Source organism: Notolabrus celidotus, chromosome 3, assembly GCF_009762535.1.
Source record: "Notolabrus celidotus isolate fNotCel1 chromosome 3, fNotCel1.pri, whole genome shotgun sequence".
In the NCBI taxonomy this organism is placed as follows: domain Eukaryota; kingdom Metazoa; phylum Chordata; class Actinopteri; order Labriformes; family Labridae; genus Notolabrus; species Notolabrus celidotus.
This window is the reverse complement of record NC_048274.1, coordinates 27,479,547-27,551,635: the sequence shown is the minus strand read 5'-3', so window position 1 is coordinate 27,551,635 and position 72,089 is coordinate 27,479,547. Positions and strand designations below refer to the sequence as shown.

The following is a 72,089-nucleotide window of genomic DNA, read 5'->3' as shown; positions in this document are numbered from 1 at the left end:
CCATCACCATCCCCTACACACACACACACACCTCATTATCATCCACATCTTTTATCCGTTTTCATCAATTGATTCATCCTCCTTCCCTTCACATACTTACCAAGGTGTTGCTTTCTTCGTCTTTGTCCTTGGCTAGAAACACACATTCACACACGCCTGCTCCTGTAACCGAGTGCCGTATCATCTGATCTGGTTGTTGCTGAAGCTGATCGATGGTTGTGTGAAATATCTCAGGGTGTGAGGGATGCTGCATTCACACAGGCACCAGAACAATCAATAGCCTGGATGCTCGCACACCCATCATCTCTCCTTCCAAATGCAATAAATAGCTTTATTTTACACGTATACACTCTGTGCAAAGGCAATATTCATACAAAACACATACACACTGGGAATAGATTTTACCACTGATATACTTTGCTACTGTACAATGCCAGCACTGATGTTATATGTAAAGATCCTCAACAGACGCCTTAATATAACAGATACATTTCTACAACAGAGCGAAGGAGGGTTCAAAATAATGCTACCAAGTTAAAGAAACACAAATATGGACCAAGTGAACGCCCCATGTACAGAGGCTTTAGTCCTCATCACTGCAGTCACTGCAGTCACAGCAGTCGCAGGTCCGACTACTGGCCTCGAACATTTGTCTTCCCCTGCTCTCCGCATTTCCTGACACCCTTCAGCCCTATCCATTATAGGTGAAAATGCCCCCCAAAAAATATAACTTTAAAGAAGCACAAAGATCAAATACACTGACCTATTTTGGAACTTGCAGAATAACCTTACAACTGAATGTGACGCCAAGGATGCTTCAGCACTACATATTACTGCTAATAGAGGGTACAAAAAGTATGTTCTACCTCACGACTCAACCCCACCTCGCCTGTAACACAGCATTGCAACCAGGCAATAGGCAGGATTGGTCCCGGCGGAGTGATGACATAGTTCCCCTCTGATCAATTTCAGCCTCATATGAAGAATTTGCAAAACAGAAATCTCTTTTTTTGTCAAGTCTAGAAAAATCCAACCACACTGGTGTCTGTTTATTTAACAGTTTTTTTTTCCTTATGTATTAACTCTTTGTCTACAGATGTGTAAGTGCCCAAAGAGGTTTTATTTTCTAAAGTTGTATTTTGGGGCTTTTACACCTTTATTTAGAGAGGAGAGGACAGTGGATAGAACAGGAGACTGGGAGAGAGTGGGGGAATGACATGCAGGAAAGGGCCACAGGCTGGAATCGAGCCCAGGCTGCCGGCTATATGGGTGTGCAATTCAACCATTATCCTTGCCAAAAAGAGAAGCTTTTAACTGTAATCAGAGGGACATGAGTACTTACCTATTGTTAACCTCCTCCGTTGGGGAGCACAGGGGAGACTTTTCAGGTCTGCCCCACTTTGGGGCTAACCCCATACACTTCAACTTCTATGCAGCCGGTGGTAAGCAGTAGACACGAGTCCAGCTAGGTCTAAAGGAGTTGTGGCTTTATTCGTGTTCACAAACTGCACATACAGAGGTCATAAACACGCTATAATTCTGCTAACTCTCTCTCATTCTCTTTTCTCTCCGTCTGTCCACATGCTCACTGTCACTTCAAACACCCTCTTTCACTCTCACTCACTCTACGTTCCACACTTACGCACACAGCTATTCTTAACAGAGCTACGCTACTAGTATAACACTGTGCTAAATAATAAAGAATCAAAGATCAGGTTCTTTATTAACTTTTTTTTTTTTTAATTCTGCATTCAGTTAGATGGAAATTAGAGTTTGAAAAAAGTTGGGCGCGGACTTGGCCTACTGGTTAAGTTGCACGCTCATGTAGCGGGTGGCCCGGGTTCCAATTCAGCCTGTGGCTCCCTTCCCGCATGTCATTTCCCCACTCTCTCCCAGTTTCTTACACTATCGCTGTCCTCTACCTCTATCATTAATGGTGTGTAAAAAAAAAAAAGCCCGGAATATAACTTAAAAAAAAAAAAAAGTGAGTTAATGTGCTCACCGTTGAAATATAGACCATAACATTGAACCACTTGATTAAACAGTAGGGAGTTATAGGGAATGAGTTTTGATTTTGGACGCACAGATAGCAGCACCAAGACTTGTCTTTATGAGTGTTGAAATGCTATGTGGGTATAAAGCCTGCTGCTAACAAAAGAACACAATTGCTTCCACTTCTTTTATTGTTCTTTGTAACTATCCTTGAAAAAAAAAGAGCAATTCAAAGCAGACTTGATGGTCACTACTCAGAGGAGCGAAGTTGCTCCTAGACAAATTTCATTTGTAAGCAACCCTGAGAAGCTCTCAGGTTGTGGCACTTCCAGTGCAAAAAACATCGTTAGAGGAGACAGACCCTAAATCAATAAGAACATGCAGTTGACAAAGTGGTGTGAATTCTGAATCCTGCCTCATGAACCCTACTTCCTTGGAAAAAAAGTTTTTTTTTATGAAGCCAAGTCTTGGGTCAATGGAGCCCTCAGGTGTTCTATTGAAGTCAGTGAATGTGAAGAAGTATGAACAGTTTTAATAGTTTATCAATGTTGTCCCACTTGACGTGTGGATTATCTGATAAATACTCTTAAGACAGTCAAAAGAGTGGATTGGTGGTTCAAAAAACACTTATATAGTACTACATATCAATACAATCATATTACGCATACACAGCCTCAGGCGTGTGCTAGAAAAGACCATACTCAGTAAGTTCAAGTCTAACTTTTTATACTTACTGTTTATCCAGTACACACTTTGACCCCTTGGTGATACAAAGAAACAACTCAAGGTGGTCTATGTCTGCGATCATTGTGATGAAAAATGTAATTTAGCTGTAGATGTCAGAATAGATGGTGTTTTCTTATAACTCCATGTGAATCACTAAAGTGAGGGTAAGAAAGTATCATCAGTTGAATTAATTACATAAAGTCATGTTTCAGTGTTTAACAGGCGGTCCTGTTTGCAGCTCGAAGTTCAATGTTCCATGAACATGTTTGATCACAGGCTCCTCAGAAACTGAAGAATAGAGCAGACCTTGAGCCACTTTCTCACTCATCAAAGCTTCAGAGAGTACATTCGTCCCTTCTGACTCGGCTGTATTTGATGGGAAGGACAGGCGCACAATAACAACTATTCCTTGATTGTATTCCGCCATCATTTTTCTTTGTCTCCTTGTTTCTGCTCTCTCTTCTCATTTCTTTCCCCTTCCTCCTGTCCTCATATTTATCTTAGTCTATTCTATTACCTTCCCCCAGTTCTTATGCCTTCCTGCCTTCTCGTATTGATTTTCATTTATAGGTTTTCATCCTTTTCACTCACATTTCTCTGCACTGACGGCACCTTGCAGCTTGCCTCTCACTCTGCCTCACCCTCTTCCACATTCTCTCTCCATCTTTTCATAGAATGCCAGATACTTCTGGACTTTGTAACACAGAGAGGCCGAGCTCCGACCAAGAGCATGCACTGCAGGTGAAGAGGTCTCCGTAGCCTAGACTATTCAACAGCCATAAAGGTCACCCTCCTTCCTTATGTGACGATGAGAAAGGGAGCTGGTATGAATCCAGAAAGCTTTCAGCGAAGAGAGGATCACAGTGGACATCAAAAGATTTATTGTGGAGTATATTCATCGCACCCAACAGAACTCAATCTACTTCATGGACGTTGATTTTACTCACATCATGTGAGTTATGAGGCAGGAGCTGGATTGGCTCTATAAATACCTCGTAGGAGTCTCTGCAGCACAATGTGAAAGTTGGAACTGAATGAAAAACAAAAACAAAGAAGAAAATCTCATTGTTGGCGAGCTTTGTCTTTGATACTTTGATTCAGATTCAGATTCAGATTCAGAATACTTATTAGTCCCCGAAGGGCAATTCAGTTTTTACAGTCAACCTGTTCATAGTACAAATATACAGTAAAGGAAACAAGGAAATAAATAACACGTTGTGACATAAGCAACTACCACAACCAGTGACCGTACAGCAAAGCAGGATGCTCGGTAGTTCCTGATTATTCTGCCTTTGTGCATTTAGCATCCTTATGGCAGAAGGAATAAAAGAATTAGCATAGCGGTTTGTATTTTTAACCGGAACATTATACCGCAGACCTGATGGCATGATTTTGAATTCACTGCCAAGAATGTGTCCTGGTTGGCTCAAAATTCTGTTTGCTTTCTGGACCACACGCACTGTCCAAGGGAGCAGAGGTCCTTAACTGGGACTCCCGTGACTTTGGAGCACAGCCTGATGATATCATTCAGACATTTCTTGTCTTTCACAGAGAGACAGCCGAAACAACATATGAAGAGTATGTTAGGAGACTTTCAATGAAACTCTGCTTGAAGGAACATAAAATATTTTTTGCTGACATCGAAAGAGTTGAGTTTCCTCAGCAAGTAGATCCTCTGGTTTGCTCGTTTGGCAATGCTGTCAGTATTTTCACTGAATTTAAAGTCGGCATCGAACACGGTGCCCAAATACTTATGATTGCACTATTTGTACCTTTTCACCGTGGATCGTGCTGGTTATGGGGTCGACGCTGTTTTTTCTAAAATCTCTGATAATTTCCTTTGTTTTTAATACGTTAAGATCAAGGAAACTATCATCACACCATTGAGCAAATTCAGCAGGGAGGGCACAGCCTTGGTTAGTTGGTGGCCCTGAGAAAGAGACAGTAAGACTGTGTCATCTGAACAATCTTTGCAACCACATTTTTCAGACAGCTATTGAACCAAATGTAAAGAGATAAAGTCGCACCTTATTTTGTGTAAGACAAAGGCCTCATGGAGGCATTTTCATTGTCTTGTCAGTCCCTGTTTCCCGTGAAGTTTGGTCATAGCTGTGTGTTCATGAGAAGTGGTCAGTGGCGTAATTCTGCTCACAAGTATCCTGTTCAAGTCAGTCGTTCGGAAAGTTCGATTCCCAAAATGTCAAGAAGAATTTCACACCATGGAGCTTCAAGTCTTGTTGTCAGAAATGGCGGATCAAAACATATGAAAAATTGAACAGTTGTGACAGTGCGGAGCATTAGGTGACCTGAGGTGAACTGTGGCAGAAATATACTGAGGGAATGGTTTGATTTGAGGCGAGAGAGACGGAACATTCTTGCTAAAACAAGGCAGATTTAATCACATGCAAATGCTAGCCAATGGAGCTACAGGTGACGGTTCTTGGGGGTTCCTGAGAAACTGTCTGCTCCAAAAGTCAGAATTGGACAGAGGCGTTTAAAGATTGCTGCTGCCTTTAGGTGGAGCGATTTACTAAAAGATCTAAAACTTAATGAAACTGGTCTATTGTTGAACAACATGGAGGCAGGCACATCTAGCTGTTGATGCTCTGCTTTAAATGCTTGTGATTGTGGTCAGTTTGGACACAGATATGCAGTTTTATCATGATTATAAGTTTTTGTTGTACTATAGTCATGTATCTGCAAGGCTAATCATTGTTTGTCAGAAACTTTGTTAACCGTGTTGCTACTGTCTTTGCCAGGACACCTGAGAAGATTTTTATTCTCAGTGAGTTTTTATCCAGGTTAGATACAATTTTTAAAAAAAAGTAATGTACGAGGTAATAGATGATATTTAACCAATTACAAGTTTGTAAAATCCAAAATGAAAAAAAAAATATTTTCACACTCTTGCAATTAATTTATTAAGCTGTTACATCACACCTGTGTTGGTTAAAAGGAATACACATACGGATATCTTGATTTAGCTATTTTGCTAATAAAGAACGTTTCATATTTTTAATTCCAAAACTCTAAAGTCCTGTGAGGAGTTGTTGTTTTTGTTTTTTACTGAAACAGACTTTAAATTAATATACATGTATCTTTATGAGCTAAATAAGCAAACTAGACAACCAGCAACACGAGTGATTATTTCTGTAAGTGCTTTTTAATGCCTGAGTGCTGTCAGGGAGTATGTGTTAGATGAGGGGATTACAGCATGTAGTCAAAACGGCCCTCTTTTTTTTTTTCTTCCATGGTGACGATTGATGATGAGTGATATAACTAGACTGTTAAAGAAGGCAGGACAAGACTTTGTGAAAAACATGACTTTCACATGTACAGGCCAAGATGACCAAGGAGACAAACATACCGTTTGCCCACAGGGGCACCAAATGAAAGTCCTCTAGCAGCCTTGAGTACATTAAAATTGATGAAAATGACAAGTTTACTTAAATCTCTGTACGTGACATTAGAGCATATCTGAAGTCTAAATTTACCCATCGTATTAACACCTCTAGATTTAGAGCTTTAGAATGATAGTCAGCACGGTAGACTGGAAGCATCCTGCATCTGTGGATTACAAGACCATGTATTATATCCATGCAAAAAACCACAAGACTAAAATCTACAAAAGTAACATTGTTTACCTAATCAGATAGAAAGCTCTCAGATTGTGTGCAAACCAGACTCCATGTTTGTTCCAGCTCTCCAGCCAACAAGGAAGCAGCAGAGTATCAATGGAGCAAAATGTCAACTCAGAAGAGAGATAACGAAATGTTGGCGTCGGAAATGCGTGCCCTTATTCTGTCGCTCCTTGTGCAAACATGCTAATATTGATGCTGGTTATAATTGACCAGACAAAGAGTTATCTGTTTCAGGCTGATAAGGCTGACGCTGTCTCTGCCTGTCAGACACTCTCTGTGGTAAAAGCACAGGAAAGGAAAGACTGTCCAGGAATGAGCTGATCTCAACTAAACTTTCTGTAATGTTCAAGTCTATGACACACGGTCTCATCTCAACAGGTGCAAAAAAAAGTACAAATTAAATTCACTATGTATAGTATTAGCTGGGTGGCTGACAATTGGAGCCAGAATATTCCCACTTCCCCTTTTAAAAGAGAGAAGTATAAGCATAAAGAATTTACACGTAAGATACAGATGTTAATTTATACTGATATTTTGTTTAATGTTTTTCAATAGATTCAACTTGTTCTCAAATTTTCTCATGAATTATAGCTACTGCTAGAGGGTCTGCATATTCAGAAGGTATCCAATTTAAATACAATATATATATTTTTTTAAATGCTCATGTTTTTCAAATTCTTGCTCCCTCGGATTGTGACCCATCAATGTCTGCCATGATCCTAGGGCACACATTTTTGTATATAGCCTACTGATGGCAAACCATTTAAAGCTCTTATGAGGAACTAGCAGTTAGCTTTGATTTTGGGGGCTCTGTGGACAAAGCAGGAAGTTGATTTTTTCTAATGAAAAAATGTCATCCTGCTGTTTTAATTGTAAATCGTATCACTCGCTATGAAACTTTGTCATGGAAAATCTTGACAAAGACTGTTTCTGCAGCATGCTGTTATTCATATCCTACCCCATGGCAGCAGTTATGGGAGTTAATAACAAATATAAAGAAATTATGATCTTTTATTGCCAGTGATCTTATTTGGTTTTGTCGCTCATGCATACCCTTTTAGCCATAGGCAGTTTAAGGGCTGGTTCGGAGCTGGCACTCAGTTGAGAACAGGTTTTTTCGTGTTTTGACTGTGAACCGGCTCCTAGCGGAAAAAAAGTTCCAGAGGGGCTCCAACTCTGTACTCGTCTAGAACCCGCGAACAGCTTACGTCAGGGGCAAGGGGCGGGGTTGCTGTGATCAAAAACAAAAAAACAAACGTGTTTCCGCCATTGTCCTGCAGTGAAAAAATAAAGGAGACTAATGGATTGCAGGGCAAAGCAGTGGTCGGCCGAGGAGACAAGCTGCCGTTTTCCGCCATCATTGTTGTTATGAGGGAAAGTTCGTGCAAGTGCTGCTGGGAAAAGCAGCCATGTAAGTCTGATGTCATGACGTGCCTCTTCCACAGGCTGGAAAAGGTGGAAAAACAAACAGATGCTATGTTGGTTTGCGAGTTCATCCGGCTCCGAACCAGCGCAAGCACCAGCCAAGATATACAACCCGGTCCGCGTTGGTTGAAAAGAGGTAATAGAGGTATCAGTCGAGCTATGTTTTTACATAAAGGATATAAAACACATTGAGGAATAATCATTATCATTATGTCACTCCTCGAACTCTTTCAAACTTCAAACAATGTTCAATTCATTCAACTTCTGGCTCCTCATTAAATGTTGATTTTCTTCATCTGAAATCCATTCTCTGACAGTTAAATCACAAAAAGGTTGTTGAGAGGGAAAATGCTCAGTGTGTGTGTGTATGTGTGTGTGTGTGTGTGTGTGTGTGTGTGTGTGTGTGTGTGTGTGTGTGTGTGCGTGTGTGTGTGTGTGTATGTGTGTGTGTGTGTTGGGGGGCTGTTTACTGCTCTTCCATTCATTAATTTCTAGACTGATAGATTCTGATGTACTTGTATTTGTTACTTTGCATATTTAAAGCCTGTGGCTTGGACCCCTAGTGTGATGTCCACAGAGTTGGCCTTGTCATGTCTTCTCTGATTGGCTGAGCTTTCCTTTTGTTCCAGGAAGTTACAGAATCGAGGTGAAACCCCCTTGTACAATCATGTGCCCACAAAGAATTTAAAGGGTACTCCAGTCTTTACCATGAGCAGAAGCAGCGCCTCAGCTGAATCATCACCATGTCTGCTCTGCTGAGACTTGGTATGAATATCATTACTTTCATACAGAGAGCGACAGCAGCAATCCACTTTTTCTTTTTGGTCCTATGCAGGTCCTCACCTCCAGGACTACTTTGCTATTTTCCTCTCACTGATTGAAAAAATCTAAAAGTGTCCAGTAAAACAGGGGTCTTTGCCCCTGTAGCCTGGCATTACCAAGAGTCCTATTATCCTCAGTGATAGCTGTGAGACACGACCACACACACACGGCCAACACACACACTAACACATGAACAATAGCACATCGATCACACATCACTACATTCTGACATTCTGAAGACGCCCATACACACACGCAATACACACACGCACACACACGCACACACACAACGATACAACAAAAACATTGATTTGCCCCCCTCCCTCTGCAGAAAAACACTGCCAATCTTCACCAGGCTGTAATTTTATGGCACAACAAAATGAAAGGGTAATTTCAGCGGGATAGTGAGGGAGAAGCACAATCGGAGATAAAGGGACAAGTTTGGTGTGTGAAAGGCCGGTGATGATGATAGCAGCCGTGCAGGGAGAGAGAAAGGAGAGAAAGAAAGGCAGTTTGACGAGGCTGACAGCCTCACGCCTCGCTACCCGGCTCGGCACAGAGAGACAGCTGCTAAAACACTGCAATTTAGATAGTTTACTGGCCATTGTCAAAACAGCAGCACAATCTGTGGAGGGTTTAACGGGTTTAAAGTCACTCAGTGGAGAAACGCCATCACAAGCTCCTGCTCATTACTCTCCACCCCTGCCCTCTATTCATCTTTGTTAAAGGCCCTGTGAGGATTTTCATTTAGTGTTGATTTTTAGTGACACCTGTGGACAGAATCGGTAGTGTTTTACCGGGATGAGGACGCTACTTTCATGAGTACCATCAACCACTGTTGAAAGGACGTGACTTTTGCCTAGGCGAGCATTTGTTTTGGAGGCAAATGGATGGAAAACTGCTAATCTCCTTAACACAACTTTTCTTTGTTAGTTTTTTGCAGGATGCAGAGTGATGAGGTAATGTATGTATTTGTTGTTGTGAGGTTATTAACTGAAACATGACAACAATTAAACTTTGAATAAATTTAGTATTAGTAAGCTTATTAACATCTGTTTAACATCACTCCTCACAGCCCTGTTTTCCTTTAGCTCATAGCTTTAGCTCATAGCTTTGGTCATACCATATAAGCACTATATCATTATACCTTAGTAATATGGGTATAAGATCTATAGTGTCAGCTGACCTCATCTTCACATTTATCTCATAGTATTACATCTCAGATGCCTGAGATGGTGTTCAAGGAAGGGGCTGGGGCAGAGTGAACTGACAACATTAGCCTGGAAGACTAATGGATGAATGAATCATCTTCAGGACGCCAGAACATAAGAAATTAAGTTTTTTATACTTCCTTCCTAATCCTAATAATCCTGAACACAGGAGAAATATTTGCTCTGTGCATATAAGACACATTTTCATTGATGACTGATTTCTATATTTTCGTGATAAAGTAGCATCCCTGACGTCTAACAAGACAAATCAGTTACTTGAGAAGTCATGTTAAGGCTTGAGGGCTTATATTTTTGACTTGTTGGATTTCTTTGAGCATGACTCAAACCTTAAGACCCACACTACTGCCTTTGCACTATTTGCAGGGAAGTGCCATCTGCCTTGGAGTGGCAATGCTGCAGATAGAGGTCAGAGAACCTCACCAGCAGTGCGGCTCGGAACGTCATCTTAACTGTCCACGAAGACCAGGAGCCAGACCAGGAGCAAAGACAGCACAAACACACAGCATGCAGATTGTATGTCCATGCTGCCATATATTGTGGCAGCATGGGCGTTCAAGGGAAAGCAACAGGGTGATGAACCCTTGTTGCACTGTACGGAGAATAAGAGACCCTTTTCCAGATGCTCAGGGCCTCTTCACTGGGTTAATGATTAACTGGTTTATTTCAATAATTTAAAATGATGTTATATTTATATTTAACATTCTAATAATCAAATTTTACAGCTGATAAGAATGGTGTTTGTGTACTTGTTAACAAGCCTACACAATTCAACAATGTAGGTGACAGTATGCAGTCCGTAATTCATCACAGAGCAGTGAAAGCCAAGCAAGCTGACAAGATGGTCAACATTGTGTCCCCAGTGTGGAAGTTTGACACTGTTTCTGTGGAAGACTATCCAGTTCTAATTTGTGAAACATTTGCCACATGGATGCCCAAAGGAACAAATTCTTCAAGTTTTAACTCAACAAATCTTTTAAGTCACCTGAAAACTCCACAAAGATGTTGTAAGGAATTCCTTACCTCTTTACATCCATCAGCCAGCATCTCTAAGACGATTGATGCAAGAGTCTAATGTGATGGAGAACCTGTGTAAATCATAATTGGGAACATTGAGGGGATTGCTCTTCTGCACAATATTTGAGGCCTTGTAGAGATGAAAAACGTAATCATATAGTCTGCCCTCTTACCTTGCACCATCCATGGTTCATCTCTGCTGCTTTCATCAAGTGGCCCATGGTCACAGCTCCCAAAGACAAGTGGTGCTTGAGTTGTAACAATGAAACATATCACAAGGGGAAAGTTGTCTCACTGAAAGAATAACCTTCTGATCCATTATAAGTGCTTATGTATTGGATGTGTCACAAAAGCATAATTCCTATTTCTCCTCTGTCATTTCTTGTTCACAGCAATACCAGAAAGGACTGGCGATATGTCTCATCGATGGATGGATCCCAGATTGATGTTAGATTGAACGTACCTAAGAGTGATCGACATTTAGAAACTCTCATATTCAGAAACAAAATGTATATTGTGTTAGCATATTTTTATTTGACTGCATAGTGAGCACACACTATTGACACAAGTCGATAATGAAAAGCTGTACAGTGTGTTATTTTTTGCCCAAGTACTGTGATTTGTGCAGCGTGTTAAAGACCCCAGTCTTCGTATCTTCCTTGTGTTGGATCAAAGATTTACAGTCGAGTACATGGGTAAATATGTTAAAATATGCTGACATTAGTTGTTTAGGTGAGGAAATCTACTAACCTAGTAAGTCTAAGATCCGTCTGCGAGCACTTTGACCACTTCATTAACAACGATTTCCTGCAGCACAACCTCCATTGTCCTAATGAATCCTTCCTTCTCCATCACCACTGAGTTCCTGTTTGTCTCTCTCTTGTCTACAGTTTAAATGTGAATGATGTCTCTGGACTCCGGCTTTACTGTGGTGTATGTGCAGTGTTGTGCACACTGCCCTTAAAAAAGTACCATCTTTCCTGAAAATTTTCTGTGTAAAAATACCTGGTGGGTCCATCCTGCCATCACCTGTAGTAGTAGTTAGGAAATGTGAGAACGAGTTATTCAATTTAGCTACCAGCACAAGTGTCACTGTTTTACCTATAGCAGCTGTAGCAGCTTCCCTTCCCCAGCCACCATGCACGGCCCCCTGGACCCGCTTGTGCTGCTTTGTTCGAATGTCCCCTTAAAGCTTTCAGATGAAAGTTGATTGTGTAACATCATCAAACATGCAGCAATAACTTAAACTTGGTAACAAAAGAAAAATGGGGAAGAACTCTGTCATTTGTGAACTGCTCTTAGACTACTCGCAAGGCGACCTTTGCTGACGGCGTCTCTTTCTTCCCTCCCTGCACAGATGTCTGTCCCAGCTAATCAAGACAACAGCTTCTGTGTCTCATCAGCCTATTGGCTGTGTGACCAGGAAGGCCTGCCTAACACACATAGACTCAGGATGGTGTTGCTTTAACAATAGTAAGTAAGTAAGTACCTGAATAAATACAAATGTGAAGTAAGTCATTGAGTTTGTAAATAAGTAAAGTAAGTAAGTAACAAAGTATGGCAGTAAAGTAAGTATGCAAATAAGTGAGTAAATAAGTATGTGAAGTAAGTTAGCAAGCAAGTAAACATGCAAGTAAGAAAGTAAAGGAAGAAAGGACAGAAGGAAAGAAAGTATTGGGTAAATAAGTCAGTAAGTTAATCAAGTAAGTAATTTAGTAATACGTGAAGTAAGTAAGTCAGGAAGTTAAGTAAGTGATTAAGGTATCAAGTAAGTAAGTGGAGTCAGTATTTGGGTAAATAAAGTAAGTATAGAAGTAAGTAAGTAAGAAGTGAAGTAAGTTAGGAAGTAAGTACTAAAATAAGTCAGTGAAGTAATTATTTAAGGAAGCAAGTACAATTGTAAAAGGGAGAGAGCTGTACTTACAGTCTGGCGTTATTAGGTTGTACTTGTTGTGTCTTGCATGTGTGAGGTAAAAAAAAATCTTCAACTGGGCAGAAACTTTATGTATAACAGCATGATCTCATTCCTTTAAATATGAAGGTTTTTATACTTAAAGTAAGAAACAAGTAAGCCAAAACACCCTTGAATTACATTTTCCTGATGTGTCTTCTAGCTTTGGGATCTTAACACACGCAGCAAAAGATCACTCTGACTCACTATCTGAGTTCAAAGACTCTTTTTCTTCTGCCCCACCTCTGTTAATAAATGAGGTCTTTGTAAGCCACAGGACGGGACTCTGTCAGAAATGGTTGTACAGTATAAACTTATGTGTGTCCAGAGGGTTTGATTGTCGTTAGTAACTGTTGCCTCTTCTTCTTCACTTTGCCCTCCTTATCTGAGGTAGTATCAGTTCGTTGTGCAGCACTGATGAAGAGAGCCTATACCTTTTATTCGGTCTGAAGGAAGGCCAGGATAGATTGATATTGATAAGTTCAAATGGAGGCTTTGCTCTGTGGTTTGCAGACTGGAAGATGTCCAGCATTTTCCACTTTTCCTGCTCTCACCAACAGAGAGGGCTGCTGTCTCTGTATTGATGAATACACTCTGCAAAGCCAAGAAGTCTCTGACAGTTAATCAGTTTTTCTTCTCTTTTGTCTTTCCTCTTCTTTCAGTCAGGTTTTTTTTTCTCTGCTTACTGGGCATTTTCTCTAAAAGCTTTAAAATCTGCATGTCAAAGCAATCCATGAGGTCAGTGGATGAACTTTATTCGACTCTTTCAAAGAAATGTGCTGACATTAAATATTAAACTGTGTAAATATATGTTGATTCTTGCAGCCATAAACCTGGCGCATGCCTTTTCAGCTGAACTTCACCAACAATTGTTGAGCAAACTGAACAGTCATAGAGCATCGATGTAAACTATGAGACGTATGAACAAACATCAAGTTTCAGACACACAGAGAAAGAAGAATAGACATTCAGCAGTTTTAGACAAGGTGTACGTTTGTTGTAAATACTCAACTTTGAATTAAAAACTTTTTTCTAAGAAATGCCAAAATTATTCTTTCTGTCAAGTCTTTGAGTAGCATAAAAACTCGGAACCCCCTAGCCGTGATGCACGAGAAAAAGATGCCCACAACAGAAATTATTTTGTTTTCCTCCTACCTCATTTGTCATAGTCAGTCATTGTCTATCATTGCAACAGTTGAATTTAACTTTTCACATAATAAACTAGATACTATTCGCTTCACAGTCTGACTTTACTTCTATTGGTTCACGTAGTCTTGTAGCCTTCACTGTTCATTTTTCATCACTCACTTTTACAAACTGCTTTCACTGAACTGCATCTGGAACTCCAACATGAAATGGGTGTTCGCTGCCTTGCCCGCATTTTAGCTGCAGGATGATTGCATGACCTGCAGGGTTCTGTAAAGGCTGACTTTCATCCATTCATGCTCAACGAGGAGGAGTTCTGACAAGACTGGAGGAATTCCCGTAAGCCAGAGGGTTCATCTATTGAGAAGTGAGTACTCACTTTGGTGATCCTTCGTGCCTTTGTAGAGTCACTGTCAGGTTAGAAGTGTCATTTTTTTTAAATATGGCTTGATAAAAGCATGATAGAGCCATTTGGTCATAACTATCAAATGCAAGTTTGTAAGGTGGTCAACATCTGACCTTAAAACACAGCTAGAATTAGTATTTTGCTTAAATCGAGATAATGCTTTGAGCACCCAGATGGCACGGGAAGAATAGGGAAAAACCATAACCACAAGAAACACAGTTCATGTCAGGCAAGTGTCACATCCTCTCTCTCTCTCTCTCTCTCTCTCTCTCTCTCTCTCTCTCTCTCTCTCTCTCTCTCTCTCTCTTTCTTTCTCTCTCTCTCAGCTGGTTGTATTTCTGTATATTTTTTTATTATAATACAGCAAAGTTTTTTTTAATATTGATTTATTATTTTAATCTTTCTAAGGTTTTGACCTGTAACCTTGAATTTGTGTAAATTTTTTTGGGAAAAAACTGTTTTAGAAATCTTAAATTTCTTTTTTTAAATGCAGTGGTTCAGTGTTTGCACAGCCAAATTTATACATCTCCAGATTCAACCTCATAACAGCCACCATATTATTGAAGATAACACATTGAATAACTCCTGTAACAATCAGCTGGGTTTTTTCTAAATTAAGCGGATTATAGAACCCTTGCTGGGACAGATCAGAGAGGCCATGGTTGGCATGGGCTGTCCTTGAAATCTGATTGGCCTCACCAGATGCCATCCTGAACTATGACTGGCTCTTTGCCTTGTTAGAGCCTGGCATTGTGTGCTCAAGGTGACATTAATAAAATAAAAAAACGACATGACACTAGAAGGGCATCAAAAACATCAACTTCTTGGGTTTTTTGTTGTGACAAGCTGCCAGTAACTTTTGTTACATTTCAACTTGGCACAATTACTTTAATTAATTATTTAACTTTTAACTTACAGACACGCATCCTTTTTTAAAGTCTTTGATGAAAGGAGCCGAAACTGCACATTTTTACCACTCTTTTTTATCTCTTTCCAAAGTGAAAAAAAATCATGTAAGGGATAATGTATAGTTAGCAGGTGGTTATGGGAAATAGAATCTTGACAGGGTGAGACAAGACCCCGAAGCGTATGGTGAATGGTGGAAGGGTGGACAAGACCCAAACCCCAAGAGTATCCATGTTGTTGAGCCTGCCTGATTAGCACGCTAACCGAAACTAAAGTTATAGGCACATTGTTCACCAATTTGATGCTGATGGAAACTAATGGTTTTACCTCACCTTTCTGTGTATGTTGTCAACAAACAGAAGAACAATGTGCCAGAACTTTTCTCCGTGGATTGATTTGACATGACCTGTAATCAGTTTCGCTCTGGCATTGTTGATGTTGATAAAGTTAATAACATTCATCAAGGGGTTGTCAAGGGGTTTCGACCAAGCGACAACCTCCAGTCTCAAAGTATGAAGCCCATGTGGAAGTGTTATAAACTGCAATTCATCGAGAATCTGCTTGAGGCTGGCTGCAGAAACACCGGAAACCACATAGACACCAATTCAAAAAAGACGCTCTTTGCAGCATTAATAAACATGTTTACAGCCTGGTTCAAATAACAGCTTGGCTGTACGTATCTAATTTCTCTATCGGCACACACTGTACGGGGGATGAATTTTTTTCTAATGCAACGGTTCAGAAGATATTTAGATTACGAGTTTTTGCCCACATAAGGACATGACTGACCTGACTCCTGGTCGGGAACACATAGCTGTTGGCTAGGAGGCTCAAACCCCGCCTCTTTACGTCACATTTTGCCTGGTTGAGTTCTGCATTTCCAACATGGCTGCCGCCGTCGATTGGCTTCAAAACAGAGCTCAGGAACAGATGGGTTATGTCACGGATACTACGTCCATATTTTGTACAGTCTATGGTTTTGACTAATCAGAGTCAAGCATCTTATCTTACACAGCTAGAAGATCAGTAATGGAGCCGGGTAATAAAGGAATATAACATCTTTTAGTTAATTTAACATTTGTATTTAAAGTGAATACGATTTGTGGAGACAGAGAGGGTAAATTAATGCAAGCTGTGTCTCAATCTAACTTAGCTTGACCAACAAGACGAATAGCAGCTAAGTTAAGGTGGGCCGTTAGCCTCTTCGCTAACAGCTATGGTTTATCCGCCCGTCGGTCAAGTCAGCCGTACCTCTAATCATGCAGAACTTGTAATCTTAATATCTTCTGAACTCTGACATAAAAAGAAATTCACCCCCCATACAGTGTAGATAGATAGATAGATAGATAGATAGATAGATAGATAGATAGATAGATAGATAGATAGATAGATAGATAGATAGATAGATAGATAGATAGATAGATAGATAGATAGATAGATAGATAGATAGATAGATAGATAGATAGATAGATAGAGATGAGGAGATGCAGGAATTGGGGGGGGTCTCAGTCTAGAGGTCATAACCTTGAGTATTGATCCGGTTTTGTCATTTCCATGGTGACTGGATCCCCCCCACCCCGACCTGCTGGAGTACATTAGACCTGAGATCCATAACGCCTGTTTGTTCTCTCTCTCTCTCTCTCTCTCTCTCTCTCTCGCTCTCTCTCTCTCTCTCTCTCTCTCTCTCTCTCTCTCTCTCTCTCTCTCTCTCTCTCTCTCTCTCTCTCTCTCTTTGCTTCTCTATCTCACACACATATTGTGACACACCTACACAGAGGTGCAAACACACCCATCAATACACACATAGACATACACGCACACACAAACCCCCACACACACACACACATACACACAGCTGCTCATCCAAGCACAGGAAGAAACTGAATTAAACCTTAAAAACAATCTGGGCCTGCAGAGAGGACAATTCATCATGATCTCTGTGTGTCAGAGGTGTGTGTGAGAGTGTGTGTGTGTTGATTTTGGTTTGGTGGGGTGCAGAGGTGGAAGGGGGTGACTGCAACAACTCCAGCCACGGACCAGTCGTACACACACACACACACACACACACACGCACAGAGAGAGAGAGAGGGAGAGACTGTGCTCACTTCACAACACTGATCTTTAAACACTCATCCACATTCCAGCCAAGGTCAGCTAGATTGTAAATGAAGCTACATATCTGGCCAGCAGTTTGTGTGTGTGTGAGCGTGTGTGTGCATGTATGTATGTGTGTGTGTGTGTGTGTGTGTGTGTGAATGTGTGTGTATGTGTGTGTGTGTGTGTGTGTATGTGTATAAGAAAGTGAGAGAGATTGAGAGAAATAAGATGAGAGATTGGTTAGATGGGGATGAACATTGTGTGGTGCATGAACCAAATCAGGGATGTGTGCTGCTAATTTAACTTTATCCTTACTTTTCTCTCACTCCAGTCATTCTCTCTCTCTCTCTCTCTCTCTCTCTCTCTCTCTCTCTCTCTCTCTCTCTCTCTCTCTCTCTCTCTCTCTCTCAGCGTTTCCCTTTCCCGCCGTTTTTCTGAACTGTCTTCCTCACGTATAACCCATCAAGAGATGCACCAGGGCTTCACCCCTGCCTCAGCTCTTCCCCTGCTCTCTGACCGTCCCTTTTTTCTCTGATTCCTTGTGTCTCTCAGTGTGAATGTCCATCACTCCTGGAGGCGACTGAGGCAGAGGAAGAGCTCTGTAGTTTGTCCGGCAGGCTGGCAGGGGCCTGCAGAGCCGAGGGGCAGCCTCTTTGTGAGGAAATGATTTTCTCTGTGCTGAGGAGGACACTCCAAATCATCTCCAGCAATCTCAGTAATGGCCCTGAGACGCTGCTGCCTTTGTCCTGTAATGGTGACAGATGACTGGCCGGGCAGACGGGGGCCGTCCAGACGCCTAGTGAAGGGGCGAACACAAACCTCTGCACATACACACACCCACACACACACACAAACACTTGCATAAAATGCCACTCCACTGGCGGCCGGTGTGATTGCGGGTAATTGTCTCTTCTCAGGCTGTGGTGTTAGTGGTTATCCTTAACGATCACTCCAAGAGAGGAGTCCTAACTATCTGTCCTTTCAAAGGAAAGATGATTCCACTTTACAGAGTCACGCCTGAGGCCCCCAGCACCACCAACAACTCCACCTCCTTCAAACATAAGAGCTGCAATCATATAGTTTTAATAATGTTCATTAGAGGTGTTGGGAAAAGTTAGGCTTTATATACATTCATTAAATTTATCGCACCATTTATTCAAAAAAGTTAACTTTAGGGCAATTATTGTTCACATTATGTGTGTGCCTTTACAAGGATTTCACAATAAAAGTCCTTTAAATGTTTTCTAAAATGCAGCCAATCAAAAGAAATCATTTTAAAGATACACTCTACTTTTTTCCAGAAGATAAAAATAGTTCAAATCAATATTTGAAAGGTGTGATAGGGATGATGAATTATATTTTACATTAACACCAATGGTATGGAGTGTGATCGAGTCATGTGCTCACACAGCTGTACCATACAGACACAACTTACACCTGCCAGATAACTGACACCTGCAACACCAACATGCTGTCTCTTGCCTTCTCTCTCTCTCTCTCTCTCTCTCTCTCTCTCTCTCTCTCTCTCTCTCTCTCTCTCTCTCTATTTACTCATTTTCATATTAGTTTATGCAATCTCTTACCCAAATTCACAACTGACCCAGCACAGTAAATATTGGAAATAAAAGAAGCTTTCATCATTTGCAAGATCTGTCAGAGAGTTTTGCATTCACATTATAATGTAATAACTGGCTATCAAACACATGACTTACAAATGACATTGCATGCAATTGATGCTAACTTTCTAGCGCGGCTGCTTTCCCGCATATTGTCCACATTGAAAGTCCTTCTTTTCCTCTCACAGCTCTAGATTTGGTTTAGTTTAGTAGATGTAGTTTTAAGTTGCTGCCATTGTGGAAGTTTAGCAAAACTGTGTTTCTTACCAAAACTCTTGAACCTCCATCCTCCATATCTGCACTTGTTATGTTGCTAACAAGTGATCTTAGGGCTATCCCTTGGTCATATCATTCATGTTGATTTCTTACCATGATTTCGCTGGTGTGAAGCCAATGGAACGCTGTCTTCTCTTGGCATAGTCCTGACTATTTATAATCTGGAAAGGGAATGAACAAAGCCTCGTCTGATTTGTTAATTCTTGATATTTCCTCCCCAAGGGTTGCCAATTTCACTTGGCTATCTCGGGGATGTGGCGGAAGACAATTACTTAACAGCCACTGTAGTTTCAGCACACATCAACTGTATATAATTAAAAGGGGTGTTGTTTCATACAATAAGAAATAAGGAAGATTAGAGATGGTAGCAATAGAATAAAATAATCACCTAAAATGTTAAACAAAGTGTTTTATTGAAATGACACCACAACCTGAAAAGCAGGCTAAGCTTCCCTCCGCTCCAAGGAGAAGACAAAGCTGATTGTCACTGTCATTTCAGATGAATATCTAATGACTCTGATTTCTCTGAGTTTTCTCACCTTGATATTTTACTTCTCCTATCTATTTTGTATGTAAGTGCCAGGCACAGAGTGCACAGGTGCCGAATTCTTTGCCAAACTTTTAGCTCGGTAATCTTTGTAAGAAAATACATCTAGCTCTGCTGCAATGCCACTTTGCTGCCACTTCAATAAGTTTCATCAAAACTAGTCTCAAGAAAGTAGGCAAAATCTTTTACAGAATGATACTAATAACACTCAGCAACATGAAGATGCATTTTGATTAGCATGAAAAAGTTCATTGTTGTTAAAGAAAGAATTTTAGTGAATTAGTCTGTTTCATTAAAACCAACAAGTCACAAAAAGACAGAAGAGTTCCAATATGACCCTTTTCAGTGTTTCCAAAGTAAGTGCCCCCATGTAAGTGCAGGCAACCTGTCCTCAAACTTGCTATTATTCTAAAAAAAAACATGTTGTAAATGACAGAATCATTGGGATAAGGTCTGGTTAGGCTAAGGGCGTTTTTTGACCGGAGGAACTTTACCCCGGAACTAGGGACTTTACCCCTGAACTACGTGTGTTTTGACCGGTGGAACTAGCATCTAAATTTAGTTCAGGGGTAGATAATCTCCCCCCTAAAAGGCCCCTGCTAGGGGGGTAGTACTTTTCAAAAAGCCCTGGGGCTTTTGGGGGACAGGGCCTGCAATGCTGAACGTGTCTGATTGGTAGCTTAACCACAGTGTTTTTATTCCACCTGTCGTCTACAATAACATCACACACATCTGTGATTCACTTGATTTCTCTTTCTTTCCTTTGTTCTACCTTTTTTGTATATGTGTGTACTTTTCAAAAGAAGAAGACGCTGTGATTCACTTGATTTAGCAGCTTGTAACAGTAGTCTTCTCTCAGACCACCCTGAAGCGCCTCTCCCGGTGTTATGGTTTTAAAAGTGACCCTGTAAACTGGAGATCTTCAGCTGAATGTAACAGTGTTTGTGGAGTTTACACAGCTATTGAAACACATAGGGAATTTTAAGATTCAACATCCTCGTCAGATAAATATTTAATGATAGTCTAAAGACGTTTATGAGGGATGCATCCGGCTGAAAGTCGGCAGTTAACAGGGTCGCTGTTTAAACCAAAACACCGGCCAATCTCTGCCACGGCTTTTTGAGTTAAAATGATTTTAAAGCCGTGTTGAAACGTCTGTGCTACTCAAGCTTATTTCCTCTCACGTGATGATTCAGTGAATCCATCTGTGATGAAATATAGCACCATCTAAATTAGCGCAAGCTGAGTCTCGTCCATGCTAACAGGCTAACTGTTGTGATACCTGCCAGTCCTTCTTCTTCTGTTGTGTCATCTGTGATGACTGGCATTCATCTTTGACTTACTGCCCTCTACTGGCCTGGTGGTGTAGTGCATTTATTTATTATTTCCTGGCCTGATTTGCACAATCTACCCGGGGCTTCGGCCCCGTGGTCAAAACGCAGACAATGATGGGGGTTTAGTTCAGGGTAAAGTAGTTCTCTTGGTTGAAATGCACCTTAAGGTGGCAAAACTTCCTCCTCAAACCACCTTTTTTAAAAAAAAAAAACATTACCATGCTTTGGGCTTGTTAAGTTCAATAATGTATGTGGGTCAGATAAAAGATGTTAGTGAGGTTATGCACATCGTTGAAATAGACACTGGATCATAAGCACCCTACAGCACCCTAAATCTCATTGTCTACCTTCAGCTCGAGCCTTTTTTAGTGTTCACAATACAGTTTGTGTAAGTCACACTGATGGTCTCACTTTCAGGCCAAAGTTGCACCAACGTATTTATATTTAGGTATTCTTACACCCAGTATGCAATAAATTCCTCTTTAACGTTTCAAGTCAGGTTTCCATGCACACTGTCACCGTCTATTAAATCCTACAAAATGAAATGAAAACACCATTCAGTCTCAGACTTGTTGTGTCTTGCCACTTCCCATTGTCTCCTCACTGTGATGGTAAAAGACAGCTTTCGATCACAGAGGCTTAGAACATGAATAGAACGGTTTGACGTGTCCTAAAGTTCGACTTTTAGCCAAACAAGCCTCAAACACATGTCAATGACAGAATCAATGGGTGTAAATGGAGAAAGCCTGTTGTCTTGTTGCAGGCCTGGTAAAGAAGAGGTGTGAGATGTTCAGTCGCAGTCCCAGCGGTCTGAGGTGTTACCCGCACTTTAACTTGTTTGGTAACTACAATATCTGTACTCTGTCAAGTTAGCCAGTGATCTAGAGAGAGTACGGTGTGTTATATTCTTCAACTTTCAAAGTTTGAAGGTCAAAACTCTGCTTTTTTAAAAAAAATTTTACTTTCACTCCCTTTTAATACATACATTTCATGTTGAAAGATGTTGTAAGTCCTGATTTGTTAGGTTGAGCTTTATGATAATTCTGGTTCTGGTCATAGCATTGATTATTTTCTGCAATGATAATCTAGAAATTCTCAAATTGTAATGTGGCACAAGTTCATATGTATCTCCTAAATTTTCAGATATACATTCAACATCAGAATAAACTGCCTCCTAACTCTTCAGACCGTCACCTTAAAACTACACCAGGATTCATCCACCAATCTTTAATTCCAGAGCTGCAGAATCCTTTTAGCGCATGTCACCCATCAGAATCAATAGGCAGAGGATATGGTCAATGGCAGCCTCCTCATTAGTAGATACCCAGCAGCAGGCCTGAGGGCAGATTAAAGGAGGCCAGTCTGAAAATCGCCTTTAGGTGGAGACGTTTTTTTCTTAAACACAGTCATAGTCATGTCTCACTCTGTGAAGCTTATAGGAGCAGCTCTGTTATTTTAACTCTGTGCTGGGTTGTTTTGTTTTCTTCTCTCTGTTCAGACTTTTCTTCATGGGAACAAACCAGTGTCATGTCCTGCTGTCCATCAATTGGCTGAAGGATGTTGAGATATGATGGTACAGCGCAGTTAGATTCACGTGGATTATATACTGCTGCTGGAACAAACTACTTTTCTGACATGTGAAGGACTTATTTCCACAAAATGTCAGACTTTCATGAACTTAGACTGGCTGGTGTCAAGCGCCAAGACACTTCTATTTCAAGATAATCATCAGTATATTTAATAGTTAATCTAAAGCATTCAATTCCATCATTAATCTGAAAAAGAACCTTCATGGACACATCTGGAGATGAAGGGCTTTTGCAATGATATCATATGTTGTTTTATTAAAGGATTTGGCCTTAAAGGATTTTGTGGACCTATATAAAAAATATATAAACTTATAAAACCAACCGAAAACTATATCAAAAATAAATCTTTACATCATTGGCACCCAGGCCTCAGGTTGAAACTTCAGACATATGAAGTGAATAACTTCTGTGTTTCCCCATCTTGTGCTGCCATTACTGTGGTGTTTACTGCCTGCTCTCTGTGACAGCAGCAGTATATGTAATCAAAAATTGTTGACAGCTACTGATGACGGTATACCTTAACCAGATGTTCTTAGCATTATTCATATTTTACATATTAGGCATACATACAACAAAAGCCTGATCACATACTGGACAACTGGAGAAACAACTTGACCATCTGCCACCTATTTGTGATGACCTACTTTATACAATACTAATCTATGATGCTGATCATGTTTATCAATTAGCAGCTGTATTTAATCATTAAAGACTAGCTGGATTGACAAAAAAATGTTATATAAATATTGAATCAGCATATTTGTTCTATATTTTTGTTAATGCAACTGGTCTGTAGTGATAACATATAGAGGAACGTTGTCTATCAGATTATTTTGTTTAACACCTGAAGATGAGCAACCAGATGTCATCTAATGGTCACTAGGAGAGGGACAAAATGACAAATAATTATAATATTCTTGATCCTTTTCTGAGGAATATCATATTCCCCCTGTGTGGCAAGTGAATCTAAGGTGTCTGCTGTCATCAATTCAAATCAAATCAACTTTATTTATATAACACTTTACACACAACACAGTTGATCCAAAGTGCTTTACAGCAGAAAATGTTAACAAAGTGAAAGTCAGTTTTCACAACTGTTCGAGCAGCTGAGAGCTCCACAGACTCTCCCAATGTTCTTTACATCATTTTCAAAGTAAAGTTACAGCTTGCATTGAAACAGCAGATGTTGTAGGGAGACAGAACCACAGTAATGACAACTTGTTAACAACAGAGAGGGAGCAGGATAAAAAAAAAAGCAACATTATTCAGATTCAGATTCAGATTCAGATTACTTTATTAATCCCAAGAAGGGCAATTCATTTATGGCTTACCATACAACATCCATACAACATTCAACATCTACAACACATCCATCATATATACATGCTACATGCAAGTCACAAGTCAAGCACCGGGTCTGTACATGGGACTAGAGGGTCTGTGGAGGACAGCAATAAGTTAATGTAATAAATAAATAACAGAAAGATAAGGCAACGATTAAAAGACAATATAATCTCTTGTCATACCAAAGTTATTTAAAATGATTAAAAACACTGCTGTCTGAGTTTAAAAGCCTGATAGCAGACGGGATAAAATATTTTCAATACCAATTAGTTCTCCTCACGGTGCATAAAAATGGCGAGCTGAAGGCATCAGTACAAACTCGGCAATTATGTACATAGACAGGACTGTTTCACCTCTGTCACGCCTTTGTTCCCCAGAACAGCACAATCGTACACAGCACTACTCTCAAGGCTGATTTATACTTCTGCGTCGCCCCTAGGCAGCAGGGGCTGACGCGGACATGAGCCCCACATACTTGTGCGTCGATGTGTCTGTGTCGCGCAGCAATTCTCCTCCGAAACGCTTGAGGGCAGTGTGGTCTCTCTGATAGCTGGTCGCCTGCTTCCGGTCCCGCTACGATCTCTGTTTACTTTTCCACATCAATTCAGAGCGTGTTATGTTAATCTACAGCTGATACATGTTGCTGTTTATCATACAGACATGATTAAATGAAGAATAGAAGGAAAGGGGATGAAATACACGGCCGATGTGTGGCCGATGTCTGGGACCCCGGAAGTGCTGTGAATGCGGGAAAAACAAAGCCGTCGAGCAGACCAATCATAGAGCTTGCGGTCCGTGTCGGCTCTACGCGTAGTTACATTTTGGAGGAGGTGCACGTCAGCTACGTGCGTAGGCCTCTGCGTAGGTACGGGAGCTACGCGGACCTACGGCGTAGGCTACGCCGTCGATTCGACGCAGAAGTATAAATCAGCCTTCAGTGTGAAAAGGGCTTGACAATTAAACATTAGACAGCACTTTCCACTATATCTGCTGCCACCAAACCCTCTACATTGTCCTTAAATTGTCTTGAGACCAACAGATGCAACAAGAAAAATCAGAGGACTAAGAAATAAACTTAAGACCTCTAGCATACGGAAGTTTCCTCCAGTAACAAGGAAACGCACTAACCCAGAGCTAATAGGCCTGATATATCACATACCCCTGCCCAAGATCATGCTCTTATAAATAAAATGTCTTTTTATTGGCAACATTTAATGCTGTAAAATGTGTAGCTATTAAAAAGTAGAAGAATATGATCCAATGTTTCAGATGTATCACACAGGCCTGCTGTAAGTGTTGCTTCAACCTTCCTGGAAAACTGAGCTGAATAAGAGCCTTCTCCAGAGGATGCTTACTGCAGAACTGTCTGGATTAACTGCACTTACAGTACATTGTTAGTCTGTGCGTGTGTATATGTGTGTCCGTGGGTTGTACGCTTGAGTGTATGTGTGCTGCAGCCCATGTGTAACACAGTGGAAAGTGGTCGGGGCCAAATTGCTTTATCGTTTGTGGATGAATTGAATAAAGTCATATCTGGCTTTTTGGAATACTACCACAGCATTCAGGAAAATTGGTTAGTGGAGCAATCTCTTCCAAGATCCTGTTATACACTCACCATGCACTCAGTCAAGGAGGATGTGGGAAGAAAGCTTATGGGCTTGAAGAAGGAAAGAGAAACTTCATACAAAGTCATGGCAATTTTTTGTACGTCATCTTGAGAGCATAGATGTAGTTAAAGAGGGTGAGACAATCCTGAGACGTTTAAAGATGGAAGGCAAAGGAGACATCAGTTGAATAAATGGGAACAAAATCTAATTGTGGGACAATACTTTGCTAATATAGCGCACAGTCGAGACGTGACATGTGCAGAATTGTTTTGATGCCAAATCTGCCAAAATAGCAGAAGAAGAGGTGGTTGATGGTTCTTTGGGGTGTTCTATCAATTAATGTATACCATTTAAGATGTCCTATTGAGTGGCCCTGTACACATGTGGGCTTACGTTGGGATTATAACATGAGATGAAAGTCTTTGGAGATACATTGCTCAAAGAAGAGTTGTGTCAAAACATGCTCCTCATACTCTAACAATGCAAAAAGAGTGAGTATTGATGTACTGTGAATTGATTTTGATGATATAACATGGTTGGGAAGTGTAAATTGATAGCCTCTGCTATTGATTTGCACTACGGTAGCATCTTGAATCAACATCGCCTTTGTTCAACTTGTTTGAAGGATTCAGTGTTTCCAACACTTTGACCATTGAGAAATTCAACCGCCTTCTGTCCCTTTGGAGATCCAGCAAAAGTTGTGTCTTCTCATAGACAAGGTTGGCTTTGCTTTCACTGTATTTCTATCCATTCAGGTATTAACAAAAGCAGAAACTTGTCACATCACGCAGAGCAAACATGAGCAGGAAGAATCATTTTACCTAAACCAGGAAGAAACAGTCATTTCAGGTGTTTACATGGATATAGATCTAAATAACAAACGTTATACACCACCCCTCTCAACCCGATGTAAGACATGAAACTATGGATGAACCACTCTACTGAGAGACTGTTTTCTTTCAGAGTATTAGTCCATGGAAACATAGTCACTGTTGCAAAGTGGAAACCCCAGGCTCAAGAAGCAAAAGTCCCATACATTTCACTTGCCCAACTAGGTTTACAGTTTCTACAAAAGTAGATATAAATATCTGTTCATATGACAAAGTGTCAATGATAGTTTGTTAAAAAAATGTCCCAAGATGCTTTTTTTTGTCGAAACACTGCAAATCATGTGACGTGCTAACGGCATGCACCATTCTCTTCTTTTTGAGGGCAAAGAAGAGGGTGGTGATCAGCTATATTCAATTTGCTTTGAGATAGATCACAGGTTTTGTGGGTAAATTCTGCCACCCTAATATTGTTATTACTTGTTAAAAGGAAGCGTGTTAAATACACCGCAACACTGAATTGTGGCTCTCAATGGCCTCTTGAATTTAAAGGTTCAAATGTATTCAAGCTGTCAATTCAACAAAGTCTATAAGAAGCATAAATCCACTACACTTCAACAGCACACTAGTGTTAGTAGTTTAACTACATTTCTTAATAGCTTGATGATAGGATCCCTTTTTTCTGAATCTATGAGCTTATAGCTGAGCTGTTTCATTGATCAAGTAGTGCGGTAGCGCCCGCACCTCCTGACGGCTCTACAGTTGTGCTCATAAGTTTACATACCCTGGCAGAATTTATGGTTTCTTTGGTAGTGTCTGTTGTCTTTATGATATAAAAAGAGTAAACACAGTTGTTTGATAAAAATTTTGCTTCACCCAACCGTGTTCGGAAAAAAAAGGTTTCTCTTATCATTCATACTCTCTGAAAAATGGCCAAAAAAATCACAAATTCTGCCAGGGTATGTAAACTTATGAGCACAACTGTATATGATTTAACCTTACGCTTGCAGTTAATTCCTGTATAAGCTAACATAACAAACCCTTATCAAGCTTACTATCGCCAGTGCAGTCTGCTAACAGCAGCTAACAACTTGTCAACAGCTGACAACATGGCATGTAGGAGAGAAGAGGTGCGCAGACAGTGATGTTACAGCACCAAGGGTGGAACTTCTGGAGCTCCTGTTTCTTGGCAATTGTGCACATTTGTTGTCAATAAACCATACTTAAAGAACAAAATTTATATCCAGCCATGATGGAAAGAGACACATGGAGAAATTCTTGATATTATTCACACAACAATTATTGATATGGCTGTCGGAGAAACACTCCATCAAATCAAATGACTAGTATGTTCAACCATATTTAGTGAGTTGACTTTCAGCAAATGGTCAAGGCCATAAGACTGACATGTACGTAGATATACGTTGTTAAGCTGAATTTAATGTATAATAACTTATGGATTAGCTCACTAACAAGTAGCTTGCAAAGACTGCCTACATCTGTTCCATTGTCTACACTCCTGATGTTCCTAAGTGAGAAACAAATGCTTCAAATGTCAGACAGGCTCTAACAAATTGTCAATTAAAGAGGCAATGATGGGTTAGCCTGCCAAACAATTTTATGATACATTTCTGGGGAACTGTCCATCCAAAATGGGGCTTCAGATGTGAATACAAACCCTCGGCTCCCTCACACCACATCCACATACATTTCACCAGTGCTCAGTATATGCATTTGTTATGTCCTCATAATTACACCCTCAAAGTTTGGGGTTATTGTTTACAAGAATTTGTGTGTATACCACATATGTTTGTGAGATATGGCGGCGTATGTGTGTTGAGGTGTGAGTGGGTTTGTGGATCTGGGTGTGTGAGTGTGTGCGTCTGTGCAAGGTGGGGCAATTTGATAAATGACGCCAAAGTAGAATAGACTGGTGTTCAGATGGTTTCAGCCTTGTAAAGATGTGACAAATGACGGAGCAGAAAGTATTGATTCCAATCTCTCTCTGGTGCAGTGTTTCACTGTGGAGGCTGTGCGCACACAGACACACACATACAGTCACACACACCTGCACTCACACCCACAAAAACACACAAAAACACAATACATACACAAGAAAAGGGAGCACAAGGACAGTGTACATGCAATGAATGCATGCATTATGTGTGTAGATATAAAATCAGTGTGAATGGGGTGTGAACTTGAGACAACCACTGAACTGTATGTGCATGCGTGTGTGTGTACGTGTGTGTGTGTTTGTAAAAGTAATGGAATCTATATGTATTTGTGTCAGTGACATGTGTAATGTACTGTACATCAATGCCTTGTGCTTACGTGACTGTGGCCTTTGTGTGAGTGTGTGCGTCTGTACATGTGTGATTCCATTGTTGGTCTTTAGTGTCGGGATGCCAGCAGGAGACCACGGTCACACATATTAAAGTCTCATCTCCCTGTGTTTTAAACCAGCTGTGTTTCTCCACACTGTCAAGAACATTCAGTCCCACACATGATACTTTGTGTGTGTGCGTTTGTTTGTGTGTATGTGTGTGTGTCAAGGAGTGTGTCAGGCTGTTTGTCAGGGTGCATGGGAGTGTGTACCGCGTTAGCATGATCACACAAGGGGGCAAAGGTCAAAGACAGCTAACCAGAAGAGGAGAGGAAAGGGGGGAGTGGAACCGATCAGATGAGGAGGGTGGAGAGACAGAAAACAGCCTGAGCAGACATAAAAAATCCTCAGGGAGGGGGGGAGGGGAGGTGAAGCAGCCACGATTGCCCCAGTGGACCTGTAGATGGATGGATGGATAGACAGACAGATAGATGGAGGAACAGATCATTCCTCCAACTATTCTGGAGGTTAGAGAAGGAGAATAATGTGTCTCTTTTTGTGGTGAGTGTGGGGTTTCCCTTTAACACACAGGCAAACATTAATTATTCAATCAACATTGTCCTGTGGTTGATTCAAAAACAACCTTCTAGCCTCCTAGTTGCCACAAAGAGTCCCCTGAGTCCCCATCAGTGAACAGCTTTGAAGCAAAGCATGAATAGATGACTGCAGAGATAAATTGACTTTTTGCTCTGTGTTCTCCAAAAAAGTGCATTTTAAAAAAACTTGCTTTGAAATAACAAGTATGTTAAACATGAAGATATACCAATGCTACCAACACATGATGATTTCCCACATTACAACGGTACTGATAACCTCCTGTGGAAATTACAACCCCATGATCTCCTTGTTACTTCAATGTCTGCAAAGCTGAACTTCTACCATGCCATAATATATGTAATAGCACTTTGGTAAAATGACTGTGAGGGCAGTTTTTCATCAAGGTTATCCTGTATTAGACGTATGCTTGTAAAAATTCAACGGGGAAAACAACTTCAAAGAGGTCAAACAGCAGAGGAGAATAACTGAAGGACAGAAAAAGACAGCTAGACAGTCTTCACACCACATCCTCATATCACGTACTTCCTTTGAGAAAATCTGTGTTCACATGTCAATGCAAAAGCAATTAAAAATGTTGGAGTATGCAGGCTACACCAGTAGTTGGCGGTATAATTTTGTAATGAAACAACAAGCGCCTGTGTGTAAAACCGTTCTTCAACAGAGCAGAGAGTACAAACAGACAAGAGGGCTATGGTGAACGCACGCTTGAAAACTGTTAACTTTGTCTGGAGACACGTCAATAAACTCAGCAGAGTCAGGAGTAGAGACATGGCTCTGTGGTCCGCCATTATTGTTAATACCCTCAGACTCACGCATTGTGCTTTAAATCACTCCTTGACATGTTAATTATGGCGTTTTCAGAAATACTACTTTGGGACCCATTTTTTTAAATTAAGTGTTTTCAGTCACCTAAAAACAGTGGTGGACAGTAACAAAGTAAATATACTTGAGTACAGTACTTAATTTCATTTTTTGAGTATCTGTATTTTACTTGAGTATTATTTTTTTCAGATCAGGCAGTTCATGTAGAGGTGGTAATGATGGCTATAATTCTCCACCTGAGCACCCATGGCCATATCTTCAGCCAGTGTTAGAGGTTTTTGAAATTAGGAATGATACATATTTGTTACGTTTGAAATGTTCTCGCTGTTTCCCACTCTGCCCAAACAAACAAAAATTCACTGTCCAACCTGAGAAAGTGTGTTGAGCTACGTAACATTTGTTTCATTCCAGATGAACATTTCAAACTAAGGTGTCTGTGCTTGGAGTAACTTAGTTTCTGTTTTTATTCCATGTTATAGTTTTTAGAGATTTCAAGTAATAGTTAGATAACATGATTTAACCGAATGTACTCCTATGTATTCTTGACCAACGTTTTGAGACTTTTTGAGAAGTACTTTGAATACTTAAGTATTTTTAAAAGCAAGTGCTTCAGTACTTTAACTCAAGTAATAATCTGACAGAGCAACTTTCACTTGTATTGGAGTAATATTTGACCAGGAGGATCTATGCTTTGACTTTAGCAATGAAGCTGAGTACTTTGTCCACCACTGCCTAAAACACTGTTTCCATGTCAATGAAAGGCCAAAAGGCAGCAATAGTTACCATTTTCTAATGAAGATGCATCTGTGTGAACCGGGCCTACGACAGACTCATTTACAGAACCATATATATCCTCATATTTACACCTTAGAACCAAGCTTTTCTTAACTCAATGGGTCAAACCCCAAAAATGGGGGGAAAAAAAGTGGGATCATCTTGTATTCACGGTTAACTGATTAAATGTCAATATTCTTCACAACAGTGGACAGCTCTTCTTGTCTGTAAAGCAATCATTCCCTTTATGACTGAGGCCAGCTGTAACTCACAGCTACGATGCAAGGGGGATGAAAGATGGATTGACATTGCTCAAAAGCAGGACAAGTTAACCATCAACTGAGGAGATGTTATGATGTTTTGTTTTGGATTTTTTGTAAGGAAAAGGTTGTCAATGCAGCAGAGGCATTCATCAACTGTCAATCAGCCAATAACTATTTTGTGACAGAGTGTAATGTGTGAGGATGGTGAGCCAAAAGAAATGGACTTTAATCACGTTTGAGTATCTCACTGAAAAACGGGTTGAAGGTACACCATTATCAGACCTTTCATCTGTCTGGCCGCAGATTTTAATGGTCTCTATTTGAGGGCTTTTATGGCTTTGTTGTGAGAAATATAACAGTGGATAGAGAGGGAACCGGAATGAAAGAGTGGGGAGTGACATGGGACAAAAGGCCATTGGTCAGAATCCAACCCAGGCCACCCTGGTTGCATATCAGTGACAGTTGGAAGAACCCACCACAGATGCAATACTGACAGAGACTTGTCAAGGGAAGTCTGCTGAAAAGATGGGTTTGGAATTAGGGAGAAGGTAGGCAGGCCTAAAATTATAGATGTGTACAAACACAAGCAAAAAAACCAATCATACACTGTCGATCAGTCAGCGCAGGGAGGGTGGAGTTCTGCAGGGGGTCAGTGTAGAGGTCAAAGGCATTCAGAGGACCAAACACCCTCATCCTTCCTCCCCCTCCCCTGCAGCAACGCCCCCCATCACCCTCATTCTCTCCCAATCAAGCTCCTCACACTCATCTCTCTTCCTCCAATCTCTATGATGTGTGTGTGTGCATTTGTTTGTGTGTGCGTGGCACCCGGGCATGCTGAAACACAACTCGTCCCCCTGATGCTCGTGCTCCCGAAGCTAACATGAGGAAGGGAGGGGCACACACACTCCTGACCTTTGACCCGGGGTAGAATTGACTCTTCACCAGGCCTGTGGGGTCACTCACCCTTGAACTCTGAGGTCGCCCAGTCAAAGCCAGCCAATCACAGCCGTCTTTGATTCACTCTGTGACCCTCCCGCTCAGAGGGAGAGAAAGAGGTCAGGGCTTACAGGGGAGGGGGCAGCTGACCATAAAAACATACAGTCCTGCTGTGATGGAACATATGTGGTAGCGTCTGCCTATCACAGCAGATCTGTAGGGTCTCTGTCATTGCCGCCTGCACGAACAAGTCACAGCCTGAAGAGGATCACAACTTATAAAGTGGTGTGAGCTGAAAAGTGTGATAAGTGTAAATTGGCAGAGTTCCATCTGATCTTTTTAATGTGACAATGCCCCTGTATGAATCGCTCAGTTTCATCTACACAGGTTTGGATGTAAGCTCCTTCCTCACAGCCTCCTGCTGCTCTGGTTAGGACTCGGAGAATAGAGTTTACTGGAAAGTGATGGAGAATCCTTACGGTCATGACCGTTGGTGTAATCTAATGACCGCTCACTCAGAGCTTGAGGGAGGAAGAGGAGGAGGAGGTGGAGGCCACGGGGGGAGTGGGGGGCTGATGGGGTTTTGTACGGAGGTAGGGAGGGGGTTGGTGATCCTCTGTCTTCAGGACTGGCCGGCTGGTGTTGACCTCTATTCGATCAAATCAGATAACTAGCTCTTAGTCAAAGGCATTGTCTTGTTGTGTGCCGCTGAAAAGCTGTCATAGGTTCAGATTTATCTTGGATTGAATGGTCATGATGTTTCATCTTTTTTTTTGCTACAGAGAGTTTGTAGTTGTGATTAAAATGTTTGTCTCTTAGGATGGTTTCAGAAGCTTCAAATTTTTCAGGATGGAAGGATCATAAACAAAAAAATATGTAAAATAAAATAAATACATACAACGTGTGAAGTAATGGCTAGAACATTGTGTGTGTTAGAATACTTTAATACTTTTGTGGTTACTTTCACGTTGCGTTTGCTCGTGTGTGTTTTCTGCATTTATGCGTAGCTACCCTGCTGACCTCTCTGAATTTATGGGCTGCAAGTGTGAGAGCTTTGACACAGAGATATATCTGCAAGACCCATTGTGTTAATGCAGTGTGTGTTTGTGTATGTGTATCCGTCTCCTTGTGTCTCTCTAACTGTGTGTGTGTGTGTGTGTGTGTGTGTGTGTGTGTGTGTGCGTGTGTGTGTGTGTGTGTGTGTGTGTGTGTGTATGTATGTGTGCGTGTGCGTGTGTGTGTGTGTGACAGGGACTAATTCCATTAGTGGTCTAGTGCTACGGGAGATGAGCAGGGATTGACAGAGCTGCAGTCGTAATGAATTGGCTCTGGCAGCATCACTCAGCCTATAAGATCTTTCTCCCCCACATCTCTCGCCTTCTCTCTCAGCAACACTTTCATCCAACTGCCTCTCAATAAACACGCCCTCGTTAGGGCCACGCTTGCTAATCACCGCTCTTCATTACAGCCGTGTTCGCTTAACTAGATGCTCTCATTATAAGTGTTGTGCCTGCAAAACCCCAAGCTACCTGCAATTGCCGATTTCCTGTCTCTAATACTGTGGGGCCACATCGAGGAAACGGCTAATTACCTCAGAGCCACCCTTTTGTGTTAGGTGAAGGAATTCTTCTGCCTGCTCAACACTTACAGCTCTGCTGCCAACATTTTCCAAAGGTTATCATTCCTGCACAGCCCAAAGTCTCACTTGAGAGATGAAAAACATCACTTGCCGAATTTTCTGGAATATTTCCTGCATTGTTCTCATATTGGCTCACCCCGGCTTCACACAGAAATGTTATCATAGGGTTTCTGGGAAAAAGTCAGAATAAAGCTGTGTTGAAAAATGTGTTTGTGTTCACACATGCAGCTCACCCTGAAAATGTCTGGAAGTGTTTTGGAGTCTTTTTGCTCATGTGAATACAGCGGACTGTCTGTCCCTTAGAGTTTTCCCATTGTCTCTAGTAAAATCAGATTTCCCATCGAGTTGGATCCATCTTGATGAAACCTTCAGATTACCAGTTCTGCAAAACTGGTATGAGCCCCCCACATTTCCAGCCTTTGTAACCAATACTTGTAGCATCAACCAATAGAGATGGGGAGATCCAAAACATTCACTTTTCCATGTCAGCTTTGGTTCATTTTGTGCCACATTTCACTTTAATAATTCTTATTTAAAGACATATAAACAAAGGGGGGGGGGGGGGGGGAGTTAATGTGGAGTATTGTCTGTCTTCCCTGTCTAAAAGTTAAGTTAGTATGTATTTGTGTGTTTATGTTTATATGTTGTATAAGCTCAAAACTTCATAAATAATGATATTTTAAAAAAAGACATTTAAACCAGGTTTCATTTCCAGAGCCGTCAAATACCAACATTTTGTCTTGGCCCAGAACTACTCATACAGACTCCTGAGGCCCTCCTTGGGGTCTGCATGAAATACATGACTCTGTTGAGTAACTTGTAAACATTTGTGTAAAAATGTGAGACACTTAGAGCAACTATTCTTGCTAACATCGTAAAAGGACAGAAAAGTCCTCAAGCTGAGGCAGCTGGGGCTGATGAATAGGTCAAACAATACAGGGTTTCATCATGTGGAAACAAAAGTAAATATTAGTACTGTTTTAGCCCAACTTGTAATGTCTCATCTAACAGGAAACATGTTTTTTCCACAACTTTACCAAAAAAAAAGCATTAGGATTGTGACAGGTTGGTTAATGACGCTAACTCGTGACTGAACTAAATGCAGAACTATGCATCTAAATGAGACGTCAAAGAAAGGGCAACATAAGCGATTTCAAGGCCTATAGTAAATATCACACTAAGCCTCACAACCTCTCTACAGGAAATGTTCTTGTATTTATTTCAAGCCCCTTTCAGTCATGGACCCTACGAATCGTCTTAATTTTTCTCCCTTTTTACAACACCACCTGTGTGAAATTAATTTAACAAAAGCAGGGGTATGGGATGAAGAACAAGTCATAGCTACAAAATGCAACAGAGGTAGAGTCGTATGAGAATTGATTAGTCTTTTGACCATGGCAATCGAATGCAGCCTCAAATTGTATAATTTCCAGACCAGTGCCATGATATGTTGATAAGGATGCTTGTGGTGCCAAATGCAGCTCTGATTCTTTGCACTAAAATGGAAAATGGACTTGTACTTGCATAGCGCTATTCTAGTCTTTCTGACCACTCAAAGCGCTCTTACATTACTTGTCACATTTACTCACTGATGGTAGAGGCATGTGACTCATGTGACCCGTTAGCCGGGATCGAACCGCTAACCTTCCAATTGAAAGATGACCGACTCTACCCGCTGATCCACAACCGCCCATAATACCTTCAGAGAACTAATAAATTATCTGATTCCTTGAAGAGCCTTCTTTTCAGTTCTGACACGACATCCAGCTCCACCACTTCTCTCTTCTTCTACACATCACCGAGTCAGGAACGTTTTCTAGGGATTACGACACTGACAGAAGATCCTGCTTTCACTTTGTCATTTAAACAAAACCCCAAAGATCCGACATAAATAAACTATTGTACAGTTATAGCGTTTGAACTGGGTCGGTGGCTGGACAGCCAACAGCGGAGCAGAACTGACCGAGGACTACAGGCCTCCGGGCAACATCACTGACCTTTAGGTGGAGAAAGTGGCTGCTCCTGTAGTGGAGGAACCCCACTGTTTGCTGCAGAGCCATCCGACCCAGTGATAAAGGAAACTGAAGTGGCGGGGGGCCTCTGAAAGGGCACACAATGTCGATACAGGAGGAGGAGTGGTCTTCTGGTCCCCCACCGGCGCACAGAAGATGAACACTCTCGGGGTCTGGAGGTCTTTATCTGAGAGTCTTGAATCGTCACCCTTTGTGTGCATTGTGTGGTGACTGAATGTGATCCGATGTCACGATCAGCAGGTCTGAATGAACTTCACGCCTGATGACAGCTGATGATGCAGATGGCACTTTCTCTCTAAGAAACGTGTTGAGCCTTTTAAGAGCTTCTTTAGATTGTCATATGACATGAAGTGTATGAAGTGGTGGTTTGTGTGTATGTGGTACCCACATCTCTCCCCGCCTGTCCTCTATAAAAATTCAGTTGAAGGAAAATTTGATGAATCAAACCCTTTCAAACACCAAATTTGAACATATGTGAGTAGGTGTTCACCTTTCCCTTTTTCTTTCGGGGTTAAGATATTGTTTTTGATTTTGTACACTTCTTCTCAAAGAGATTCTTGAATAGTGTAGGTTTTGGCTCTAGAAAAGAGATGGACTCATAAAAATATAACATGTTGGTGCTTTTGGTTAGGTTTTTTACTGCCTTAAGCCTGCGTTATATTTTTTTTCTACCATTAGTAAAACAGTCTTTTCTTAAAATGAGTCAGTGGCTACATTTACATGAGACTTAATTCAGAATAAAATAAAATCCTTTTTAAAAAGATAAAAAATGACCATGTAAACACCTAATTCCGAATGAAAATGACCATTCTGAATTAAACTTAAATCCGAAGTAAGTGGCTGGTTTATTCTGATTTTAAATCTGAATTGAATAATTCCTCGATCATGTATACGTTCATTACGCTTTAAATTAATTCCGGTTGTTCTGTGCATGCCCGTTCCCTTGTCCTGTCGCGATGACGCACATATTCCGTGCTGGCGGGCACATATTCCAGGCTGAGGTAGAGCAGTCGTTGCACTAACCGGCTTTGATTCGTCAAAGTACGGTCTTCCTCCTCCCTACTCTGGTCCTCTATGTCTCTTCTCCTCCTCAGCTGACGAAAGAGAAGCAGTATGTTTGTGTCCAGCTGCTTATTCAAAACTATAATCAAAATCAAAGCGAAAATTGTACTTATTATGTGGTCTTTCATGTTGTAACCGAAAATAAAAGAAGGAGGAACTGGAGTCTGTTTTCTTCTGGTAGACATAAATACGTCACGCCCGCCCCTGTCCAATCAGAACCATTCCCAATCCCCAGACCTTAAGTGGAATTGAATAAAGACGATTAAACATGTTTTCCATGTAAACCTCAATTTTAAATTACTATTTTCATGTAAACACGAAGGAGAATACTTTAATTCCGAATAATTAACATCATGTAACCGTGGCCACTGACAGACATGGTTTAGCACCCCAAAAATAGTTGTGACATTCTGGTAAGTTCTCTGGGAGTATTGAGATATGGTTTGTGCTTTGTAAAGTTTTGAACAAAAGTAGCTTCTGCTACCTGGCATCTTTTTTTCTGTCTTTTAACACCATTTTTGTTGTGGTTTAATGGTTTTAGAAATCTAAAATCATCACCTTAAGTGTCTGTTTGAAAATATTTTTTTACATGTAGGTAACAAAAGAAACAAACCAACATTTTGTGTCTTAAAGCCAAAGTTAGGAGTTTTTAGCTGGTTATGAAACAGACAGAAATGAACAGGGATGGCTCTGTATGACCTTCAAAAGCAAACCGTAACTTCAGCAACAAAACTGGGTCCTTCTAAATTGTAATTTCTAATGCCTGCCACCAATGCAAGGAGGTAGGTTTCAGACCAGATGATTCACAGCACGGAGACAACAGCCATTTTTTATTTCTCCACAGAAAAGATTCAAAGTAGGTGATATGTTTGACTTTTAAAAGGCAGCAAAGAAGCAGGAGAGTTTTAATCAGACAGTGCCACTTTCACATTTACAGAAAAGAGAGCAACAAGGTGAGAGGGATCACTTTTTCCACATGGGGCGCCAAAGTCAAGACACAAAAAGTTCCTCACGGGAGCTTTAAACAAGACAAGATGCTCCACATGACCAGCTTGTCTTTTATTCGTTAGATACTAATGAAGAGTGATAACATTAGAGTATATGAGGGCCATGTCAGTGGCTGCTTCAGTGAGGTTTCACGTGCCATAAATCCACTTGACTCCTGCACCTTGTCAAGTACAAGTTAGATTTTATCAGTGGAGGCACCATTCAAGAGGAGGGCTTACACATTGTTTTTAAAATGACTTTTTTGTTTCTCATTATAAACAAAAGTGCTTTTATATTTTGGAATGAAATTGTTGCTTTTCCTCCTTTGTGTCTTTGTGATGTTAGCTGTTCCTCTGATCTTGTCATTTCCTCTTTATAAGAACATTGATTCTGTAGGTCAGGTTCACTGACCAGTCCCCTCCCTCCCTCAGAGACTCTTTCATGTTCCCAGCAGCAACCTGACACCTGCTCTGGACCCCAGCAGTCAGCTTCCATAATCCATACATCACAGAGGAAGAGAGGAAGAAAGAGAGAGAGAGAGACGCATAAATGCAAACACTGGAGTCATAGACATTCACCCATAGGCACATGTATGGGCATGTCCACCCACATCTGCAAACACAACTACCTGCAGACATTATGCCATTATTGACACTCTGCTGGACGCCAATATTTCAGGACAAATTGATTGGCCAGGTGGTTGCTGTTTATGGATTGTTTGAATACACACAGATCAATTCTCTTTACACTTATTCCAAGCCGACAACGCTCATCTTAGTAACAGTAGGCCCCATGGATTCAGTGGTATATGACTTTGCAGGTCATTTTGTTTTGACAGTGTGCATGTCTGTGGGTGAGTTTATCAAGAGGGTACACTGCTTCAGTTCTGTGCATGCTGGGTTACAATAACTTCCTGGAATCTGAGATTAAACTAGATTTGCAGGTACAACAAGGTGTTGATGGCAAATTAGCTTGAATCTATAGAAATATTCCGTTCCCAGGGGAGCGGTCAAACAATTGATTTTTTTTTTTTTAATCTTATGTTTCAAATTACATTGTTTTGCATTTCCACAGATTTTGAGTCTATATTACTTGACACAAAGTGCATGATACTTTTGACTTGTCAACTGAGCCGTCTGGCCATTTTTTAAGTGAACTGAGACATTCACAACACTGTAGTGTGTGTTAATCTGGCTTTGATTTCCTATTTCATTTTGTAGATTTATCTTGTTTAATTTTTTGTTTTCTCCCTGAGTTATCCTTATGTCTTCCTTGTGTTGTTTAATAGTTATTTGTTTCTTTTGTTGTATTCCTTGAGTGTGTGTGTCTTTTTACTTGTTTTTTTTGGTCATGTCTATTGTTTTTTCCTGTTTAATTTTTTAGTTCTTGATCCCTGTGTTTGTGTGTGTGTGGTTTAATTTTACTTTCTGCTTGTTTGTTACCCTCCACTTTGATTATTACTAATTAGTTTCACCTGTGTCTTGTGTCACACCTGTGTTGATTACCCTGTGTGTGCTGAGTCTGTGTTTCCATCCTTGTGTTGTTGCTTCATTGTGTTATCATGTGTTCCTTGTATCTATCTTATCAGTTGGACTTTTTTGGATTTAACTGGCTTGGACATTTTTAAGTAAGTTATTTTTATACCCTTTGCCTTTTTGTTCTTTCGTTAATAAATCTTCTCTCGGCACATGGGTCCTCGTTGTTTTGACTAAACATGTGACACAACACCAGTAAGAAAGAGAAGGTTGGCGGAGTAGCTTAACCACTGTACACTGAAAGGGACAAAATAGCAATTTAAAATAAAAAAGGAAATTTCAGACTTAAATCTCACGACGATTGAAATGTTCACTTACAGCCCTAGTTTTCCTATAGACTGATGGATTTGGATTTCTCTGGGGCCGTCAGTGTGGCACGTAAAATGTTTAAAGTTTAAAGTTTACATTTGGAAATCACCAAATGTATGTAAGATCTGTTGGTGTGAAGTCATCTTTGGCCAAAATTAGCCCTGCTAACTCATGCATGAATAAAACCTCTTACTTGTGGCACATTAAGTTAATAAAAAGGATGGGAAAAACAAAGAACTGGAAAATTGTTTGACTATTCATGAAATTATTGATGGAAACTTATTTTGTGTTGATAATACATTGCTAGACGATTTTAAATATTTTAAGTATTGAACATCAAAAGCTTTGGCATTCTGTAATATGGTCAGTGGTGGACAGTAACAGAGTAAATTTACTTGAGTACTGTACTTAAGTACATTTTTTGAGTATCTTTACTTTACTTGAGTATTATTTTTTGGGGAACTTATTGCTTTTACTCCACTACATTAAGAAGACAATTATTTTACTCCCCAACATTTCTATCAGTGCTCTAGTTACTCACTACTTTTGCTTTGAAGTCAGCTCATGAATTTCAATCTCTTCTCTGAAATCAGATCCCTAAGAAATTAAAATGTGTTTGTGTAGTTCTGTTTGCAAACACAGAACACATCATTTAGATGTGGTAATGGTGGCCACAATTCTCCACCTTAGCCCCCATGGTGATATCTTCAGCCCGTGTTAGAGGTTTTTGAAATGAAGAATGATATGTGTCGTTGGAAATAGTCACCCTGTTTCTGCCCAAACATACAAACATTCACTGTCCAACCTGAGAAAGCGTGTTGGGCTTCGTAACATTTGTTTCATTCCAGATGAACATTTCAAACTAAGTTGTCTGTGCTTGGAGTAACTTAGTTTCTGTTTTTATGCCATGGTATAGTTTTTAGAGATTTCAAGTAATGGTTTCTAGATAAACACAATGTAACAGAATGTAATCCTAGTCTTGACTGCATTTATTGCTATTGTGAAAATACAAAGTTTTGACATATTTTAAGATGTACTTTGAATACTTAAGTATTTTTAAAAATAAGTACTTCAGTACTTTAAGTCAAGTAATAATTTGACTCGACAACTTTCACTTGTATTGGAGTAATATTTGACGAGGATAATCTATTCTTTGACTTAAGTAATGAAGCTGTGTACTTTGTCCACCACTGAATATGGTATATATTTTTTATTTTTGTTCATGGCAAGGTCAGCCATATCTGTGTTCATGGACTAAATCGGCTAGTAGGTGTGAAGGATTCACAGGAAAGCACAAAATCAACCATGATTTATTTTTATTTTATTTCATCCTTACTATTTTTTTGTACAAGAAAACCGAACCCACTACAGCTACAGTCCTAAAGTCCTTATTCCTTCCAGCTTGTTCTTAATACATAATGTATATGTAATATATATATAAACACATACATAAGCAACACTCCAGCTACAGAGAGTACAACATATATGAAGAAGACCGAGAATAGTTGAGGAAGTAAAAGCAGTGGGAGGGGGTAAGCCTCCACCTGGCCGTTGTCTCATTGTTTGCTAATTGTGTCTTTAACCACACTTTCCGGTGCTGGGGCAGGTGTGGTGCAGGGGGGTCTTCATGCTGATGGTCTTCCAGCAGGTCCATATATGAAGTGGCTTGTTAAGCTAAGGTGGTCGATAGAGTTGACGGTGTTTGTGTGTCCTCATTAGCTGCAGGATGTCCCTCAGTAGGAGAGGGGAGGTAAGGAGGCCCTCATCGATGATGAGCTGGTGCATGTGTGTGTGAGCGCTCGTGTGTGTGAACCATCACATTGATCGATCCCACTCATAATCTCCCATGACCCCCTAGGCAGCATGAATTACACCAGTGGGCAGTATGTTCAGTGTGTGTGTGTGTATGTTTGTGGGGCTGAAAGAGTGGGGGGGTGGGGGTCTCTATAATTACAGCAGATGGAGATAGTATCGGAGGAACCTGCACACAGGGGAAGCAGAGTGAGGGCAAGTGGATTAACTCAAGAGAAAGATAGGATGTGAAGAAGGCCGAGAAGTCAAGAAGTTCCTCCATTATCATCAAGTCCTCTTGACAACACAGCAGGACCCTGTTCTCCTCTAAAAGCAGTGATCCAGGTGAAACTATGATCTCCTCTTCAACTCTCATCTCTTTAATCCAACTGACACATGAAGCAGGAGAGGAGAAAGTTTGTGCATAATGTAACATATATATTAGGTAGTATGGAGACATGTCCCAATGAGAGGGTCCCTTTATTGTTTGTACGATGTTTACATCCAACGAGAGCACAAAGAAGGACATATATGTGCACCAGCATGCGGGTGGTCAATACTCTTACTGACAGTTTTGTGTTTTTTCATTGATTGACAGTTTGTAGGAGGTGATGCACCAAAAAATGTGGCACGGCACCAACAAAAGACAACGAGGAAGTGGAATGCAAGCTGATGTAAACATGGATGTAAACAATGAAGGTTTTATAGTTTGCATAGAAAACATATTTGTAGGACTGAAAGGACACAAACAGTGCATTTGAATGTATTGATAAGGCCATGTTCATGAAGATCATGAAGTGTTTAGATTGTTGATAACCATTTGCCATTTTCACCTGCCATAAGAAATAAGAAATAATTCCTCTACAGTGACGACTTTGGTTTGGATCTCATTCCCTTCAACAAGAATTTCTTGTATGTTTTTGTTGCTGTATCTTGTATTTCATTGTCCCACAGTCAATGCAAGAATGGCTACAAACTTTCTCTCACACTGAGATCATCTGCTGAGGGGACTGTCCTTCACACTCACACTTTTAAAATAATGTGTCCATAACAAGCAGCAACATCCTGTGTTGAAATTGAAGCCAAAGTGAAATCGCAAAAAAATAAACTGCAGTCCCTCGAGTGTCCACTTGGGGCTGGCTGCAAAGGAAACCCTTTGACACCCATTTCAGCAGAATTAAACAATATAGTCAAACCTGTTTAATGACTGGTTCAGAAGGATGTCATTTTTTTATCCAAATACATTTTACAGGTTATGACTTTTTTACAATATTTCTCATCTGTTTTGATTATTTTAAGGCCAAAAGTTTTACATAAACTTGCATAATTAGGGGCACTGCTGATTTCAGTCAATCAATCAATCTTTATTTACATAGCGTCAAATTACAGCAAATGTTATCTCAAGACGCTTTACAAACATAGCAGCTGCAGACCATACTCTGTTATGTTACTTACAAAGACCCAACATCAAGACAGGATAAGATCCAGTTCCTTCCTACTGACAGGACTCGGTCTGATCTCATCTTAATCCGCCATGAGCAGAGCACTTGCAACATTTAGAAAGTTACAGCAGGAAGAACAAACTTCCTTCTCACAGGCAGAAACCTCAAGCAGAAACAGACTCATGTTAGACAGCCATCTGCCTTGACTGAGTTGGTGTTGGAAAGAGGGATAGAGGAGGTGAAGAGAGAGATGATAGTGGTAAGACAGATAGTAGTTGATTGAAGGGTGGTTGGCTTGTAGCTGTTTGATGGGACTCAGCTTCATTTCTTTGCCTGTGGTTAGATTGATTCAAAAATAGTCAGCATGTCCAATATGGCAAATGCCACATTTGGTTTTCAGCACATCCTCAGAAACCAATGAATGACATCACAGGGACTATGTCCATGTTTTGTAGAGTTTACAGCCCACAGACCACCTCCAGTGTTGTCCACTCCTGATGGGATAACCAAAGATGCATTTTAATGCCAGGTGTAAAAAGGAACTAAGTCAGGTATTCATAGATGAATTATATTCTTTGTCTTGCTGGCAGTGTTGTAGTCCAGTCACCAAACCTTGGTTCTGAGCTAGGTCTGAGTCACTAAGGAGAATCTAAGTCGTTAAGTTAAGTTAATTTAATTAAAATATTGAAAATTGGGACTTGAGTCTTAGTCCTGGACTGGAGTACTACACCACTGCTAACTAGACCCTGAAACAACACATCCAGTAATTCAGCGTTTGTTACATCTAGGTTGTTTTTCCCTTTGAGCTCATAAGAACTGCTGGATTATTTTAATCCTATTGTGACTGAATAATTTTAGATGAACCCAAAACAAAATATGCCGTTACAGCTGTATAGTTTCATTTATCATTGCCTTTTTTAGTTCATATCAGCTCTGTTTACATACTGAGGCAGGCAGCAGCGCGTCAGCTGTTCCTCCAGAATGGGGAAAATCAGCAGGTTTGTCTTTGTGGCCGTTACTGTGCTGTGAACACAACACCGTGTCAATAAGATGTTTACTGTGATGGCCAATAAACTCTTCAAAATGTAACCTATCTCAGATCCCTTGCTTTAAATATCCTCTTAATTACAAACATCCAGCATCACACAACAGGTGAAGGGTGCAGATGAACAAACAAGCACAAATGCTCATGAGCAGAGATAAGACAAAAGTACAAAAATTTCACCTTTTGAGGTTTTTTATGAGACAAGAGCAAGAACCCGTCTTCTTCCTCAGTCCTTCAGCCGTCCTGTTAATTTTCCAGTAGAGGAAAGAGGCTGGAGTTATATGAAGGTTGTCATACGAGTCGGCTCATACATCAAACCAGATGACCTTAGCCTCAGTGACAGTCAGGACAGGACACTGTGTGGGTATGAGTGTGTGTTTGTATCTGTTTACATAGAGGATTTTTTGTAGCTATAAGCTCACCTTCTGGTTTGTTTTCTTTTTTAGATCATTTCTGTCCTGAATATGCTAATCAGAGGGTACCAAACGTGGAGGGAAACCAGGAAGCTGTTGGCTCACTGAGGGATATCCTCAGGTATAGGATTACACTGGCTGAAGATTATTATTGATTTGCTCATGGAGCTGTCAGTCTCTGCTCGGCTACCTGGAGCAGGGTGACTGACAGGGACGGGGTTGGGTGGCCCGCAGCCAACCAGGAGGAACCACTCTGCTGGATGGCCTGGGAAGATGGAGGGAGATGGAGGGAAGGATAACACAGAGGGATAAGAGTAATTGATGATTGTTTCAAGAGGAGAGGGAGAGAGATACACACAGAGAGGAGCGAGAGAGAGAGAGAGGCTGAGAGTAGAGGAAGGTGGGTGATGAGATAAAGAGACTGTTGGTGAATCTCTCCTCTCTGTGACGAGGAAGCACCCTGCCAAATATATATACAGAACATTTTACAAATCAAAGTCAGAGGGCTGTATTTCAGAAATGAGTTAAAACACTGGTCAGACCTTATGTCTCACTGATGGATGTCATCCAAAAATGTTCCCTTTAATGGTAAAATAGGTTCTGCATCACAGAGCATCTGTATGCCATTTTACAGCCTAATAATCCATCACTGACTTTATTTAATGGCTGAGCATTGTTATTTAAGTCTATTCCATTACAGAAGGAGAAAAATATCAGCATAGTTAGTGTATTCTCATAATGAAATCCTCCTTCACCTTCAGAAACATGTTTTCTGAAGCATTGTCGTCACCTACCTTTATCTGCTGCTGTCACTTTCTCTCCTACACCAGGGGGGTTAACTGGACCTTTAGGTGACCCATGGGTGTGGTACTTTTACAACAAAATGTGGTCAGGCGCAGAGGTGGTGTGTTGCTTTCTTAAAGAAGCAGAAGGCGAGTGAGCCATAGACCAACTAAATCCTGGTCTAAAGTCAAATGTGAAGTTTTTACCTGCTATTTAGAGGGTGCATGAATAAGACAGAGAGCTTGTACAGAGACGCACAGTAACACTCCCACTCAGGAAACTGTATTGTCTGGTACATTGAAACGTTTTGTTTCTCTCCTTTCCTTACATAATGTTTCTACTTTGAGTATGAGTCTAATCCGGGAATGCTGAAAGACAACAACATCCACACCTATGCCTCCAACTCCTGCTTCACCTCAGCCCTGCATGGGCCAAAAAACGCTTTACAGCCCTGAGACTGACAACAAGCTCACTTTGATGCACATTCTCCTTTATACATGCAGGAACAGAAATGCAACCATTAGTGTTTGTTCACATTAGATCCCGACTTTCAGTTTCAATAGTTGATAAGGATAGGCTGATGTGCCACATGCGTAAATATACACAACACCTCTCTTCTTTTGAAGAAGTCACTGATTTTGCTGCTGTGCTCAGAGGTTGTTTCTGTGGACAACAATCTACACACCCACATAACTCACATAGTGATCTGTGTGTGTTTTGTGTGTACAGGAGCCCAGTGGCACAACCTCTTTGCACCCTGTGCTTCTACTGTGTGCCTTAGATCGTTTACAAAGAGCCGTCTGTGCTTTAACATATGTGCTATAGATGCCACTGGCTGGTCTATAAACCAGCCCCAGGCTCATCTCTGGAGAAATGCTAACAGCTGAGGATCTGTTCCTCCTTTATCAGATTTTGTTTGTGCGATTTTGATCTCTATAGGCATAATTCTTGCTCAATGGCATCATTCTGGCTCTGTTAAACACATTATGCTATCTCTATTTCTTCAAACCCTGACTTCAGGTCCATCCCCCCAGCTATCATATAATTTTGCTGTGCAAGCAGAGAGATATGGTCCATCTACACAACAGCACCTATTTTCATGATACATTTGTACAATGCATCCCCTCTTCTTTCTGTAACTTGTTTCTGGTTGTTTGGAACAGAGGGCAGAGGTCAACAATGAAGATGTAAAGTGAGCTGCATGTTTACATGTGACATCACATTAGAGACCTTCAAGGCTCAAGCCTCCAGACCATGGCGGTAACTGCCTTGATCGCCTCACCCCACATGATATAATTTTTTTTGTCATCTCTGTGAGTCTTGCAATGAAACTGATGCAATGAAAATACTTGTTCTTCCAAAATCGTGACTCCAAATGGTGAAACCAAATAAGAGATTAAAGCTGCTGTTGGTAGTCATGATATAAACATAAGTTCGGAGAGAGATTTCCAATGTCAATACTACCCCTTCCCACCAGATTTCCTCTCACTCAACTCCCCCTCCCCTTTCTGCTCACATATCCCCGCCCATAAAAGATTGTTGTGTGCGTTATGGGGAAGAAGTGGCTTCCCAGCCAATGAGGGCGACAGAGGGTCAGGGAGGAGCTCTGATTGGTCCGTGATAACGAGAACGAAGGGAATAATAAAATTGCTTGATACGAAGGCATTGGAAAACACAGAGATTTCGCCATAATCCCAAATTAATTCACTTACAGCCGAGTACCGATGGCTTTTATGACCTTTTCTCCAAACCCAGCATAAAAAAAGTTAATTTTTTTACACCATTCCTACCAATAGCAGCTTTAATGATTGCAGGTAATACAAGGCATCAGCAATAGTCTAAATAATTGATTTAAAGTCTTTAATGGTAGAGAAATGTGTCTTTTAGGTCCATCAATTTATTTTTCCAATCGTATTACCAGGAACATTTTGACAATACTGCGTAACAACTGTAAATTTGTTCTATGTTTTCTACAACCCCTGTTAGTTGTAATCAGGGAAGATGACACATACTGTCTCTGTATTAAAGCTGGGGTTGGTAGTCTCGGAAAACTAGCATAAATTTGAATGTCGCATTTCCTCAGGACTCCGTCTAACCCCTCCGGAGCTCCTCCAAAACGACGCTCCCCGCTCACATGCACGAGCACCACTGATTCATAACCATATGATGGTGACTGATTCAAAACCGGTCCTCACCAAAACATTATCATAGTGAAAGTTAAAAACACAAACAAACATGGCTGCTGTTAGTACTCACAACTGTCATGCTAGCATTATCCAGTTGTACTGGTGACACGATATCAGGAGAAAAGCTATAACACATATATAACACTGTAACAGCTCTACTGTTTGTTAAACGTGTTCAGTGTAGATGTTCTTAATTCCTACAGTGTTGACAGTCAGTGAAGATATCAGGAGACTGAGGTGTAGAGAGTGCGAGCGTGAGAGAGGAGAGACAAGAGGAGAAGTTCTTCATTCATTCAAACTTTGATTGTTGCTTTGTTGGTCGGCGTGATCACAGCCGACAGTGACCGGTTATTAAAACTTCTCTCACAACGTGTTCACGAATCACCTCGTCATCCCTACAGCATCTGGATGGACGCTACAGAACATATACATTTCTGTAGGACTTACGAAATGTCATTCATTCTTCTGCTTGTCAGAGCCCCCGTGGTGAGAGCTTTTTAGACTCTGATCCGGACTACAGTCCTGAGCAAAGCACCTCATCAGGTCAGAGGGACGGGGACGGGGAGTACACGCCGGGGAAATGTACGCGCAGGAGGCGGGCAGAACAGCAGGACAGAATTTGATTGGTTTAAAATTTGGGGACCCAAAAAAGGCTGATTGGTTGGTGTCTTCTCAGGTTTACTCTGGCTGTAGATAGCAGCTTTTCTTCGCTCTTTTATAAGAACACATTATGTATTGATTGCCATCAGGACATAAAGATCATTTTAACCAGTATAACAAAAAGTGTCTCTAAATCAGATTACCAACCCCAGCTTTAAGGTCGTTAGTTGTCATGCTTTTCCTTGGTGTGTAGAAATCGCTCGAAGTGGCACCTCTTCTTGACTAACAATCTTCTCTGGCTGATGTCCCAAACCCGCGCAAAAAGTGGACATCTTGTAAACAAACAATTCGTCTTGTTGGTTGGTTGTGGGCATGGGTCGGTCCTGTCAAACTTGGAGTCTTACCGAATTTGGACTTAGTAATGAAAGAGCCTGTGGGTTAAAGTTGTTAGTTGTTAGTACTAAATACCAAATGAAAAGAGTCATCTTATGATGACGGATGTGTCCAGGTGAGTGTTTGTAGCTCAGTGACTGTTAGGATGTTAACTATGTATATCAGCAACATAAAGAGAGAAAGACCTTGTACTTATATCACATCATTACCAGTAAGATAATCTTGAGGATGATTTCATGACTTCTTAACGTGATAATTGGGGTTTTAGTGCTTCATTAGACTGGTGTGTGGCTGATGGGTAATACCAGCTAGAGCAGGGGTGTCAAACTCATTTCAGTTCAGGGGCCGCATACAGCCCAAGTTGATCTGAAGTGGGCCGGACCAGCAAAATCATAACATAATAACCTATAAATAATGAAAACTCTACATTTTCCCCTTTGTTTTAGTAAAAAAAAGTACAAATACATTCTGAACATGTTCACATTTAATGAAGTATCTTCCTACACAAACACCTGGTGTATTTTTTGCCATGATGAGTCTCATAGTGGGCCGAATATTTTACTCTTTAAGCCCTGAAACCTACTGTGGACACACCAAACACACAGGTAACAAATTCACCTGACACAGAGTGTAAGGTTTACTGCAAAAGAACAAATAGATTATAATAATGAAGAAGGTAAAGTTGATTATTATGGACCCCTTAGCTCCAGCATGAACAGTTTGCTTGCTGGACAGTGTTGTATGCAGGGGTGTAGTGCTAGTGTTAGTAGATAATGGGTCATCTTATAGTGCTCTAAAAAGTCTTTATGAATCTCAACCATAGACTGTATAAAATATAGACGTAGTATCCGTGACGTCACCCATCAGTTTCTGCAGAGCGGTTTTGAGACCAATTGTCGAAGGCAGCCATATTGCTTCTGTCGAGCCAGTGTGGGGTAAAGAGACGGAGTTTGAGCCTCCTCGCCAACAGCTACAGTGTTCCCGTAGTCAGCTGTTCCTCTCATTGGAAGACTGGTAATCTCAATATCTTCGAAATTACCGCGTTAGAAAAAAATTCACCCCCCTCACAGTAGGGCTGTCAAAATTGCTCCAAAATGACATTCGAATATTCGCTCTAAAAAGAATCCATAGGTTCGAACCATTCGAATATCTATATTTGCGCATTATGTCAATAACAGGTGGACAAACTAATACAAGGAGACATAACTACTTGTATATGTATTCTAATTTCAGATATAACATGCCTAAAACATACCTACACATTACAAAACAAGTGAATGACCTACCGTAACACTTATAAGACCGTGGACCTCTCGCTCGCTCACACTCCCCCTCTCTGTGCGCAATGCGCTGAGTGAGTGCTGAACAAGACTTGTGAGAGCAATTAAAGGTCCCGACTCTTGTCCCTAATACAGGCAGGCTTCATTCAGTGATTGAAGCAAATATTATTAACATTAATTGAAGTTAAAGTTAAAAATGAAAAAGTAGTCCACTTACATTCTTGGCGCTAGTATGAGAAAAAAGAGGAAAAACTGCATTTTACCCCAGTGTCACTGATTGTCGGGCTCTTTTAGTCCACTGTCAATGTAGGGTCTTAGGCCTGACAGGTTTTTGCCAAAAACACAAGACTGTTCACATGTGAAGAGGCCCGATCTCTTTTTATTCACTATATTCCCAACGGTGGAAAAGACGCGTTCAGGATCTGGGGACGGAAAGATTTCTCTCTGCCATCTTCTTCCTTCTTCCCGCTGTGCATCTGGGACTCCTGTGACCTGTCCCTGACCCGTCATGCAGTGCGCCCACTCGCAAAGCAGCCGCCAGTGTTTTTTTTTCCCACAGTCGAATATTAATTTTCACAATCGAATCTCTGTTTTTTTTAAATATTCAAATATATATTCAAATTTAGAATATTCGTTGAAAGCCCTACCTCACAGTGAGAGGACATCGAGAAATGAGCTATCCAGACTACACTCGTCTTTTGTACCAGGCTGTAAACATGTTTATTTCTGCTGTAAAGATCGTCTTTTTCCCATTCATGTGTAAGTGACTTCCGGTACTTCCGGAGCCAGCCTCAAGCGGATCGCCGATGAACTGCAGCTTTTAACACTTCCGCATTGACTCATATTTTTAGACCGGAGGTTGCTGCTTGATCTTGGATTGTGCAAACAGCAAGTAATCTATTTTCTCACTTTGAGGAAAAAAAAGTCCCGAAGCACCGTTCAGGTGTGCTCCGTCAGCACTATGATTTTATGCGACCCCCAGACGACAAATTTGAAATAGTAGTTACTTTTATTAGAAAGTAGTTAGTTAGTAGTTAATGTCTTCTCTGTAATTTTTTCGCTTTGCAAAGTTGTTCTGCGGGCTGGATTAGAACCTCTGGTGGGCCCGTTTTGGCCTGCAGGCCGCACGTTGACACCCCTGAGCTAGAGGCTACGGTGGTGTTCCTAGCTTAAATTGTCATGTCTCTCCTTGTGTTGGCTGATTTATGCAAGAAGCTAAACTAAGTGTGTTTTTAAACTGCGAATATGGCACACTATATGCTGTGGACTAAACCTGAGAATGTATTATAATTTTAAAAGGTCATGTTAAATTCATTCACATTGACTTAATGTGTTTGTTTACATTATTATGTCTGCATGTATTAAGGATACTGTGTCTACAGAGGTGAGAAGAAGAGAAACTACTGGTAATAAAAGTAAAAAGCCTGTCCAGGTTGAGGAGAAAGTTCTTTGAAACAGCCCGATAGAGCTCAATATTGACATGAAAAACTATTGTAGAAAGTTCTATAAGTTTTTATAGATGTTACCTAAAGTTATATAGGTCCTGAGCTAGTCTGTTGTGACCCTAGAGAGGTTTGTGACAGCTATCATCTCTTCCTCTATCTCTGCTGGGATGTTGTAGGTTTTTATTTGTTTCTGTGACAGAGGAGAGACGTGGTCCTCCCTTCCTTCCCCTCTCTGGATTTTTGTCTGTGATGGAGGTCCTAGAGGTCTGCGGGGAGGGGATATTTGTGGTTGGTCAGGAGACGGCATTCCTCTTCAACAGTATTCACATGAGAACAGTAAAAAAGATGACAAAATAAAAAAGGAGTGTTTTATTGAGGGTCATAATTATTATAGCTTTCTGTGACACACGCAGAAACACAACTACTGGTCTCGTCTCCCCCCCCCCCATCAAAACACCTGCCCTCCATCTGACAAGAAGGCAGACCCCTTGTATCATTTAAGTGTACACTTAACAGTGATAATTCATTATTTCACATGCTTTTTACTTTAATCATAAACTTTTTTACAGTGACAGTCAGTTTAAATTTACAAATCTGTTTATAGGCCCGTTATTTACAAGGAGTCATTTCAGTGTCTCCTGTTCTAAAGGGGGCAAAAATGTCTATTACGACCTGAACAGCGTGGCCCCAGATTTCTCCCCCTGTATATAATGTGTTCTGTCATTTATTGTAGAGCTCTTCAGTTGGAAGTTGAATCATCTCAAAGTTTGCTGTCATGCATCCACATCTCCATCCAGTATGCTGTTAAACATCATAGTGATCAACTTGCACCTTGGACCTTGTTGGACTTAAAGAGGTAAGTCAGACTTTAGAGTGCACTCATTTTATTATGTATTGTTATTAAGTTGTATTTGAGCTATGAAGGTTTCTTGAGATCCCAAAGTGTTTTTTTGTGCATCTGATTACCTGGAGTGAAAGATCGAGAAGTTGAACATTTCTTAAATCCACCTAAAACAACTATAGTGATTTTAAAAACCTCACATCTCAACGTATTAACAGGTAAACAGCTTATTTAAGTAAATTTATGCCTAATTTTTCACCTTCTTCTCTATATTTGTATTTATATAAAACAGTTGACTCCTCCATTGTGAAATACAAAGACTTTAAGGTAGCCTTTTTTTTTTATCAGCAGTACATTTCCTTTATTCACAGCCAGGATTTTTTGTACTTCATAGTCTGACATTTTGATATGACTGTTGGAGAGAGGTTACAAGTTTGCTGCTGTCCCTTCAGTCTTTACCTGAGGGAGACCTTCACCTGTGCATTTGAGTTCTGTTGAGCCCCATTTAAACCACATGATGTCGTTGATCCACAAAAACAGAGCTCCGCTTCGACACAGCAGAGACAATGCGACTGTTAGGGGTCTTTATGAGAGACAGAAGACAGCCTTTCAACCTTCACTAAACTGCTTGTTGAGACAAAGAAAACTGAGTTAATATAATACTCTGGCTCTGGGCTGAATGGAATTGGAAAATGATTGAGATATTTTTTCTTCATGCAACATATTCTGAAGAAATAGAGGAATTTATAACAGATAAATGAGCTGAAAGTGAGTTTTTATGCACTTAAAAACTGTGAAAAACATCAATAATAATAATAATAATAACCTTTAGGATTTTTGTGTCTGCTTTCAAACCAAATCCCCCTTCTGCCTTTGTCACACTGTGTCCTGTCATCTGACAGCGCCTCTGACACCCACCTGGAGAAGTAGAGTGACAAGAGGAGGAGAGAGTGAGACGTAACTTCGTAAATCTTAAAAAAAAAAAGGCAATTTTCCTACTTACATGTCATCAATAATTTCGGACGATGTTTGAGGTTATGTTTGAAGCTGTATCGCTAACTCTTTTTTTTTTTTTTTTAGTGGGCTCTAAGTGTAGACACCAAATACTCTGCGGTCCTGTTAGTGGTCTATATTTTGCCCACAATGTTGACGAGTAGTGGAACGGGAACACCGTCTTATGATGTCTCACAGAATTGAGTACTTACAGGGGTATTTCTGATAGCCTCACGTGCATCTTTACATTGTACAATCATGAAACACAGGGCTTCCCAAGGTGTGGGTCGGGACACCCTGGGGAGTCGCAAGACACAAATGAGGGCTCGTGAGATGTCTTTCAGAATGTTTTTTTTAAAGTTGTCTAAAAATTGTGCATTCTACCCATTAAAGTAAAAAGTATCGACAAAAATAGCAGCTTAACTTGAAATAAAACCTTGAAAATTGAAAATGTAATGAGTTTTCTGCCTTTCTTTTCGCCAGATGACTCCTAAGTTTAGGGTTAGTGAACATTTAATTATCAAAAGCATCAGTAGCAGTAGGTTCATTCATAACAGCACAGGAAACACAGACATATGCTCATATAGGTAGGCTCATTTTCTGCAGACCAGCTAAATGAAGCCACATTAAATCACTATGGGGGACAGTTGGGGTCGCAAGTCTTTGGAACCTATATTTTTTTAGGGGGGCTGAAAAGTTTGTGACCCCTGATGTAACACACAGAAGATGTATGCTTAGTGGTCAGCTAAGTGAGGTGTTTGACTGTTATTGTAGATAAATTATGGAAAATGAGAAACGGATGCACGAGCTGCGGTGTCACTATTGCAAATATGCACATCACAAACCAATGGTTAAACAATATTTCATCCAGTCTTATCTCACAGAAAAGATAATTATGGTGTAAATACATTATGACATACAACAGAACAAGAATACATGTTTATATGCAAAGGAATTACTACAATCTGAGTAGTCTAAAAACACAAAATGAACTTGTTTTTAAAATGAGCTGAAATCCCTGAACGCTTCATGGCTTTGTTAGGAATCAAAACTTGTAGCTGTGGAAAAGTGCAGGCCAATAAACATTTAAACGAGAGAGACGTCTGAGCCAGAAAACTTTTAATATGCTCTGATTGTTGATGCCAGACGGCGCGGTTACGCTATCTCAGAAAATCTGATTCCCAAATTAGATTTTCATGCACTAAAGTGTCTGGTTCTACAGAAGTGAAACACAAATTTAGCTGCAAGGGTACAATTATTGTATACATTTACAGAGCAGACATTTACATCTCAGGCATTCAGCCAACGCTCTTTAGTAGAACAGCAAACGAGAAGAGGAGTCTGAGAGAGGAGAGACACCTTGTATGTGGAGAGTTTCTCTGTGTGTGTTTAAATCTAGTTTGTGTGATGCATAGAGGATCTCTGATTGTCCTACTGTCTGCTCGACATTTAAACAGAAGCACTTTAATTAACCAGCGTTCACTGAAGGTAACACTCACACTCACACACACACACACACACACACACACACACAGACACACAGACACACAGACACACACACACACACGCACACACACACACACACACACGCACACACACACACACACACACTTTCATAGGTTTCTTTCACACTTTTATTCTTGCTTTGCTTTTTCTCACTCACACGCTCAGCCTCTCTCTGATTCATTCCGTCTGTTTTTCTCACACACACGCACACTGCAATGATTCCTTCAGAGTGCAGACGCAGGCAGAAACAGTCACTCTGATATTATTAGACACTGCACTTTAGAAAGCCAGATGATTCATGTTTTTATTTGAGAACCATAAAACAATAAGGTATGATTGCTGCACCTGCTGTAGCTTCCTACTGCGGGACACGACGGACGCCAGTAAATGACAGCGTTGATTTCTGCTTACACATCACTCTTTGCCAGTTAAAGGGGGCTTTTAATACAACTCTGACAGATGTATTACACTGATGAGCTGTGGAGAACACACATGTCACAAATGCACAACACACATCTGCTAATCTAAATATCTCTGTTGAATTTATAACGATGGACCACAGGAAGAGTGTGAGAATTATTGAAAGCTGCAGAAGGTGTGAGCTTGATGTCGAGGTGGAGGTATCCAATCATAACTACAAGAATATAATAACTAACCCTGAGTGGCCTTTGAACCATCAGTTGCTCTAGTATGTGGTTGATTAACAATTATAAAAAGCTACAACTAACTCTTGATGGTAAAACAGATAGCGCTGACAGAGTATTAAATTCTGTAAAGCCACAAGCAGTGCTCAGAGCTGCATGAGATCCAGCAAATTACTGTTAAAATTACCACGGTTAACATCTCAAATTGAACCCAGAATGGGTCCCAAAATGGCTTGGTGAGTTTAACCAGGCATTGTCACAGAATGCCTCTGTCATTTCTTGAAATTTCTACCCTCCAGATCTGCGAGATTAAGTGCTATTATAGTGAAGTGGAGGCTTCTAGGAGCAACAAAGCTCAGGAACAAAGTGGTTAACCACCATGCACTGTCACCGAGCAGGGTCACTGGATGCTGAAGCATGTAGCATGTAAAATTCAACTCTAAAATTCACCACCTCAGAGTTACGGAGTGCCTCTGGATCATACCTGTCAAGTCTCCCGTTTTGGCCGGGAAACTACCGTATTTTACCCCTCTTTCCCGCCGTCCTCCCGTATTACTATTTTCCCGTAATTCTCCCGTATTAAGAAAAAAACATTCCTCTGCCTCTGCTCCCGTCACTAGCCTCGCGAGAACTGCCACATGCAGTCGCCTGGGTGGCAGTTGTCGCGAGGTTAGTGACGACAGCGGGTCGAGCGGGAACAACAAACCCGGGACAACAGAGGAGAGAGATGAATGAGATGATGGATGAAAGTGAGGAGAGAGAAGGCATTCCTGCCAAAAAAACAAAGAAGTCATGTAAATATCTAGAAAAATGGGACAGCGAATTTACATTCCTAAAGAGGAGCAGGATGGGGCACAGCCACGCGTTCTGCAAGATTTGTAATTGCGACTTCAGTGTCTCCCACGGGGGAAGGAACGACGTAAGTCAGCACGAGAAATCAACCAAGCACAACCGCTGGCTAGAGGCACAGAAACATTCCCAGGCGATGTCAACATTTGTGACTAGGAATACCACCGAGGCAGACCAGGTCATAAATGCGGAGGTTAAAATGGCAATGTTGTGTGCCAAAAACAACGTTGCTTTCAGCTTCTGTGACGACTTCAACAAGTGCGTAGCTGAAATGTTCCCGGACTCGGCTATCGCTCGAAAATACTCAGCGGGAAAAACCAAGGCTACACAACTCATCAAAGGTAAGTTGAGTCAAATTAAGTATGAGCATTATGTATTGGTATGCCGATTTGATAATGTCCTGCATGCACATTGTAGGCTAATTGTTAGCTAACGTTACTTACTGGGCACTCACTCAACAGGTGCCATAGCAGCAGAGCTAGATGACGAGTTGGCCAAAACATGCCGATCTCAACCCTTTTCCCTGATGTGCGACGAATCGAATAACAGAAAATCAGACAAAGAATTCGTCATCCTGGCTAGACTCTACGATGAGGCCACCCTGCAGGTCACTACAAAATTCATGGAGATGCCTATATGCAACGTGGGAAATGCAGAAAATCTGTATGAAAAGTTGAGTGAAGCATTAAGGTAGGGGAACTGCACTGAGTTGTTGACGTGTGTAAGAATTTGTATTTAATTATAACCTTACGTTTTGTCTGAGACGTTTTGGTACGTTTTTCCCTGTTTCCAATAGAAAAAGAGGCATCCCATGGGAGAACCTGATAGCCTTTAATTCTGATAATGCGAGTGTCATGAAAGGCAGACACAACTCGGTTATCAGTAGACTGAAGACCAGCCAGCCCCACGTCCAGGACCTTGGCTGCATCTGCCACCTAGTACAGCTGGCCACTGGCTGTGGCATCAGAGCAGCCCAGGTACCAGTGGAAGACATCCTGGTGGGGATATACACCCACTTTGATAAAAGGTAAATGCATATAAATTAAGGCCTGCTATATTTATAGGTCTGCAGTTAATATTCTTACAATCTCACACACATACATTTCTAACCACCAACAAAATTGTTTTCTATTTTTCAGTGCAAAAAGATGTGAAATCTACAAAGATTTTGTAGATTTCACTGATTCAGACCACCTGAAGCTCCTCAGGTACTGCAGCACCAGATGGCTGAGTCTGTTAACCTGTATCCAGAGAGTGTTGAACCAGTGGGATGCACTTAAGGTATGGATAATAACTCCAGCAGATGTATACACACACATTACTATGCTGTGTTTCCATTTTAACCATGAATTGCCACCCTTTGTTCCTGTGCACTGTAGGCCTACTTTACCAGTCATGAGGAGGTGGAGAAGAGTGCCAAAGTGCGTAATCTGGCAAACCATCTGTGTGATCCAATCGTGAAGACCTACTTCAAGTTCCTGAGTGCTGCCCTGAAGCCTTTATCTGAATTCAATATTGCCTTCCAGGTGGGCCTCAATGATATTGAATGACTGAGTGAATAATAGTCAATTATAATTAAATATGACTGTGCTTATTGTAGCATTCTTATTTCAGTGTTATTTTGTTGTGACCAATGATATTTTCTGCAGTCAGAGGGAGTACAAATTCACAGACTTGAAGAGGAGATGTGCAGACTGATCAGGAGGATCCTGGGCTACCTCATACCAGCCAAGGCCATGGTGGGTGTACCTCTCAGGGAGGTGGAGTATGGAGAAGGACATCAGTTGGCTGATGAAGAACTCTTTATCGGAGCAGACACAAAGGCATTCATGAGAAGCGAAGAGCTCCCTGTGTCAGCCAAGAAGAAAATCTTTCAGTGAGTTTATTACCAAGCAATTATATAATTATGATATCATCTTTTGACAGTAGGAGAGAATAGGCTGTAGTGTGCCTGAAATGTTGCCACTAATGCATTTTTTTTTACTGTTATGCTGTTGTAGATCTGTGAGAAGATTCTATGAAGCAGTGCTTCAGAAGATGTTCTCCTCCTTTCCCCTCGACCATCCACTCCTGAGGGACCTGAAAGTGCTGGACCCTGCTGCTCGCCTCGACATTACTCCAGGAACAGGTAGATGTTAGAGTCAGGACTCAGTTCCCCATTGATAGAAAGAATGAATTAATGAAATATTGCACGGTTTAGATTTGCAATGTTCAGTCAAACACATGTTTTCTTTTACAGTGGAAAGGCTAAGGGCCCTCTTCCCTCAGTTGAACTTGAGTGAGGATAGGCTGAGAGAGGAACTAATTGACTACCAGGTGACAGATAGCAAGCAACTGCCCCATGAAGACAGAATTGACAGATTTTGGGGCCTGGTAGGGAAAGATGTGAGGTTCAGTGAGCTGCCAAGACTGATGAAAGCTTTACTATGCATTCCCCACAGCAATGCCAGTTCTGAAAGGGTGTTTAGTATGGTGAGAAAGATTGTTACGGAAAATAGGATGTCATTAGACAACAGCACTGTTTGTGCTTTACTGTCATGTAAAATAAACCACTCCGGCCCAGCCCACAAATACACTCCTTCCAAAAAAGTGTTAAAGGATGCAAAGTCTGCAACAAATCTGTACAATATGTCATTAGTGAATGCCAGAGAGCTACTTGAGTAAACATAATGAAATGTAGGAAATGTAAATGAATGAAAATAAAATGTAGCCTACATGTTAAGCTTAAAGACAAGCAATGTGAAATAAGCAGTAAATATGTAATGTGTTGACTTGTGAATGAACTGAAAATATGTAAAATAAATAAATGTGCTTCATATACTCTTTTGTGTTTTCATTTAGGCTTTATTTTAATGTAGGAATGTTCACAGCATTTCAATGTCGACAAAGGTAGGCCTATCAGATTCTGATCACCTAACTAATTAGTAAGCTGTTGACAAGTTGTTTTTTTAGATATCTTGTACTCCTGTCTTAAAATGTAAGGGATACTGGAGCTTGGTTGGGGTGGTGGGACAGCTCACAGCAAGCGCTGGAAAATTTCCCTTATTTTCAAATCCAAAACTTGACAGGTATGCTCTGGATGGAACTCAAAAAATTAGCTGGAGTTGTGAAAAGAACATTGCAACTTGACACTGGGGCAGTGGAAGTGTGTTCTTTAGTGTGATGAGCTATGCTTTGTTGGTGGCAGTCATATGGAGAAATCTTTGTTTGACAGATGACAGAATAAATTTACCAAATGAAGGACATATGGACATTCACAGGGTTCCCATGCGTCCTGGAAAACCTGGAAAACAGTTGACCAGTTTTCCAGTACTGGAAAACACCTGGAAAATGGGAGAAAAAGTAAAATGTCCTGGAAAAGCACATATAGTCCTGGAAAATTATTCCAACATGGCTGCGTGCGACCTGACCCTATTAACAAAACACATCCCCATTCATTGAAAGTTGAGTGCACGCTGTGCTGGAAAAGACAGCGACACTGCACAACTTTTTTCACATCTTTTCTCCTTCACTTCATAATCATGCATTCACAGAAAACGGGGGTATATTGTTTATGTTTTATGGTACATTAACCTTGTAGAGTGCTCTTTGATTCAAAGAGTCTTACATTTAAGTTATAGTGTGACCAGTGGAGTCGGGCAGAGAGCTTGGGGGTCTGTGCCTCACAACTTTCTCTGCAGGCTGAGAGCTCAATTACCGTACTCTAGCTCAGTGGTTCTCAAAGTGGGGTCCTGGGACCCCTGGGGGTCCGTGAACCATAGCGTCGGGGTCCGTGAAATAATTTGAATAAAATTGTGCTGACATTACAAAACAGCATACACCATTGTTATGATACCATTTGGTGGCTCGAAGGGATATGTGAGTCTTGCTACTGTTAATTTTCTGAAAGCGTTTAAGATCAATTACTTGAAAAGTATAAATGCTGTCATGTTGAGTCCACAAGGAATGAAATGACCCTCTGTTTTAAAGTATATAAGTGGTATTGACTTGATTCAAATTGAAATGTTATCTGTTTATCACTATGGTACAGGTCTGAAGTATTTACATTGATACGTTTTTCAATACAAATAGTTCCAAGGGCAACTAAGAGTGCAATGGTAAGCATGTGCTTTAGTGATGGGAAGTTCGGCTCTTTTCAGAGAGCCATCTCTTTTAACTCAGCTCCCAAAGAAGAGCCGGCTCTTTCGACTCCCGAACGGCTCTTAATTTAGGATCTTTTGTTGCCGTATATTTTACCTTAACTTTGAAAAAACTAATGGTTGGTGTGTTGAAAACCCTTTAACGTACCGTGTTTTTATGAGCAGCCTTATAATTGCCCAATTTTGTGCATTTATTCTGTTACAAAACCATTCTCACCCTGATCCTAGGGTTAGGGTTGTAATTAGGGTTAGGGTTAGGGTTAGGATTAGGGTTAGGGTTAGGATAAGGGTTAGAGTTGTGATTAGGGTTAGGATTAGGGTTAGGGTTAGGATAAGGGTTAGAGTTGTGATTAGGGTTAGGGTTGTGATTAGGGTTAGAGTTGTGATTAGGGTTAGGATTAGGGTTAGGGTTAGGGTTGTGATTAGGGTTAGAGTTGTGATTAGGGTTAGGGTTGTGATTAGGGTTAGGGTTAGGGTTGTGATTAGGGTTAGAGTTGTGATTAGGGTTAGGGTTGTGATTAGGGTTAGGGTTAGGGTTAGGGTTGTGATTAGGGTTAGAGTTGTGATTAGGGTTAGGGTTGTGATTAGGGTTAGGATTAGGGTTAGGGTTGTGATTAGGGTTAGGATTAGGGTTAGGGTTGTGATTAGGGTTAGGGTAAGGATTAGGGTTAGGGTTAGGATTAGGGTTAGGGTTGTGATTAGGGTTAGGATTAGGGTTAGGGTTGTGATTAGGGTTAGGGTTGTGATTAGGGTTAGGATTAGGGTTAGGGTTGTGATTAGGGTTAGGGTTGTGATTAGGGTTAGGGCTGTGATTAGGGTTAGGGTTGTGATTAGGGTTAGGGTTGTGATTAGGGTTAGGGTTAGGGTTGTGATTAGGTTTAGGGTTAGGATTAGGGTTAGGGTTAGGATTAGGGTTAGGGTTGTGATTAGGGTTAGGATTAGGGTTAGGGTTGTGATTAGGGTTAGGGTTGTGATTAGGGTTAGGATTAGGGTTAGGGTTGTGATAAGGGTTAGGGTTGTGATTAGGGTTAGGATTAGGGTTAGGATTAGGGTTAGGGTTAGGGTTAGGGTTGTGATTAGGGTTAGGGTTAGGGTTAGGGTTGTGATTAGGGTTAGAGTTGTGATTAGGGTTAGGGTTGTGATTAGGGTTAGGGTTAGGATTAGGGTTAGGGTTGTGATTAGGGTTAGGATTAGGGTTGGGGTTGTGATTAGGGTTAGGGTTAGGATTAGGGTTAGGGTTGTGATTAGGGTTAGGGTTAGGATTAGGGTTAGGGTTGTGATTAGGGTTAGGATTAGGGTTAGGGTTGTGATTAGGGTTAGGGTTAGGGTTGTAGTTAGGGTTAGGGTTGTGATTAGGGTTAGGGATAGGGTTAGGGTTGTGATTCGGGATAGGGTTAGGGTTGTGATTAGGGTTAGGGTTAGGATTAGGGTTAGGGTTAGGATTAGGGTTAGGGTTGTGATTAGGGTTAGGGTTGTGATTAGGGTTAGGGTTGTGATTAGGGTTAGGGTTAGGATTAGGGTTAGGGTTGTGATTAGGGTTAGGGCTGTGATTAGGGTTAGGGTTGTGATTAGGGTTAGGGTTGTGATTAGGGTTAGGATTAGGGTTAGGGTTGTGATTAGGGTTAGGGTTAGGGTTAGGGTTGTGATTAGGGTTAGAGTTGTGATTAGGGTTAGGGTTGTGATTAGGGTTAGGGTTAGGATTAGGGTTAGGGTTGTGATTAGGGTTAGGATTAGGGTTAGGGTTGTGATTAGGGTTAGGGTTAGGATTAGGGTTAGGGTTGTGATTAGGGTTAGGGTTAGGGTTAGGATTAGGGTTGTGATTAGGGTTAGGATTAGGGTTAGGGTTGTGATTAGGGTTAGGATTAGGGTTAGGGTTGTAGTTAGGGTTAGGGTTGTGATTAGGGTTAGGGATAGGGTTAGGGTTGTGATTCGGGATAGGGTTAGGGTTGTGATTAGGGTTAGGGTTAGGGTTGTGATTAGGGTTAGGGTTAGGGTTGTGATTAGGGTTAGGGATAGGGTTAGGGTTGTGATTCGGGATAGGGTTAGGGTTGTGATTAGGGTTAGGGTTAGGGTTGTGATTAGGGTTAGGGTTAGGGTTCAGATTAGGGTTAGGGTTAGGGTTCAGATTAGGGTTAGGGTTAAGATTAGGGTTAGGGTTAGGGTTCAGATTAGGGTTAGGGTTAGGATTAGGGTTAGGGTTAAGATTAGGGTTAGGGTTAGGGTTCAGATTAGGGTTAGGGTTAGGGTTAGGGTTAGTGTTCAGATTAGGGTTAGGGTTAGGGTTCAGATTAGGGTTAGGGTTTGGGTTCAGATTAGGGTTAGGGTATGGATTAGGGTTAGGATTAGGGTTAGGGTTGTGATTAGGGTTAGGGTTGGGATTAGGGTTAGGATTAGGGTTAGGGTTGTGATTAGGGTTAGGATTAGGGTTAGGGTTGTGATTAGGGTTAGGGTTGTGATTAGGGTTAGGATTAGGGTTAGGGAAAGGGTAAGGGTTGTGATTAGGGTTAGGGTTAGGGTTCAGATTAGGGTTAGGGTTAGGGTTAAGATTAGGGTTGGGGTTCAGATTAGGGTTAGGGTTAGGGTTCAGATTAGGGTTAGGATTAGGGTTAGGGTTCAGATTAGGGTTAGGGTTAAGATTAGGGTTAGGGTTAGGGTTCAGATTAGGGTTAGGGTTAGGGTTAAGATTAGGGTTAGGGTTCAGATTAGGGTTAGGGTTAGGGTTAAGATTAGGGTTAGGGTTCAGATTAGGATTAGGGTTGGGGTTGTGATTAGGGTTAGGGTTAGGATTAGGGTTAGGGTTGTGATTAGGGTTAGGATTAGGGTTAGGGTTGTGATTAGGGTTAGGATTAGGGTTAGGGTTGTGATTAGGGTTAGGGTTAGGGTTGTAGTTAGGGTTAGGGTTGTGATTAGGGTTAGGGTTGTGATTAGGGTTAGGGTTAGGATTAGGGTTAGGGTTGTGATTAGGGTTAGGGCTGTGATTAGGGTTAGGGTTGTGATTAGGGTTAGGGTTGTGATTAGGGTTAGGATTAGGGTTAGGGTTGTGATTAGGGTTAGGGTTAGGGTTGTGATTAGGGTTAGAGTTGTGATTAGGGTTAGGGTTGTGATTAGGGTTAGGGTTAGGATTAGGGTTAGGGTTGTGATTAGGGTTAGGATTAGGGTTGTGATTAGGGTTAGGGTTAGGATTAGGGTTAGGGTTAGGATTAGGGTTAGGGTTGTGATTAGGGTTAGGGTTGTGATTAGGGTTAGGGTTGTGATTAGGGTTAGGGTTAGGATTAGGGTTAGGGTTGTGATTAGGGTTAGGGCTGTGATTAGGGTTAGGGTTGTGATTAGGGTTAGGGTTGTGATTAGGGTTAGGATTAGGGTTAGGGTTGTGATTAGGGTTAGGGTTAGGGTTGTGATTAGGGTTAGAGTTGTGATTAGGGTTAGGGTTGTGATTAGGGTTAGGGTTAGGATTAGGGTTAGGGTTGTGATTAGGGTTAGGATTAGGGTTAGGGTTGTGATTAGGGTTAGGGTTAGGATTAGGGTTAGGGTTGTGATTAGGGTTAGGGTTAGGATTAGGGTTGTGATTAGGGTTAGGATTAGGGTTAGGGTTGTGATTAGGGTTAGGATTAGGGTTAGGGTTGTAGTTAGGGTTAGGGTTGTGATTAGGGTTAGGGATAGGGTTAGGGTTGTGATTCGGGATAGGGTTAGGGTTGTGATTAGGGTTAGGGTTAGGGTTGTGATTAGGGTTAGGGTTAGGGTTGTGATTAGGGTTAGGGATAGGGTTAGGGTTGTGATTCGGGATAGGGTTAGGGTTGTGATTAGGGTTAGGGTTAGGGTTGTGATTAGGGTTAGGGTTAGGGTTCAGATTAGGGTTAGGGTTAGGGTTCAGATTAGGGTTAGGGTTAAGATTAGGGTTAGGGTTAGGGTTCAGATTAGGGTTAGGGTTAGGATTAGGGTTAGGGTTAAGATTAGGGTTAGGGTTAGGGTTCAGATTAGGGTTAGGGTTAGGGTTAGGGTTAGTGTTCAGATTAGGGTTAGGGTTAGGGTTCAGATTAGGGTTAGGGTTTGGGTTCAGATTAGGGTTAGGGTATGGATTAGGGTTAGGATTAGGGTTAGGGTTGTGATTAGGGTTAGGGTTGGGATTAGGGTTAGGATTAGGGTTAGGGTTGTGATTAGGGTTAGGATTAGGGTTAGGGTTGTGATTAGGGTTAGGGTTGTGATTAGGGTTAGGATTAGGGTTAGGGAAAGGGTAAGGGTTGTGATTAGGGTTAGGGTTAGGGTTCAGATTAGGGTTAGGGTTAGGGTTAAGATTAGGGTTAGGGTTCAGATTAGGGTTAGGGTTAGGGTTCAGATTAGGGTTAGGATTAGGGTTAGGGTTCAGATTAGGGTTAGGGTTAAGATTAGGGTTAGGGTTCAGATTAGGGTTAGGGTTAAGATTAGGGTTAGGGTTAGGGTTCAGATTAGGGTTAGGGTTAGGGTTCAGATTAGGGTTAGGGTTCAGATTAGGGTTAGGATTATGGTTAGGGTTAGGATTAGGGTTAGGGTTCGGATTAGGGTTGGGGTTAGGGTTAGGGTTAGGGTTAAGATTAGGGTTAGGGTTAGGGTTCAGATTAGGGTTAGGGTTAGGGTTCGGATTAGGGTTAGGGTTCAGATTAGGGTTAGGATTAGGGTTAGGGTTAGGGTTCAGATTAGGGTTAGGGTTAGGGTTAGGGTTCAGATTAGGGTTAGGGTTCAGATTAGGGTTAGGGTTCAGATTAGGGTTAGGGTTAGGATTAGGGTTAGGGTTAGGATTAGGGTTAGGGTTAGGGTTAGGGTTAGGATTAGGGTTAGGGTTAGGGTTCAGATTAGGGTTAGGGTTCAGATTAGGGTTAGGGTTAGGGTTAGGATTAGGGTTAGGGTTAGGGTTAGGGTTAGGATTAGGGTTAGGGTTAGGGTTAGGGTTAGGATTAGGGTTAGGGTTCGGGTTAGGGTTCGGATTAGGGTTAGGGTTAGAACCAGAACTAAACTTAAGTAAACAGAACCAGAACCAAACTCATGCAAACAGAACCAGAACCAAACTAAAGCAAACACAACCAGAACCGAACCAGAACCAAACAAGAACGTACCAGAACTGAACCAGAACCGAAGCGAACCGAACCGTGCCAGAACCAAACTAGAACCGAACCAAACTCAGCCAGAACCAAACCAGAACGTTCCAGAACTAAACTAGAACCGAACCAGAACCGAACCAGAACCGAACCAGAATCGAACCAGAACTGAACCAGAACTTAACCAGAACTTAACCCGAACCAGAACCGCACCGAACCAGAACCGAACCAGAACCGTGCCAGAACCGAACAAGAACCGAACCAGAACTGAACCAGAACCGAACCAGAACCAGAACCGAACTCAAGCAAACACAACCAGAACCAAACTCAACAAAACACAACCAGAACCGAACCAGACCCGAGCCAGAACGTACCAGAACTGAACCAGAACCGAACCAAACCGAACCAGAACCGTGCCAGAACCAATCCAGAACTGAACCAAACTCAACCAGAACCAAACAAGAACGTTGCAGAACTAAACCAGAACCGAACCAGAACCGAACCAGAACCGAACCGAACCAGAACTGTGCCAGAACCGCACAAGAACCGAACCAGAACCGAACCAGAATCGAACCAGAACTGAACCACAACTTAACCAGAACTGAACCCGAACCAGAACCGAACCGAACCAGAACCGCACCGAACCAGAACCTTGCCAGAACCGAACCAGAACCGAACCAGAACCGAACCAGAACCGAACCAGAACCGAACCAGAATCGAACCAGAACTTAACCGAACCAGAACTGTGCCAGAACCGCACAAGAACCGAACCAGAACCGAACCAGAATCGAACCAGAACTGAACCAGAACTTTACCAGAACTGAACCCGAACCAGAACCGAACCAGAACCGAACCAGAACCGTGCCAGAACCGTAAAAGAACCGAACCAGAACCGAACCAGAACCGAACCAGAACTGAACCAGAACCGAACCAGAGCCAGAACCGAACTCATGCAAACAGAACCAGAACCAAACTCAAGCAAACACAACCAGAACCGAACCAGACCCGAGCCAGAACGTACCAGAACTGAACCAGAACCGAACCAAACCGAACCAGAACCGTGCCAGAACCAATCCAGAACTGAACCAAACTCAGCCAGAACCAAACAAGAACGTTCCAGAACTAAACCAGAACCGAACCAGAACCGAACCGAACCAGAACTGTGCCAGACCCGCACAAGAACCGAACCAGAACCGAACCAGAATCGAACCAGAACTGAACCACAACTTAACCAGAACTGAACCCGAACCAGAACCGAACCGAACCAGAACCGCACCGAACCAGAACCGTGCCAGAACCGAACCAGAACCGAACCAGAACCGAACCAGAACCGAACCAGAACCGAACCAGAATCGAACCAGAACTTAACCTGAACCGAACCAAACAAGAACCGAACCGAATCGAACCAGAACCGTGCCAGAACCGTTCAAGAACTGAAACAAGAACCGAACCAGAACTGAACCAGAACCGAACCAGAACCGAACTCAAGCAAACAGAACCAGAACCAAACTCAAGCAAACATTATTAATGTCCTCAGGTTGGCATTGAGAAAAATCAGATTCCTCAGCTTGGATGGGCTGATCTGATTTCTCCTCTCAGTGAGTATTTTCCCGGTCTTCAAGAAGACTCTCTCTGAAGGAACAGATGAAGCCAGGATACACAGCCTCCCCTCCATCACCTGTATCCTATATCCTCACATGTGATTTGGCCGCATGGCCGCCATGCTGACCAATCAACACAAAGTTCTGCTGTGAGCAAAGCTGAGGCTGAGCACTGTGAGAGCTAAGCAGCGACAGGAAAAAACTGGGAGCCGGCTCTCTCTCGATGCGAGCCGGGTCTTCTGATTCACTATAAAGCATCGGCTCTCAGAGCCGCAGCTTTTGAACATGACACATCACTAATGTGCTTAGTCTGTGTTACAATTATGAGGGGGTCCTTGGACAATTTTCTCACCTGTAAGGGGTCCCTGGCTCCAAAAAGTTTGAGAACCCCTGCTCTAGCTAGTAGGAGTGCAAACTCCCGATAGTGAAAACAAACGGAACAAAAAGAGCGACACAGCTGCACAGAAACTCCTAGACTCCTAGACTACATGTCTTTCAATGTAGACTTCCACTGAGAGGAACATATTAGACTATTTAGGAACTAAATTAGGAACTAAATTTAGACTGTCATACCAGTTTGATCATCAATGAAAATGTCCTGGAAATGTCCTGGAAAATGATCCCTGGAAAAGAGTGGGAACCCTGCATTCAAACCATTTGGGTGCTTCTAAATGTATAGTTACAGTTTAGGGAAGGCATTGTGTCAATCCACTGTGGCTGTCCCATGTGCACAAATTGAGGCATTGATGTGATCGACTTGCAGAGTGTCCTACTCTTAATTCAAGTAAACAACTTGTGGATATCTAAAATGTTGAATTGATGACATAAATGACCCCCTCATGCCTTTTTGGATCACTTGGCACAAATTCCAACACAGAGACTGTGTAGTAAATGGATGTAGTATCCATGACGTCACCCATCTGTTTCTGAAGCTCTGATTTGAAGCCAATCATCAGCGGTGCCAAATTGGAAATGATGAACTCAGCCTAACTTCTGTCTAGCTAGTGTGAGGTAAAAAGGCGGTCTTTGAGTCTCCTAACCAACAGCTACAGTGTTCCTGCCTGTCAATCAAGTCAGCTGTGCCTCTCATTGGAAGACTCATAATCTCAATATCTTTGAATTACCGCGTTAGAAAAAAATTCACCCCCCGTACAGTGTGTGACGATCGAGTAATGAGCTATCCAGACTACACTCGTCTTTTGTACCAGGCTGTAAACATGTTTATTTCTGCTGTAAAGATCTTCTTTTTTGAATTGGTGTGTATGTGGTTTCTGGTACTTCTGGAGCCAGCCTCAAGCGGATCCTCGATGAATGGCAGTTTTTAGCACTTCCACATTGGACTCATGTTTTTAGACCGGAGGTTGCCGCTTGAGCTAAACTGATATTTTGAACCAGGCTGTAAATATCCTCATTCTATCGTCTTTTTTTCAATTGGTGTGTATGTTCTTCCCTGTATTTACGGAACCAGCCTCAAGTGGACACTCGAGGAACTGCAGTTTCTAACACTTCCGCATTGGCTTCAATTCTCGTAGTCGGAGGTTGCAGCTTCAACACTACAATGGATACATTGGAATGTAATACTGGAGAATATACGAGTAATTCAAAATTATATTTTCTTAAAGGTGATATATCATGCAAAATCTACTTTTTAATGGTTCTCTACCTGAAATATGTTTCCCTGGCATGTCTACAAACCCCCATAAAATGAAAAAAAATCCATTCTGCCCCTTTTTTTATTTCTCCACCTTTCTGTAAATGTGTGCTGAAACGAACTGATCCAATTTTCGTCAATTTCGTACATCACAACGTGTTCTGGTCTGTAACGGGAGTCAGAGCTCGGAGCTTGTTCAGACCTCAACCCCTTTCATTCCCTGCACACATGTGGGCTAACAAGGAGCTTAGGAGTGAGGCATGATAGTTGTAGGCTGTCTTAATAAACACAAAGGTCGGTTTTACTCCCCACGTCTGCAGATTTGAAGATCCAGCGGAATATTTTTATTTGTCATGGAAAAGTGCTAGCGCTAGTTAGCATAGCCACATGGCAAATTCAGAGGGTTGAAGTAACGCGGGTCTGGACAGCCGAGGGCACATCCATTTCCTGAGGGGGCGTGGTCAGAGAGCTCATTCTCATTTAAAGGCACATACACAGAAAACAGCCTGTTCTGAGCAGGGCTGAAACAGAGGGGTTTTCAGGCATGCCAAAATCTGATTTCAAAGTGTTTTTTTGAGCAATAAACTTTAAAGACATGTTTTGGGGACCTCTTAGACCAATATATTTTGATGAAAAAGAGCATAATATGTCACCTTTAAGTCATATTTAGGCTCAAGTAAAAAAGTGTGTGTTAAATACATGTTTAGATCCTTTCTACTTACAGAAGCATTGCCGGCAGTCCTCACAACTTCAAGTTATCTTGAGACCACTTCTTGGCAGGAGTGCCTTCTTCTTTCACCACTCTACCCTCAAGGCCACTGTATGGGAATGCTTCAGCTTCTTCCATCTCAACAGAGCAACCCTGAAGCTCTGTCAGAGAGGCCGTCGGCTGTTTGTGTCACCACTCTCAGACGCTCTTCTTTCTCCAGACAAACTCACACACTGAGTCTGGAGGTCTCTGAGTTTCAGAGGTTTTTGACTCCTTCCATTTTTCAAAGATGGGAGCTGTTGAGCTCTCTTATACTCTGAGTATTATACTCAACACAACTCTTCCTCAAAGTCCACAGAGACTTCTAGATTGAATTTTGCTTCTGGACATTTTCCATGAGCTCTGGACTGAGCAGTAATATCCAGTGAATTATGTTTGTAAAGTAAGGATCTGTTATTCTGTGTGCTTTCTACCCGGTAACAGCTATGTGATGCATCGGAATAGGTTCACATTCGGAGACATTGAGAGATGGTGTTAAATTCACTCTGGTTCACCGGTTGAAAACTCCACACAAGACACCAGAGTATTTTGCAAAGTCAAGCCAGTGTTAAAGTGTATTTTTTTGCTAAATTTTGACTTTCCACCCCCAGCACACATTATTTACAGGCAGCTGGTGGCTGTCTGCCTCACCTCAAGGTGTTTGTGTCACCACCCAGCATGCCCACACACACACACACAATGAAACGTCACTACTCCTGACACACAACCAACAGCGTGTCCCTGTCCCCTTGTCACACAACCCCTGGCCCCACCTCATTCAGTCCCCTTAGCCCGCCACCTCCCTACCACCTCCTTCTCTTTCTGTGTGTGCGTGTGGTGATAAACATATCTGTGTGTGCCTCGATGTGTGTGTTGGGAGTGTGGGTGCGCACACGTCTCCCTCTCCAGTCTGAAATATGGCGGTGTCTGCCCGCTCTGTATATCTTGACTCGTCCCTTCAGCTGAAAAACCTTGGTCGCTGCTGATGGAGGAAGCTGCACCACAAATAGCTAAGAGACATGACACTCTAACAGGTCGCAACATAACAGAGGAGGCATGCACTCAGTGACATTTAGGGACTACATTTGTGTACTCTTCATCCATTTATCAGGATGCTCTGTCTAACAAGAAAAGGTTAAGTTTCATAGAAGAATAAAATAAAACAATATCAAATCTAATAACCAGTCAATAACCAGCAGGCAGAGTTATATATTTTAATATCTGTCTGCATTGAAGGGTCATACTTAACCAGGTTTTAAATCTCAATGATAAATGGTGTGATTGAAATTCAGTAAAGGTCATTCATCATCACATATTTAGAAGGAAGTTCCTGTTGGTGGGCCACCCTTTGAATAAACAAGTACATTTGGAAATAATCCTGTAAATGCAATATTCCAATAAAACAGTCAAGTTATATTATTTTATAACTTTCCTGAAATAAGAAAACCTGACATACCGGTGCATCTCAGTGAATTATAATCTTGTGAACTTTTTTTTTTTCCCTCATTTCATTTAAAAGAAAAAAAACAACTTTTATATATTTTCTATTCATTGTGTATAAAGTGAAATATTTCAAGACTTTTTCATTTTCATTTTGATGATTTTGGCTTCAAGCTTGGGAAAATCCAAAACTCCAGTATCTCAAATTATTAGAATATTTATCTCAGTTCTATCAAAAATTATTGAAAATACAGAAATGTCCAGCTTCTGAAAAGTATATTTATTGATACAATCAACACTTGAGTTGGGCTTCTTTACCATGAATTACTGCATTAGTGCAGCGTGGCTTGTTGGGGATCACCCTGTAGCACTTTCTGAGGTATTATTAAAGCCCAGGTTTCCTTGATAGCACCCTTCAGTTGGTCTGTATTTTTGGGTCAGGTGTTTCCTTCCTCTTGACAAATTTTCTACTCCAGCACATTAATATCATGGTCAGCAAACCATTTGGTTGTAGTTTTGGCATTATGTGCAGGTGCTAAATACTGCTTGAAAAGGAAATCAGCATCCCCATAAAGCTTGTAAGCAGATGGAAGCACAAAATATCCTGGTGGATGGCTGTGTTGACTTTGACTTAATAAAACACAGTGGACCAACACCAGAAGATGACATGGCACCCCAACTTATCACAGACTGCTGAAACGTCCTACTGGACTTCAAACACCTTGAATTTTGTGCCTCTCCATTCTTTCCCCAGACTCTGATTTCCAAATGAAATGTAAAATGTACTTTCATCTGAAAAGAGGACTTTGGACCACTGAGCAACACTCTAGCTTTTTGTAAGACTCGTCTGACATTGTCTCTGGTTCAGGAGTGGCTTGACACAAGGAATGCAACAATTGAATTCTCTTTCCTGAAGACGTCTGTGCATGACTTGTGTACTTGTACTTGTACTTATATAGCGCTTTTCTATTCTTTCTGACCACTCAAAGCGCTTTTACACTACTCGTCACATTCACCCATTCATACCCATTCACTCACTGATGGTAGAGGCTGCTATGTAGTGAGGAACCATCAGTATAAGCTAATCTCATTCGTTCACATTCACACACCTCTGAACAACAGAGGGAGTAATTCAGGGTTCAGTGTCTTGCTCAAGGACACTTCGGCATGTGACTGCAGGAGCTGGGATCGAACTGCCAACCTTCTGATTGATATACAGCTGACTCTACCCACTGAGCCGCCCCATGATGGCTCTTGATGTGCTGACACCAGCCTCAGTCTACTCCTTGTGGAGCTCTTCCAAGGTCTCAGATCGACTTTGCTTGTCAATCCTGTTAAGGCAACAGTCGTCCCTGTTGCTTGTGCACCAGTCGTCCCTGTAGCTTGTGCACCAGTCGTACCTGTTGCTTGTGCACCAGTCGTCCCTGT

General features: G+C 41.4%; 1 protein-coding gene and 1 long non-coding RNA gene across 2 annotated transcripts; both read left to right on the top strand.

The window, feature by feature from the left end:
- The first annotated feature begins 48,346 nt into the window (after positions 1-48,346).
- Positions 48,347-52,995, top strand: LOC117809703. The gene is made up of 3 exons (XR_004630610.1): positions 48,347-48,570; positions 51,914-52,036; positions 52,924-52,995. It is a non-coding gene; the product is annotated as an uncharacterized LOC117809703 (long non-coding RNA).
- Positions 52,996-55,656: 2,661 nt separating this feature from the next.
- Positions 55,657-58,833, top strand: LOC117810492. Its single transcript, XM_034680352.1, has 7 exons — positions 55,657-56,354; positions 56,475-56,703; positions 56,810-57,040; positions 57,153-57,294; positions 57,393-57,539; positions 57,663-57,889; positions 58,014-58,833. The coding sequence occupies exons 1-7, from the start codon at positions 55,892-55,894 to the stop codon at positions 58,150-58,152; spliced, it is 1,578 nt and encodes a 525-aa protein (XP_034536243.1). The 5' UTR covers positions 55,657-55,891; the 3' UTR covers positions 58,153-58,833.
- The last annotated feature ends 13,256 nt before the right edge of the window (positions 58,834-72,089 follow it).

Coding starts and splice junctions, on each gene's coding strand:
- LOC117810492 (XM_034680352.1), top strand. CDS start 55,892: ATGAATGAGATGATGGATGAAAGTGAGGAGAGAGAAGGCATTCCTGCC. Junction 56,355..56,474: donor GGCTACACAACTCATCAAAG/GTAAGTTGAGTC, acceptor CTCACTCAACAG/GTGCCATAGCAGCAGAGCTA. Junction 57,540..57,662: donor AATTCAATATTGCCTTCCAG/GTGGGCCTCAAT, acceptor TATTTTCTGCAG/TCAGAGGGAGTACAAATTCA.